At 33.6% G+C, this 72,089-nt stretch overlaps 4 protein-coding genes across 8 annotated transcripts; all 4 read right to left on the reverse strand.

The window, feature by feature from the left end:
* Positions 1–11,823: 11,823 nt before the first annotated feature.
* Positions 11,824–16,865, reverse strand: LOC114723832 (uncharacterized). 3 transcript variants are annotated; one of them, XM_028910075.1, is made up of 5 exons: positions 15,867–15,912; positions 14,850–15,247; positions 13,575–14,414; positions 13,300–13,458; positions 11,824–12,334 (listed from the first exon to the last, which is right to left on the reverse strand). In XM_028910075.1, the coding sequence occupies exons 3-5, from the start codon at positions 14,403–14,405 to the stop codon at positions 12,047–12,049; spliced, it is 1,278 nt and encodes a 425-aa protein (XP_028765908.1). In that variant the 5' UTR covers positions 14,406–14,414; positions 14,850–15,247; positions 15,867–15,912; the 3' UTR covers positions 11,824–12,046. The 3 variants fall into 3 exon arrangements, with proteins under 3 accessions (XP_028765908.1, XP_028765909.1, XP_028765907.1); XM_028910076.1 differs by lacking the exons at positions 14,850–15,247; positions 15,867–15,912 and adding an exon at positions 16,648–16,865; XM_028910074.1 differs by lacking the exons at positions 14,850–15,247; positions 15,867–15,912 and having other exon boundaries at positions 13,575–14,541.
* Positions 16,866–24,284: 7,419 nt separating this feature from the next.
* Positions 24,285–27,244, reverse strand: LOC114723833 (uncharacterized). The gene is made up of 3 exons (XM_028910077.1): positions 26,246–27,244; positions 25,969–26,127; positions 24,285–25,562 (listed from the first exon to the last, which is right to left on the reverse strand). The coding sequence occupies exons 1-3, from the start codon at positions 27,110–27,112 to the stop codon at positions 25,287–25,289; spliced, it is 1,302 nt and encodes a 433-aa protein (XP_028765910.1). The 5' UTR covers positions 27,113–27,244; the 3' UTR covers positions 24,285–25,286.
* A 7,434-nt stretch (positions 27,245–34,678) lies between these two features.
* LOC114723831 (uncharacterized) lies at positions 34,679–53,316 on the reverse strand. Of its 3 annotated transcripts, XM_028910070.1 has the most exons (13): positions 52,777–53,316; positions 51,915–52,252; positions 50,354–51,029; positions 49,624–49,728; positions 47,972–48,149; positions 45,379–47,150; positions 43,910–44,122; positions 40,624–42,903; positions 40,393–40,505; positions 37,763–38,165; positions 37,358–37,678; positions 36,731–36,988; positions 34,679–36,563 (listed from the first exon to the last, which is right to left on the reverse strand). In XM_028910070.1, exons 1-13 carry the CDS (start codon positions 53,314–53,316, stop codon positions 35,466–35,468), a joined length of 8,295 nt encoding a protein of 2,764 aa, XP_028765903.1. In that variant the 3' UTR covers positions 34,679–35,465. The 3 variants fall into 3 exon arrangements, with proteins under 3 accessions (XP_028765903.1, XP_028765904.1, XP_028765906.1); XM_028910071.1 differs by lacking the exon at positions 52,777–53,316 and having other exon boundaries at positions 52,052–52,075; XM_028910073.1 differs by lacking the exons at positions 49,624–49,728; positions 50,354–51,029; positions 51,915–52,252; positions 52,777–53,316 and adding an exon at positions 48,758–48,879.
* An 8,617-nt stretch (positions 53,317–61,933) lies between these two features.
* On the reverse strand, positions 61,934–63,092 carry LOC114723828 (uncharacterized mitochondrial protein AtMg00810-like). The gene is made up of 2 exons (XM_028910067.1): positions 63,056–63,092; positions 61,934–62,412 (listed from the first exon to the last, which is right to left on the reverse strand). Exons 1-2 carry the CDS (start codon positions 63,090–63,092, stop codon positions 61,934–61,936), a joined length of 516 nt encoding a protein of 171 aa, XP_028765900.1.
* Between the last annotated feature and the right edge of the window lie 8,997 nt (positions 63,093–72,089).

Genomic DNA, 72,089 nt, shown 5'->3' on the forward strand with positions numbered 1-72,089 from the left:
CTAAGCAGTTTTTGCAAGTAAGCTTTATTAAAAGGTTGGAAGCTCCCGAACCCCATTCCACTAGTATTCTTAGCAGTAGACATCTTCTCCCAGCTTTTCCAATGAATTCTCTTACCTTCATTTTCCTTTTGTCCCCACCAAAAAATCAAAGATCAAGCTATCAATTTGTTTACAACATTTCTTTGAAAACAAAAAATTAGACATTAGGTAGACTGGTAGAGTTTGCCACAGCATTTATTAAAACTTCCCTGCCCGCAAATGTCAAAAGTTTTTGCTTCCAACCTTGTAACCTCTTACAAATCTTGCTCTTCACAAAGACTAAAGCAGAAGATTTTGATCTCCCCCAGATGAGGCGCAAACCTAAATATCTACCAGGTTTAGATGGTTCTCTCACCCCCAATCAATTCTCAAATTCTTCTTTAACTTCTGCAGTAGAATTAGCCGAGAAAAAAGATACAAGATCTTTCTAAATTTGTTTCTTGACTAGAGGCTACACTAAACATATTTAAAATCCTTTTAAGAATCATACAATTCTCCCTCTCATTTCTTACAAAAAAGAGTGTTATTAGTAAAAAAAAATAAAAATAGTGAGAAAGAAGAGGTCCCCCTCTAGATAGCCTTGTGCCTTTCAAATCACCATTATTTATATGATACTGCACCATAAGAGACAGCACATCAGCAAGAATAATGAAAAGGTAAGGAGAGGGGATCACCTTGTCTTATTCCTCTTCTAGGTATGATTCTTGTAACTTTGTTTCCAAAGACTAGCAAGTCAAAATTTATAGGAGTCACACATTCCATGACCCACCTAACCCATTTAATGCAGAAACCCATTTTCAACATAACCTCTATCAAATTTTTCATTTTTTTAAACATGGCTTTAAACATATTCTTTTTTCATTTTTTTTAATATTTGGATTAATTAAATACAATTGAGATGCTCTTTATTAATAAAGATAAGTTTATATCTCTAGCTAATAAAAAAAATTCTATAATTACGGGATAATTGATGATACATAAGAAAATTGTAAGATAATTAGTGATGCTAACATATGTGATTGAAGATAATCAGGATTATGGGCATCCATTAAATCCATTAATATTATAATATCCATAAGACTCTCCTTAAAAGCCCATAAAAAATATTTTGTCTTGTTAAACTGTTATTAAAAAAAACTTAATACGACTAAAATCTAGTTTAAAAAAATGCATATTTATCAATGTTTTCTCATTAAAAACCAAAACTTTGGTTTTTGTTTTGGCAAAAAGAGTATAATTCAATTTTTTTCTCTCTTTAATGAGGAGGCATGTCACTTCTTGTTCTTAATCCATTGTATTCCAAACTTGTACATCAATTTGTTGAATATTTTTGTCAATGCCTTTATGAGGTAATAGTTTTTCTTGGCTTGTCTACACATGAATGACAACTTTTATATAATTTGTTTGAACATTTCTTCTATGCATATCTTCTATATAAGAACATATTTTTCATTTGGCTTATATTTTGTAGGAGTTGTAACAAAAGTTATGAATTGATCTTCATAATATAAATGTACTTTCACATGCAGGTCAAGTTTTGTGGATCATGAACATTTGTCTCACATACACACAATGAATTGATTTTCATCCTTATTAAGCTGAATAAAGTAACCGCATACTACTTTCTACCTCCATTTTTTAATATAAGAGTTAGATAACTAATTTGAAGATATTAAAAAAATTACTTTAAGTTGATTATCTGTAACAAATGTTTGTTGACTTTCATAAACTACTCTCTTCAGTCATGTGTATTAGAACTAACCTTGGTGGGAATCCCTCACAACCAAGATACTTTAATTTCAAGAAAAAGTTATAAATTTGAAGGAAAAAAATAGATTAAGATATTATATTTAGAACCAAATTCAACTCTTAACTAACTCTTATACTTATTACTGGAGGTAGTATAATGATTCCTTAAACATATATCAAAACATAACTTCATTACAAACTAGTATAATATTAGAAATTATGCTGTAAAAGCATTCACACACATATACATATATGTGTGTCTGTGTGTGGTACTTCAGGACCATCCTTCTTACTCCCTCAAAGAAAAATGATCTTAATTTACATATAATCATCTTACATCTTTACATCTGTCTTTAACAATCAAATGCTTCGTATATACTCTTCAAGATATTCAATAATGTTAAATCAACAATGTTAGAGCATGATTGTAATTAGCTAATAGGAAAGAATATTCTTTTACTCTTTATCAACTTTTTTCTTATCTTAGGGCTATGTGGTCTCTTTCTGTAACAAACTCTTTTATCGGCTTGTGCTATATATTTTTTATTTGATGAATCTTGAGCACTATTGTATTGTGCCTTAGATATTTGCATTCCACTACTGCCTCCCCTTTCTATCTTGGTATAAGAGTGTTGCAGAGAGTCATGGTGAGGCAAAATGTCAAAATCATCATCCTCTGATTTGGCTCAATGCCGTCATCAGTCATGAAAACTTATTCTCTTTTTTTATTTCTCTAACCAAGCAAGAAGGATCAAGTTGGATTGTGCCAATTTTCTTATTTGGAAATCGGTTGTGCCACCTTTAATCAAGAAAAATCATCTTGAAGCTCATCTATCTCTTTTTGCTCGTGTTCCTCCTAAGCTTATTCATGATGCTACATGGGCAAAGGAGAATCCTGACTATGTTAAATCATACTTGATGGACAAAATACTGGTTGGCTGGCTACATAATATCATGTCCCTTAATGTTAGCACACAGCTTCTTTAGTGCGAGGCACCTACTAAACTATAGAAACAAGCTTGTGAGCTCACATATACTTTGACAAGGCTTTTGTGATGGTCTTCAAATCCAAACTTCATCATACCCGTTAAAATGGCATGAAAATAGAAGAATATCTTGCTAAGATGAAGAATACTACTGATCAATTAGCTCTTACTAGTGCGCTAGTAGCTTCTAATGATTTGATTTTGCATACTTTAAATGGTCTTGATACAGAGTATAATGCTATTATTGTAAAGCTTATTGACAAAACTGATTTAACTTGGATTAAGATACAAGCTTTTCTTCTTGCATTTAAAAGCCGTGTTGAGCAACTCAATCAATTTGCTACTCTCACTCTTCAATCTACTATGAATGTTGTTGAGTGTATTGATTCACTTGTTGAGATGAGTTTGAATACTGGTCATCGTGGTGGCTGATGCAACACATATGGCAGTAAAGGTGGTCGGCTTAGAGGACGCTGTGGTGAGGGTCTGAGTTCTGGATGACCCTATTGTAGCTATTGTGATAATTTTAGACATACCTTTACAACTTGTTTTTAGCGTCTATCTGATTAGAACTTTGCTTAAATTGATGGATACTCTCCTCAAGCATACTATGCTTCTCCTCGGACAATCAATAATTTGGCATGGTGCATGGATAGTGGTGCCAACTACCATGCCACCCCTCGTTCTAAGCAGCTTGATTTAGTGCAACTAGTTGGTAAGTCACACATTGCTTCTTGGACTATTGAATCCAATTCTTTTACTGGTATAAGGTCCATTAATCTTCATCTCAAGGATGTTTTACTAGTACCTAAAGCTACTAAAAGTTTGATAAGTATAAATAGATTGATTAAAGACAATTAGGTTGATGTTAATTTCACTAACCTTGGGTATGTTGTGAAGGACAAGAAGAAAGGAATTCTTATATTGTGAGAGATACCCAGGGAAGGAATGTACCCAATGATGAATCAGCTGGGTAGTAAGGCGAGACCAAAGATACATGTTGTTGCTGCTTTAAAGAACAAGGAGAGTGAAGTTTTTTTTCAGTAGCATTAAGCTTTAGGACATCCTAGTAATCATGTTTTGAGACAAATATTGAATAATTATAACCTCAAAGTTCTAGTTAATGATAGTTATGTATGTGAGGCTTGCCAATTCGGTAAATCAAAGTTGTTTCCATCTTCACATGCTTCTACACCCTTGGAACTTGTATTCTGACTTATGGGGACTATCATCAGTTCAATCTATTAGTGGGCATCAATATTACATTCATTGTATTGATGATTATAACAAGGTATACTTGGATCTATCCTTTAAAACATAAAGGCGAGGCTATTGCTACTTTAATCACTTCCAAGATATGGTTGAAAATCAATTAGATACGAGAATTAAGGCATTACAATGTGATAATAGCATTGAGTATCCTATAGCTAAATCTAAAGGAATCATAATTCCATTCACTTGCCTTTATACGTCAGCCTCAAAATGAATGTGCTAAAAGAAAGGATAGGCATATTGTTGAAACAGGATTAATGCTTCTTTGTCAAGCTAAAATGCCTTTAACTTATTGGGTTAATGCTTTCTACACAGCTGTGTATCTGATTAATCAAGTGCCAACACCAATTTTGAATGGTCAAACTCCTCTATTTTCTCTTTACAAAGCAGAGTTGAGTATAAGCATTTACAACCTTTTGGTTGTGTGTGTTACCCATGCTTGAAGTTGCATAATAGTCATAAATTCCATTATCATAGTAAAAAATGTGTATATCTAGGATTAGCTTTAAATAAAAAAAGGCTATCGATGTTTGAGTTCTACTGGGAAAGTTTTTATATCTAGATATGCAGTTTTTGATATACTAACTTTTCCTTTTGCAATAGGCTTCTTGAATAGACGAACAGATGCTCAAAAGATTAAACGTGTTATGCCAGCAATAATTCCCACATCTCAATCCCAACCTCCTCCTGCTGATGGTTCAAATGATCTTGGTTCACAATATCAGAGTTCAAATGATCATGATTCTTCTCTGATTATTCAGAGCCTAAGTGTTCTGGGTTCCCTTATGAGTCAATGAATTTTGGGACCATAAATGGCTAGTCTAATTGACAGTCTTATTGGAAGCCCACAAAGCATTCAAAATGAGCCCATTGTTGAAGCCCAAAACATTCATCCAATGACTACAAGGGCTAAGGCTGGCATTCACAAACCTAAATACCTATTTGTCAGTCTTCTTAAATCTAAAGATTTGATTTCTTCGAATTGTGCGATGAAACCCTTAAGTGCTCAAGTTGCGCTCACTTTACCTCACTGAAAGGAAGCTATGACTACAAAATATGAAGCACTTATGCGAAATAGGACTTAGTCTGTAACATTCCATTTTAAAAAAATAGTTATATTTGAGATTAATTAATTATCATTAAAATTTAATCTTAATTAACAAATAATAATTAACATATATAGTTATAATATATATACATATATAGGTACATATAATATATTTATATAATATATATATTTTAACACAGGCCACCCACTGTTTGACTTATGAGGGGAGTTAATTTCCCCCCATGGGCCGTAACCCTTACCCTTCTTTAAAAAAAAAAAATACACACATTAGGGACAAATCAATAGTGGGGGTCATGTGTACCCCCACTGTTAAAACATTCTCAACCTTTCCTTTTCATTCTCGCATTCGTTCTTCCTTACCCCTGGTTCGTGCGTTCTTCCAGAGTTCCAGTGAGGGTGAGTGGGTGTGAGAGGAAGAAAGAGGGTTTGTTTGGGGTTCTTTTAAGATATTTTAGTAAGTTATTTTCATCATACTATTTTTATTTGGCTTCTTCTTTTTATTTTTCTAAGTTTATGACAAAAAAATAAGATTTGTTAGGGCTTGATAGATTTTTAATCTTTAAGGCTTCTAACTTATTTTTATGATATTAATAGAGCTTATGAGGTTAGAATAGGAGTCTTATGATCTAGATTTTTATGTAAATGGTTAATTTGAGGAAATATAAGTTAGGGTTTGGTTGAAAAATTATGATTTGTGATAATGGTGACATTAATTTTGAATTTAATCTCTTAGTTTAGTTCATTGGAAGTTATATTGAGGATTTAATGCTCGGACTTTGAAGATTTTGTTGGAATGTGAATGTTAATGATTTTGTTGGAAGTTATATTGGAATGTTAATGATTTTGTTAGAAGTTAGGTGTTTTGAATAAATTAGGAAAAATGTTATATTTTAATGATCCTAACGAGTGAGTGATGATTAATGAAAAAGGGAATAGGATTGTGATGGTGACTTGAAACATAGTGATATATGGTTATTTTTCTCTAAGACTTAAAGTGAGCACTTTTAAGGGCTTTTGGATGATTTGAAGGAATTATTGTTATTAATAATGTTAATGAGTGTAATAGAGTTGGAAAGTTCTAGAAATTGTTATTTGGAGGGATAGATGAATTTTTATTTTTTTCCTAAATATATATTTTTAGTAAGCCAATTGTGGGGATTTAATTAATAAACTATTTTAATGCTATATTAATTAGTTTTTCTATTAATATATGTTTATAAATTCATTATTGTAGAGTGAGCTTGGTTTGGGCTCTTGGATCTTAAATCCTTCCATTTTAGTTCTTGTGTCAAGAACTTAAGGTAACCACTTTCTAATTTACCTTATACATTTGTTGATGTAATTATAAGCATGTGTTGATATTAAAAATGTTATCATTATACATTATGATGATTTATGTATACAAAGTGAACAATATATATAAATTTATGTTTTGTTAAATTTATTAGTTAAGTGGACATGAATTATTTTATCTTGTGATTATCATGTTGATGTTGAACAAAATTTGATTATTGAATATGAGAATACTTTATGAATATTGGATTGTGTGGAATTGGATGGTTGAAATGCTTATGGAGCTGTATTGGATTGTGCTGAAGTGTAATTATGGGAAGTTTGATTATTTTATACCATGTGATATAGCCGTCACTTGGCGCCCAGTGGTTGGCTTTAACATTCTTAGGGCCCTCAGTATCATCCTTCCGTTGGTTGGGTCAAGGGTTAGCTCAAGGGACATGACACCTTTCCGTATTCCAAAGAAAGGGAACCCATGGTCTAATATAAGCTCTGTAACTTTTGGCCGAGTTACACCTTATTATCGGAGAGCTTAGTGCAGTCCTGTAAAAGAAACGAATCCTGTTATGTGTAAATAACCCATGGGTTCTGTCAGAGGTTACAAGAAAGTTATAAGGATGGTTGATGAAGTTTTGTGCATGCAAGTTACTTTTGAAATTATTATATATATTGTTTTCTATAAAGATGTTTACATTATGTGTTATTTGAAATTATACTTTTCCTACTTAACTATCTTGTAATCACTCCATGTATACCTGTTGAATTGGAATTGTGGTTACTGGATCAATTTGACTCACCCCATGTTTATTTAATATTTTTTCTCAGGCAAGGGTTTAGGTGTTGGTCCCAAGGGGAAGTTGTTTGTGGCTCGAGTTTTCCTTTCCACTCTGTATAGCCTCTGTTTTGTCTTATATGCTTTGACTAATGTATATTACCCAACTTTAGGGCCTTTTTGTCAAACTTAACATATGTTTATTTTTTCCGCTGCATCCTAGACTTGTGCTATTGGGCGAAGCCCTTTTTGGATATATGTGAATGTTATTTGATTGTGATTGATATGGGCAGTAGTGGTAGTTATTTTGGTGGACTTCAAATGCTCTAACCCATTCATGACTGGTTTTAGTTGTATTTTTGGGATCATAGAGATTCATGATGGATTTGATACACATCTGAAAAATCAAGTGTTGATTATTTCTTATTACATTAATTATCTTTGCTATTTTGAAATAGTGGCTACTGCTCTATTATGGATATAAATTGTTAATGATGGTGGTAGATTTCTATTTGATTAGTTTTGTCCTTCCTACCATGGTTGACTTTTTAAAGTAATTAGCGAGGTCTTTTATATAACTATAGTAGTTCTTAATTATATGATTTATTTTTCCTATCATAGTTACTACCTAAATGTTTTTAGCTAACTCTTTTCTATTTATTGATTTTTAAAGACTTAATTATTATTGTGGAATTAAGTATTTGTGTACTTGTTACGGGGCTGTTACATAGTCACTGGTTTTGTACACGTCCCAGTGTTTGATTGATAGCAAATGGGTGTTGAAAAATAAGTTTAATGCCAATGGCTCTATCTTGAAACACAAGGCGTGGCTGGTAGTGAAAGGATTTTAGCAAACACCGAGTGTATATTATGGAGAGACTTTTAGTCCAGTAGTAAAACCAAACACAATTCATATAATTTTAACAATAGCAATGACATACAATTAGGAGATTCGTTAGCTTGATGTCAACAATGCATTTTTGAATGTTCACCTATAAGAAAGTGTTTATATGAAGCAGCTTGAAGGTTTTGTTGATCAAAATCGGTCCAATTGTGTCTGTAAGTTGGGAAAGGCTATTTATGGTTTGAAACAAGCACCATGTGCTTGGTTTCATAGATTGAGGGTTGTGTTATTTCAGTGGGTATTTTAGAATTCAAGGAGTGATCCTTCTCTGTTTTATTTTCATGAAAACAAATTAATTGTCTTTATTTGGATCTATGTGAATGATATTTTGGTGACTCACAAAAACTTTGCTTATTTGAGACATTTTGTGGAAAAACTCAGTTGTTTTTCCCTTAAAAATCTAGGAAACTTATATTATTTTATGGGAATTGAGGTCTATTGTATTAGTTCTGGTATCTTTTCGAGTTAAGCTAAATATATTCTTGATTTGTTAAAAAAATTTGATATGCTTGACTGTGATCTAGTTTCAACTCCAATGGTTACAAGATGCCAGTACACCGTTAATGAAATAACTTTGATGAAAAATCCAGTTGTTTATCGACAAGCTATAGTTTCACTATAGTATTTGACCACTACCAGGCCGTATATAGCTTATTATTCTGTCAACAAACTCAGTTAGTTTATATCTGCTCCTTGAGATATCCATTTTCAAGGTCTTAAATGCATTATACAATATTTGAAGTGAACATTTAGTTATAGTCTGTTTTTTGAAACCATTAAACTCGTTGAGGTTGTTTTTTTATATTGATGCAAAGTGGGCAGCTAACATTGATGACAGAAAATCAGGTGCTGGCATGTGCATTTATTTTGGTAATTCCATGATTTCATGGTTATCAAGAAAGGAAAGAGTGGTATCTTGTTCTAATACTGAGTCTGAATATAAAGCCTTGGCAGATGGAGCAATCGAAGTTAAGTGGATAGCCTCTCTCTTATCTAAATTTGGCTTTTCTTTAAAACAACTATAAGTGATGTGGTGTGATAATATAAGTCCCAAGGCTCTAGCTGTAAATCGTGTTCAACATGGAAGGAGCAAGCATATCAAGATTGACATTCATTTTATTTATGATTTGGTACAGCATGGTTGCATTGATGTTCGATATTTGCCCTCATCTTATCAGATTGCAGATTGTTTGATAAAACCTCTCAACTGCACTCAGTTTCATAATTTTCGATGCAAACTCGGGCTGCTTGTTCCACCCTCTCGTTTAGGGGTGGGTTGTTAGAGTATAATTATAATTAGCTAATATGAAAGAATTTTTTTATTTATTTAGTAGATTCTTTCTTATCCTAGGGCTACATGACCCCTCCCATTAACAAACTCCTTTGCAACTTGCGCTGCATATTCTTTATTTAATGAATATTGAGCACTATTGCACTGTACCTCAGATATTTGCATTCCGCTATTACCTCCTTTTTTGTCTAACAAATTTTAAGGGCAAACCCATAGTTAAAAAAAAATTTTATAATTCATAAAATAACAAATATTTGCTGTCTATGATATGTTATGTATATATTGATCATTAGTTTCATACATCTATTAAAAAGAAAATCAATAGCAAGTCAAAATATGAATAGGCAATTTGTTTTTTTTTTTAAAAAAAGCAAAAATCTCCTAGGTCAACAATAGGCATGAAAAAGAAATATATATTCACTTTGTTAGTTGGTAAAAATAATTTCTAAACTTTTCAAGTGCAAACACATGACTAAGAAACTCTTAAAATTCTTAAACTAAAAAATGTTTGCTATGTGTGATGTGTTTTAATAAATTTATCATTGATTTCATACATCAATATCAAAAAAAAAAAAAAATAGCAAGTCAAAATATAAATAATGCAATTAATTTAAAATGGCACAAGTCTAAAAGAAGACAAAACAACGAGACATATATATTTCCTTTTGTCACTTTTTTTTTTTTGGAGCTGATATTTCTTTTTTTCACTTAGTGAAAACAATTCCTAAACTTTTAGAGCCCACATCCAGAAACATTGCGAACATTCTAAAAGTAAAAAAAAAAAAGTTTTTATATACGATATATTCTAAATAAATTTATAATTAATTTCATATGTAAATATAAATATAAAACAAATAGCAAGTGGATATATAAATATTAAAAGTTATTAAAGAAAGTGAAAGTCGCGCATAAAAATAAGGACATATAGTTACTTTCTCACTTAATAAAAACAATTCATTAACTTTTTAAGTGCAAATCCATATTTAAAAAAGCTCGTAAAATTCATAAAAATAAAATATTTTTATGACAAGTTATGAATATATTATATATAAATATTTGTAATATATAATATGTTATGAATGTATTTATCATTGATTTCATAAATAAATGTAAAAATAAAATGAATGACGAATCTATATATAAATAATACAATTTATTAATAAAAAGATATAATTGCATAGATTAACCGTAGTCATAAAACACCACATATATGTGCACTTTCTCACATAAAAACCAATGTCTAAACCTGCACATGCATAATTAAAAAAAACTCTTAAAATTCTTAAGTTAAGAAATATTTGCTATATATGATATGTTTAAGATAAATTTATTGATTTCATAGCTCAATATAAAAGATAAAATCAATAATATGTCAAAGTATAAATAATACAATTTATTAAAACAAAAAAAGAAAATTGCACAAGTCTAAAGGGAAGCATCTAAAGACAAAAGGGGACACATGTTTGCTTCTCATCTAGTAAAAACAATTCATAGACTTTCCACGCACATGTCCATAATTAAAAAAAAAAAACTCTGAATATTCTTAAAATAACAAATATTTGCTATATATGATATGTTCTAGATAAATGCATCATTAATTTCATACATAAATATTGATAAAATGAATATCAAGTTAATATATAACTTATACAATTTATTAAAAAAAGTTGAGAATCGTATGGGTCAACAACAGATGTAAAGAAAGATATATGTTTACTTTCTCCCTTAACAAAAACACTCTGTTAATTAATTTTTTAAATGCAGATTCATAATTAAAAAGCTATAAATACTCTTAAAATAAAAGATATCTGTCATATTTAATATGCCTTCGATAAATGCATCATTAATTTTATACTCGCAATTATAGAAAATTATTCTCGCAAGTTCACCAATCACAACCTCGCGCGGGATCTCAAGATTATGGCGAAAAGAAGACTCAACATATTGATCATTGATTACCAAGGGAACCCAACCAATAAAACTTTCCAATGTTATTTTCAAAGAAGTTGCCATGATTCATTCTACACAAGCCTTTGTTTAATATTGCCACTTCTCTTTAGTTTCTTCACACACACGCGCACGCACACGCAACCGCGCACACAAAATATTTAATTTGAATTAATACAATTTTTATCCATCACACACAAAATATTTAATTTGTATTAATACAATTTTTAATCCATCACACACACACAAAAACAATTTTTGATCTATCAAGTTTATCTTTATTTTGATTTTGATTCTTTAAGTTTAAAATTATAGGTTTTGATCTCTTAAGTTTCTTTTATTTAAACATTGATTATACAATTTAGTAAATACTGTTTTGTCTTTTGAGGGACTAAAACCTATGGTTTGAGACATGAAGAACTTATAAACTCGAGACATGAAGGATTATATTAACCCATTTAATTTGGCCATAGTTTCTTTGTTTCTACATTTCACAAGGGCCAAAAGACGTAGGGGAAAAATACAAAGTGTGGAACAAAGTATACTTGCCCATTTACTCTCATTACACACATTACACACACACCCCACATAGAACAATACATCCACTACATTATTTTTCAAGATAAGAGCAAAGTAGAAGTTCTCACCAGACTAGACAATGATATATATATATATATATATGTATGTATGTATGTATGTATGTAAAGGAGACTCCACTTACTATCTAAAATATTTTGTCTATATTTTCAAATAATGAAGCACGAGAAGAATGCTTAGGAAGTTGGTCTGGCAGCTGTTCTGACACCAAGAGATAGAAGAGCCCCATAACTCCAGTATGCGGACGGCTGCCACGACTGTAGTTGGATTCCAGAGTTAAGGTTTCTCCATCAATTATCTTGACCGAACCAGGTTGAGGATAACAAGTGCTCATTCCTACAATGTAGCCTTCTTCATTCCCTGCCTCCTTCCCGGTTCCATAGCTTGGTGTTGAAGAACATATAACCCTTCCATCCTGAAACCATCTCACTAGCTAGTTTCAGAAAACAAGCTATATTGCTATGTTACAACAAGCGGTGTGGATATTATCGATTTAAAGTTACAGACCGGTTCAATGGCACATGAGCTCTGAGGAATTGTCTAGACTTTAACCCCTACCACCCTCCAAATCACAAATATTGAAGGAGGGTTTTCTATATACCAATGAAAATAAACAACTCCCTTACTAATCAGTAAAAACCGATTCACCCATTTTTTGCACATATTGTACTACTTACAAAGGCTCAAATATAGAGAAACATAGTAAGCTGCAAATTTGCAACCCTACTTAATTTGCTGGATGAGAATCATTACTTATTAGGACCCTTTTGGCCTTTTCCATGTTAAAATTTTCATAGATACTAGTAAATAATTAATAGAGCCGGCAATATGCAACCACCAACTCCCAAAAAGTGGAGGGTTAGGTTGAAGAAAATAGAAACTGTTTGGATGTGGTCCTTTTCAGCCCGCACTCATCAACTCACAACTCGTCACAAGCTAGCCTGCGAGCCTACCTTTTTTTTCAATTATAATTTTTTTAATTTTAATTTGTATTTTAATAAGAAAAAGTTTTATCATTTTATCATTTTCTTTATTGTTTTAACATTTTTATATTAATAAAATAACTATTAAAAATAAAGTATATGCTTATATTTCAAGTTTTGAGATTAATTTAATTATATAATTATATGAAAATATAAAAATAAATAGAATTTAGTCTATAAAAGTTTGTAATTTAATTTAAAAATTTTAAAAATATATATGTAGAAATACAAAAAACTTATAAAAAAAAATGGAGGTTGGCGGGCCAACCCATTCCTTGGTGGGACAGTCTGGCTAAATTCGAGCCCACCATGAGATGGTCCTTTTACCAACCTGCATGGGCTCCAGCCTATACCACCACTAGCAATTAAAGGCTGAAAAATAGAAATCAACTATCACCTGTCCATACAGAGTTGAACCAATTCCACCCGCATGTTGATGAGCCACACCATAAATGACATAGCCACCTCTTGGCATAGGGAGGCTTGTTCTTTTGACATCAATGCATTCACTCTTATCCTTATGGCTATTGCTGCAAGACTCAACATCATATTCAACCTGTAACAAAACAATACTTGTTGCTTACATACACACAATAACAAAGTGTATTTTATTATGTTTTAAGTTGAATTCGGATTCAGACTAATGAACTTGTTACCATAAAAATTACTTACCTTGCAATTATGTTTTGTACCCAAGGCTTTAGAACCATGTGGTGCTTGCAAAGTGTCGGTCACGTCAAGTATATAAATCTTAACAGGCACCATGAAATCACTCCAGTCAACCCACTTAATTGTATATCTTAAGTAGAGGCTTCTCCTTGGTAGCTGAAGGCCTTTCTTTACCCTGCACTGAGTATTATGATAACAACACAGCAAACCGCCTATATAATCGGGCCTCAAAGGCCGGCCATATTCATCCTTTGTGATGTTATAAAGATCACATTTGCACTCAATGCACCCCAACCTATCTTCAACACCTCTGGTATCGATGGCATGGACATTAAGCATCCATTTCTCCTCATACCCATTTGGAATTTCTGCAGGATTGCCTACTTCTATCACAAAAGGTTCTGGTATATCAGTATTTGTGCCGCGTGTTTCGGATCCAATACCAAAATACTGTCCAAGAGTACCTGCAGGACATAAGCCGCTATTTCCTACAATCACTTGATCTGAATCTGACTCATTATTACCTGTGTTTGTCACCTCTTTACGTTGATGGTATCTAACAACAAGCCAATGATGGAGATAAGTTTCATGAAGAGGGACAGAATTGCCTTTTTCATCAACCACTTCACCATTGAAACTCTTTATTGCGATATGGCCTCTTGGGAAGCCTATATCATAGTAATAGCTATTTTGAACTGATCCTGGTTCTAATTCAAACTTGGGGGAAAGAAAAACGGCTTCCTTGACATTACTTTCCTTCTTCCATAAAGCATGAGACAGTGATAAGAGCAATAGTATTGCTGATAAAAATATATAAGCTTGCGAAAGTCGCATGTTGTTTCTCTGCAACATCATCATATGGGAAATCATTAGATAACAGAACCTAAAACAGAAGCAGATGTGAAGTGTGCTGCGTCCAGTCTCCTATATACTAGCTCTGATCTTTAATATAAAAGTTAGTTTGACATTCAATTTAGTTCAAATATAATACTCCAATCCACTTTATCTCTTATATTCATTTTTTTTCTCAAGGTAGTCCTTGTAGTAGTTACATATATTAAAGATTTCATCAAGTGATAGTTTTAGCTAATATACGTGATTAATAAAAGCATTTTAAGGAAGACAACACCTATTTATTACAAGTAACTAACTTAACTAATTTTTTTAATTTACTCAAATTAATCAACTGACTCTTATATTAAGGATAAGAAGTAGTATATGTAGTAGAAATATAATAGAACTTAACGAACTAGCAAGCACAAAGAAGAAATAACATACCACTGCAGAGGAAGGACTAGAAGAGTGACTGATCTGAATTTGCAAGAAACTAAGAAATTGGAGTTGCACTTACACTACACAAATTATATCTATATATATAGGCACACACAGGTAAGGCAGCTGACAGCTGCACGACACTTTAATTTTCAATCATGTTGCGTTACGTTGCGTGATGAACAATTCCACAACGGACGAAGAGCTTTTTTTGTGCTGTAAGGCATGACGCATATGATGAATCTGGAAGATTGTCGGTGTGAACAGGGGAAGATGAAATCAATATGATAGAGACAAGTGCTTCGTTGAATGAAATTACAGGATGAGGGTACTAGGGATCCACGTGGAAACAAATCCGCCTGTCTCCAAAATTTCAGACAAGGTGTTCGATTAATTGGATGCCTCTGGATACGTTTAGATGCATGATTAGTATTGACGTGCAGCAGCATCTACCTAGAGAAAAAACATACATAGAAGACTCACGACAACCTAGTTATTGTCATCAACATGAAAAAAAGTAGACCCTCTTTCTAATGTAAACAAATCATTATTGGTTGAGATGACAAACGGCATGATTTTGGTTAGGAGAAAAACGTAAGTTCAAATCTCAGGAACTGCACTCTAAGTTATAATCTTAATATTTTCAGCTTGACAGAAATTAGCCTCAAATCCAAATTGACTCAATGAGTTATACCAAAGGAAAAAATAAAAGCTAAACTAAGATACGCACACAACAATAATAAAAAAGACGATCATGTTTCAGCTTAAATCTCTCAACAGAATTGTCATCATCGCATTGTGAAATCTTGAAGTAATTTCCCCCCACTTTTAACATCTTAATAAGCTTCTAACTGTAACACCATATAATGCATAAAATGGCCGGAGCTATAGTAATATAGATGTTACACTTCCAACTAGATGAATCAGCCAAAAAAGCAAAGCCGTAACAAAAACTATTCCCCTAGCACCTGGGTAAAATAAATTGAGAAGCATCAGGCATCTTAAGTAATTAGAGATTTGTACCTTCTGTACATTTTGGGTAAAATGAGATACAAATGGAAAGCTGTATGTGAGGCGCCCAACAAACCAGACTGCCATGAAACAGTATATTATGAGAAAATCTTACACATAGTCTTGTGTCATTGCCTTCACAAGGTTAACACCACTGCGGCCAAGATTGATACTTGAAAAAAACAAAAAAAACACAGAGACTATATATATGGACAAAATGATTGAAGTTGAAATAAGCATGACGTAGAACCGATAGTTTCTCTGCAATTATATAAACATTTAATTGGACTGTTAGTCTAGTAATGATGGTCAGTCAAGTAAATCCGGAAAAATAAGGAGTGTCTCTTTTCTTAAAACTTCTTTATTAGTTTGCAAATGGCATAAAAATGCAACATTGAACTTGAACGATTTTAAGCTTCGTTCTTTGCAGCATAATAAACTCACTATTCTGCTTATGCACTGTCCATCCCGGGGTCGTTAACCTTGTTTGTGCTGCTTTCTTGGTATACAGAATATATTTACCTTATTGGGTAAAAGTGCATCCAACACCTCTGCATACAAATCATTTTTTTCTCAGATTCAGCACATCAATCTTTTTTATGGTACGTCCAATACCCTATTATTTGTTTTTTAATCCATCGGCACTCTGAAGATTAGGGTGACAGATGTAACTAAATAAATAATATCATGGTGTTGGATGCATCAAAAGAATAAAATTAGGGTGCTAAATATACCATAAAAAAAAAAATCGGGATGTTAGATGTAATTGGAGCCAAGAGTCCTTTGGATGCACCTATACAGAATTTAAGATTACTGCTGTTAGTGATTAGCTGCAATAAGCACTGGTTAATCATGTGGTTATTTGTGCATCTGAATCTAGGAGATTTGCCGGCTGTAAACCCTGAGTTAGTTGTAACCTAATCGCTCCTGTAAACTTGCATGTTCAGTATAAATATACAGTGAGTTTCCAGTGATCATTAAGTAAACTTCATTCCAATATTATATCTTCCACTACTGTATCAGCTATAGCTTGTCTAAAATCTTCTGACCTTTACACATGTCTAGCTTTAACAGGCTCTCAATTATTTTTCTGCTCATTCTTTGTAATACCTTTTGTCCTCTAGCTATTGTATTCTTGTCTATATATTCAATAAAAAAATGCAGAGCACTGTGCTTCGATTATTCAATTCCTTCTATCCTAGCTTTTCTATCTCAATGTACGATTGGAGCATTAACTCTTATTTTTCCGTATCTTGGAGTAATTACGCATTCAGGCGACTAAACCCATGAACAGCCACTGGTAAGGAGGATCAGAGACGCGTGGAGGCTTTGGGTCGTCACCGTCATCCTCTTCGACAACGACCGAGGGGAGAGACTCACACCGATTAGACCATAGGATGGAGAAAGCTGAGATGGGGAGAGCCAGACGCTGCTGTGAACGTGATGGATGGGTGAGAAAACGGACCGTTTGCCTCTCTTAGTATAGGGTGAAATTCAACCATTTTAATGATTTAGGAGTAAAGTTGCAACACCTAATAATTTAGACATCTCAAAAAATAGGTTAGAATGTTAGGTGTACTTTCACCTTATCCTAATCCTAATCAAGTAGTGCAATATCCTTGTCCTAGCAATATTATCTTTAAAATATAATTAAAAAAAGGCATCCATTGTTTTTCACCGTTAGTTTGAGAGAACAATTATGGAAAATGCATTAAAAAATTATTTTCTCCATAACAATGACTATCCTAAATTCTCAACGAGTGCAATATCATTAAAATATAATTAAAAAGGCACCTGTTATCGTTCACCGTTAGTTTGCGTAAGGAATAATGGAAAAAGCATTAAAAATTTATAAATAAATACCCCATAAAAAATAAAGGAAAAATCGGGAATAAATCTCCCATTAAAAATTTAATTGGTAAAAGGGACTAAAGATTTTATACAACTTAACTTCTATTTTGTACAACTTAACTTTTTTTATGTGTAATTTATCTTTCTTTACGTGTAATATTTTTTTTTTTTATGTGATGTGCAGCTCAATTTTCTGTTAACTCAGGGAGAGCTAGACGCTGCTGTGAAGGTGATGGATGGGAGAGAAAATGAACCCTTTGCCTCCCTTAGTTTAATTAGGGTGAAATTGAACCCATTTTAATAATTTAGGAGTAAAGTTGCATCGCTTAATAACTTGGACATCTCAAAATATAGTTTATAGTGTTAGGCGTACTTTTATCTTATCCAGTTATCCTAATCCTAATCAAATAGTGCAATATTACCTCTAAAAATCTTAATTATAAGATATTGTTTATAATCTACAAATGAGAAGTTATAATTAGAACCGGAAGTAGTAATTAAAAAGGCATCTATTATTTTTCACTATTAGTTTGTGAGAAGAATTATGGAAAATGCTTTAAAAAAATTATTTTCTCCATAATAATGACTATCCTAACTTCTCAACGAGTGCAATGCCATTAAAATATAATTGAAAAGGCAACTGTTATTTTTCACAATTAGTTTGCGCGATGAATTATGGGAAAAAAAGCATTAAAAATTTATAAATAAATAACCAACAAAAAATAAATCCCAATTAAGTCTCAGAATTTATAAATAAATGCAAAGGATATATTTTTATTTCATCACATTTTTTCGGAACAAAAAGGCAAGCAACGCTGGAGGATTTATATATAAAGACACTCCGCAATCAGAAGGAGAAGGATGGACACTTTTTACCTCTCCTGATTTGTTCCGAGCAAGCAGTAGGTGGCGATAGGATAAGCTCAAAGTCTTAACTTGAAGCATGAGGCCTACGAGCTATGGGGTCTGCAAATTTAATGCATTCTCGGTAAATCAGCGCCGTCAATTCCCAAATCTCATCAAGGAGGAAAACGACAAAAAAAAACGAGTTAAATTTAAAAGAATTAGAAAAGTGGAGTAAAAAGATCGTAATTAATTTTTATTATTCTTTTATTTTGCATCTTTTATTTATTAAAATTTTAAAATATTACTCTTTTGGTCTTTAATAATAAAACCCATTTAACTAATTTGATTAAATTAAAAAAATTAGGTAAGTTAGTTAATTATAAAAAAAAATAACACATTTTTTCTAAAATATCATAATCATCTTTCTTAATACCCCATCTTCCTCTTTTACTTGATTATGGTTGAGAGAGTATCTATAGGGATAATTTAGAGAAAATTGATAAATATGAAAAATAATTTTTATATTTAGGATTAAAACCAACTCAAAAATTAGGTTTTATATTAAGGATCAGAAGAGTATTTTTAAAATTTTTTTATATTAAATCCTTTCTCTTTTTCTTATTTTACTCGTACTAAACCTCGAATTAAAGGATCTACAGTCCTTCATCGTGTGAAAAGCTTCCACTGAATGTGCGTGGAGTTTCGCCCTTGTGAGTTTTAATTGTTTGCAAACCCGTGCGTATAGCCTGCATCTCTGCCATCGTCGAGGGCATATTACCTAGTCTACGTTCAAAACCCCTCGCCCAGTTTTGCAAATGAGGCAACTTGACTTGTATGTGTACATATAAAAATTTGACTTGTAAACATTAATTTGTAAATTTAACTTGCAAATAACGGATCAATTTGTAAATATTAAGATTATATAAAGTTGAAGGTCAAAAATACTTATGAAGTTAAACAAAAAATTCAGTTAAAATTTACTAATCCAAGTTTAAAAATATTCCAAAAATGCCAGCATCGTTTAAATGAGCTAACGTCCATTACCTTTCTAGTGGAACCTACAATATTTTTAAGGAAAGTATTAAAATACCCCTAATTAAAATAAAAAAAGTTAAGGGTAAAAAATATCAATAAATTTATACTAAAAGTTCACCAAATACCATATAACTTTCAATAAAAGTATCAAAATACCTCCAACTTTTAAGGTTATTAATTATAATAAATTTTTATGTCCTCAATCTTTATAATTAAAAAAGGTTATTAATGTTTTTAATAAAAAAATTTCTTAATCAGCCAATTTTTTTCCTTTTTTTTTAATAAAAACCAGTCTGCTATAGTTATTATATTAATTGTTATGGCTAAAAATATTTTAATAGAATAAATATTATACATAATAATTAAATATTTTTATAACTTATTGTGTTTTATATTTTAACACTATTATTACTTTTTCAAAAGTATTTTAATTTCAAAGAATTTTCAAATAAAGTCAACAAAATAAACATGTACATTTTGATCCTTTGATTAGTATTCATTTGATATTTTTAGATTTTTAATTCAATTTAATTATATGATATAAATGATATAAGTTTGAGAGATTATATCAACCAACTAAATTTAAATTTAAAATTTGTAAAACAAATGTTTTGCTACAAACATATATAAACATATTTAGTTAAGTGTTATTAATTAACAAAGTTAATCAAATTTTTAATATCTATGTTAATTAAATATCTTGAATTTTCTGCCTAATATGGTAAAAAATAAACGAATAATTAATTTTCTAAAAGAGAAAGAGAAAAAGTCTTAAAATTTTCAAAGAATTTTGCTCAAGATTAATGATACAGCATGATGAAGGTAGATTAGTAAATAAAATTTATTTAAATATATTTTTATAATATTCTTAACGTAGTTAATAGGTTGGACTTAAGTGTATATTTTCAAAATGGAATGGAGTCCATGTAATTAGGGCAAAACATTAAGAAAGTTAGAGTATTTTACTCAATAACTTATCATTGAAGGGCAATTCAACTCAAACTTAATTTTTTACACGAATTATTTTAATTAATAATTTCTAACACATTTTAATACGATAACCCTTTCAGTAAAAATTACATGATGTTTGGTGAACTTTTACCCTTAAGTTTTTTTTTGTTTTAGTTGGGATATTTTGGTATCATGGGTCACACTGCAAAGGTAATAGACGTTAACTCATTTAAACGGCACTAGCATTTTTGTGCCATTTGTAAACTTGGATTAGTAGTACTGGATGAACTTTTGGTATAACTTCGTTGGTATTTTTAACCCTGAATCCACTTATATAATTCATGAGACATATTTGTATTTAATTTTCGTAAAACACATATATTTTCCATTGTGACCAAAACTAGAACAATTTAAAAACATTATCATTGCACCATATTTGTGTTTTATTTTCGATAACTAAGGTCAATATTCAACATTTTTAATAGCCAATTATAATTATATTACAACGCCTCTTAAAATGCTGATTAAAAAAAAATGCCACCCAAGAACTAACGAACATGTAGAAGTTAAGAGGAACAATTAAAATATTACTTTTTTTAGAGGGAAAGGCAAAATGATATTGAGAAATATAAGCATACAAAGTTAAAGAGTCACAGTAGCATAAGTTAAGTATGGAGGAAAAAAGACGAAGATTAACAGAAATAAAATGAACAGTAGAATTAGAGGATAATAAAAATAGTAATAATAATACTCAATCTCCTCGTTACTTAGGCATGAAGATTACCTAGTTTAAGAACTAAGGAAAATGGGGAAGATTGGGCTATGAAAAGGAATGTAGGGAAGAAGGGTCTCCTAAGCGTCCACGGCATTGTTTATAAATTCCGTCCATGGCATTGTTTACAAATTCTCATTTAGTTTAATTTAGTTTGAGTTCCAACAGTCCGACACATCAGATTTTCAATATATCTAGCAAGTTCAGTTCTAACAATGGCCAAAACAATATTTTATTTGTACAAATTGAGAAAGCATTAGAAGCAATTACATATCTTTTTCTTATTGCACAGTACAGATCATCCGCTATTGCATTAAAATATTACTCCTCCAATATTTAATATAGAACTAATTAGAAAGTTAATGTTAGTCTTATATATAAGATTTATTTTACATGTTTATCAATTTTTTTCCTCAAATTAACCTGATTGATATTTCCCCAACAATAATCAAACAGGAGAGAAAAGAAGAGAATTAAAAAAGATGCTCAAAATATTTTTAAAAAATTAAAAATCATATTAACTAATTTAACGAATATTCTTAATCTACTTAAATTAGTTAATTAGGCCTTATATTAAGAACCAGATAAATATAAAGTTTATCATATTGAGAATGTTATGGACGGAATAAGTCTTAAGAAGAACAAAGTCAAGTTAAAAAACCATTGAATATAATATAGACCAGAGCTGAATATAAAGCTTTCTTCTGCATAAATTTTGGAATCAGAAAATTGATAATTAACACTTTCACAATACAAAGATATTTACATTCATTTTAGGAAGGATGCTAATTCGCATCTTTCCACGTCTTAAATATTGATCCAAAAAAAAAAAAAGAAGTTGACACCCTACAATGTTACAGGTATCTTTTGGTAGGAGAAACTACCCAGAGATGACAATTTTTGTACCCCATTTGGGAAAATCCAGTGTAAAGTTATTGAATGGATAAGTCCCCAATCCTTAAAACGGACTATATAATACTCCTCTAGTTCTTAATATAAAACCTATTTAACTAATTTGATTAGATTAAGGAAGTTAGGTAAGTTGGTTAATTATGAGAAATGTGATGCATTTTTCCTAAAACACCATAATCATCTTTCTTAATACCCCATCTCCTTCTTCTACTTGATTATAGTTGACAAAGTATCCATAGGGATAATTTAGAGAAAATTGATAAATATGAGAAATGAGTCTTATATTTAGGACCAAAACCAACTCAATAATTAAGTCCTATATTAAGTACCGGAGGAGTATATTTTATTGTGAACATTTTACTAGAGATTTCTATTACATCAATTTACCTGTGTGATTTCTGTTGAAGCATACAAGGGGGTGGGTCAGGTTTCAACCATCTAGTGGCCTAGATCCTCATCTGGCCGAACCCTTCAAACCCTTATCTCACTGAACCCTTTTGAAGATCGATCACCTGGATGAGAACTAAGAAAAGTGTGACTGTGAATTAGCTTAAACCATAAACACAGTGATGCCAAAATTCCCACGTTGCATCGGGCATCTTTTTCCGGTGGAGAGACACCCAAACTTCAGGCATGTGAAATAATGAAACCGTGGGTCAATAAATGCTGAAGAGTCTCTGCCGAAGTGCGATTCAAATGAAATGAACAGAGGGTGAAGTGAACCCCGCTATTTCTCTAGATTCCCCAGTGGCCTAGCCAGGTACTTCCTCACCACAGGGTCTAACAAGGGTAGCAGCCAAGAGATGGCAGCGAACTCTCGTTGTTTTAGCATCACAACAGCCAATTGCAGCACACCTTGCTAGCATAGCTTCACTGGATCTTTGAAAATCGTAATCCTAGCAACATTATTTTCCAGTAATGCTACATGTGCAATGCTAAAAGATTCACCTTTATCGGTGGCAAACTACCGTTCTCTCACTATTATATTGAACCAATCTTTGCTTGAAGATCTTGTTGCTTTAACTTCTATGGACTTTGTATTGGGCCCCTCCCCGATGACTAAGTCAAATGGAAGCCCCGTTTCTTTAGTTTCATAAACCCGCTTTACAGCGGCCTTACAACTTTCCCGACAAAGTATTTGTGCGAAAGAAGCTCACCTAGTCTTCCTGTTGCCCTTGCTTGTGCTGCATCAGATGTGCCAGTTATGAGCTGATCTCTCTTGCTAAAAGCTGAACTCATGCCAGGCTCATAAAGAGCTTCTTCTAAACTAACAGCATCACAACCAGTATGAGGATTAGAAGAGGTCTGATAGCTATCTTGGCAGGACTGATCTTCCAAGTTGTCACTTTCATGCAACACCATTGCTGCTGTACTTTCTGCCGGCCCATCTTCAATAGTCTAGTTAGCATCAACCGTCCCTGTATCTGCACAAATTGTTAAGGAATTGAGGCTTTCAAAATCATGGTTCTTCATTTCAATATAGCCACTAGTCTGGGCAGCCTGTGTCTTGAATCCATTCGCACGGGCATAACTAAAATCTGGTGCAGTTTTCCAGTCAACAGGTGGCCAGTTTGAGTTTACTCCAGTCTTCCTTTTCGGAAAGATCTGTTCGTTTGCTTTTGGTACATGACCTGATGGTTGTATATTATCAGTCTCCAATGAAGATGAAGAGAGAGTCCAAACTGATTCTTCATAAGGAATTTCAGGCACATTTTGGCTATTTGATATGAAAAATTCTATTTGCTCCTTCGAGGAACCAGATTCCGCCATTGTTGTTATGATGTGAAGGAAATTGGCTAAGTGCAACTCAGGAGTGCCATCAAATAACAGACGAGAAAGCTCCATAAACAAAGAATGATTATCTGTGTCTTGGGTGGTGTACAAAATGTTTTCCTGCGACAAAATGGACATACAAGTGTATAAGGATATAGGCTCTGGAGGCCCAAAAAAAACCAATTATAACATAAAAAATTAGGAGAGTTGCAACTAATACAGCCAATGCTTAAAAAGTAAGTGTGCGAGTGTGCATGTGTTTGTAGGAAAAAACGGCATCTTTTAACATACTTGCTGAAGACAACCACATTAACTCGCTTTTTTGATATGCTCCCACAACCCTTTATGACATTCCTGTAAAACAGCTTCTCAACAACGACAACTTAGGTGATTCAGAAAATCAAATCCGGACTGCTTCAATTGAAAAGATTTATCATTATGAACTTCATGTATGTAGCGCTGTGCATATGGAACAGCCCAGCTTATCAATGATGCCGTCAAGCCACAATCAGCAAGACCATAATATATTGCTTCACGAGTTACAACATGCACGTAATGCAAAGATGTAATATTTGAAACCAAAAGCATATTAATAATTCTTTCTAAAGTAAACGGCTTGAAAATATTAATATATTATTATTTTAACAGATAAGCGACTGTTAAATTTGCATTCAAGACATAGTTCAACTTATCAAGCCAATGCCTACTGAAGGACCTATAAGCTGAAAACAATTATAGTTCTAGGATTTTCAGGGGGCCAAACATCTGTTTATTGATAATTGTAAACAACTTTCACATATATATTTAGACAAAGAGCAAGTTCTCTCGTGAGAAAAATGGTAAGGCTCTCAAGGGTGAAGTAAATTCAGAGTACCCAGGACTCTACTCAGAAAAGAGGAAGAGGAGTGATCACACCTCTGACAAAGATGAAATGCCCAAGGATTTCATAAGGGTTGAAAGTTTTTGTTGAACAATTTCATGATCCTCCTCATCAGCGAGGTCTTCAAAGTAGAGAGAATCAAGGTTATCTGCATGCTTAAATTCTTTTTTTAAACTTTTATCGTCACACCAGCATACGAGACCAAAGGAAAAGGGGAAAAATACGAAGTGTAGCACAAAGTATACTTGCTTATTTACTCTTCATTATATATATGTGTGTGTATATATATATATATATCACATAGAACAATACATCCACTGCATTATTTTTTAAGATAAGAGCAAAGTAAAGGTTCTCACCAGACTAGACAATGATAGTTTTTTATATACGTACAGGAGACTCCACTTACTATCTAAAATATTTTGTCTATTTTTTTAAATAATGAAGAACGAGAAGAATGCTGAGGAAGTTGGTCTGACACCAAGAGATAGAAGAGCCCCATAACTCCAGTATGTGGACGGCTGCCACGGCTGTAGTTGGATTCCAGAGTTACAGTTTCTCCGTCAATTATTTTGACCAAACCAGGTTGAGGATAACAGGTGCTCATCCCTACAATGTAGCCTTCTTCATTCCCTGCCTCCTTCCCAGTTCCATAGCTTGGTATTGAGGAACATATAACCCTTCCATCCTGAAACCATCTCACTAGCTAGTTTCAGAAAACAAGCTATACTGCTATGATATCACAAGTTGTGTGGATATTATTGATTTAAAGTATAGACTAGTTTAACGGCACATGTGCTCTGAGGAATTGTCTAGACTTTAACCCCTACCACCCTCCAAATCACATTTATTGAAGAAAGGTTCTCTATACACCAATGAAAGTAAACAACTCCCTTACTAATCAGTAAAAACCCATTCACCCATTTTTTAGCACATATTGTACTGCTTATAAAGGCTCAAGCAAAGCTGCAATTTGCAACCCCACTTTAATTTGCTAGATGAGAATCATTACTTACCATGACCCTCTTCCATGTTAAATTTTTCATATACACTAGTAACTAATTAAAGGCCAAAAAATAGAAATCAATTATCACCTGTCCGTACAGAGTTGAACCTATTCCACCTGCATGTTGATGAGCCGTACCATAAATGACATAGCCACCTCTTGCCATTGGGAGGCTTGTTCTTTTGACATCAATGCATTTAGTCTTATCCTTATGGCTATTGCTACAAGACTGAACATCATATTCAACCTGTAACAAGACAATACTTGTTGCTTACATGCACACAACAGCATAAGTGTATTTTATTATGTTTCAAAGTTGAATTCGGATTCAGACTGATGAACTCGTCACCATTAAAATTACTTACCTTGCAATTATGCTTAGTACTCAAGGTTTTGAAACCATGTGGTGCTTGCAAATTATCAGTCACATCAAGTATATAAATCCTAACGGGTATTATCAAATCACTCCAGTCAACCCACTTAATTGCATATCTTAAGTAGAGGCTTCTCTTTGGTAGCCGAAGGCCTTCCTTCACCCTACATTGAGTATTATGATAACAACACAGGAAACCGCCTATATAATCAGGCCTCAAAGGCTGGCCATATTCATCCTTTGTGATGTTATAAAGATCACATTTGCACTCAATGCACCCCAACCTATCTTCAACACCTCTGGTATCGATGGCATGCACATTAAGCATCCATTTCTCTTCATACCCATTTGGAATTTCTGCAGGATTGCCTACTTCTATCCCAAATGGTTCTGGTATATCGGTATTTATGCCGCGTGTTTCGGATCCAAGACCAAAATAGTGTCCAAGAGTATCTGCAGGACATAAGCCACTATTTCCCACTATCACTTGATCTGAATCTGACTCATTATTACCTGTGTTTGTCACCCTTTTATGCTGATAGTATCTAACAATAAGCCAATGATGGAGATAAGTTTCATGAAGAGGTACAGAATTGCCTTCTTCATCAATCACTTCACCATTGAAACTCTTTATTGCGATATGGCCTCTTGGGAAGCCTATATCATAGTAATAATCATCTTGAACTGATCCTGGTTCCAATTCAAACTTGGGGGAAAGAAAAACGGCTTCCTTGACATTACTTTCCTTCCTCCATAAAGCATGAGACAGTGATAAGAGCAATAGTATTGCTGATAAAAATATATAAGCTTGAGAAAGTCGCATGTTGTTTCTCTGCAACATCATCATATTGGAAATCATTAGATAACAGAACCTAAAACAGAAGGAGATGTGAAGTGTGCTGCGCGCAGTCTCTTATATACTACATCCAGAACATTCAATTTGATTCAAATATAAGACTCCAATCTACTTTATCTCTTATATTTATTCATTTTTTTTCAAGGTAGCCCGGTTGTACATGTTAAAGATTTCATCAAATGGTAGTTCTAGCTAATACACATGATTAGCAAGGTTATTTTAAAAAGACAATACTTATTTATTACAAGTAACTAACTTAGCTATTTTTCTTAATTCACTCAAATTAGTCAGCTAGATCTTATATTAAGGACCAGAAGTAGTATGTATAGTAGAATTACCATAGAACTTTCACGAACTAGCAAAAACAAAGAAGAAATAACATACCACAGGAGAGGAAGGACTTGAAGTGTGACTGATCCGAATCCGTAAGAAACTAAGAATGTGTAGTTGCAATTACCCTACACAAATTATATCTATATATATAGACACACACAGCTAGGGCAGCTGAAAACTGCACCACACTTTCATTTTCAATCACGTTGCGCTGCGTTGCGTGATGAACAATTCCACAACGTACGAATGTGTATGTAACTGGAAATGGAGCTTTTTTTGGTACTGTAAGCCATGATGTATGTGATGAATCTAGAACATTGTTGGTGTGAACAGGGGAAGATGAAATTAATATGATAGAGACAAGTGCTCCTTTGAATGAAATTTAAATTATAGGATGAGGGTACTAGGAATCCACGTGGAAACATAATCCGCTTGTCTCCATTTGCGCCAATCATGCTCTGTTCAAATACCATATCCAACTTATCCAGCTCCAAAATAGCAGATAAGGTGTTCGATTAATTGGATGCCTCTGGATATGATCAGATGCATGATTACTATTGACAACAGCATCTACCCAGAGAAAAAACATCTATAGAAGACTCACGATAAGCTAGTTATTATAATCGACATGGAAAAAATAGATCTCTTTGTAATGTAAATAAATCAGTTGAGATGGCAAGTAGTGTCAATCTTACAAGGAGGAGAACATAAGTTCAAATCTCGGAAGCACATTCTAAGTTATAACATTAATGCTTCTGGTCCAATAAAAATTAATCTCAAGCCCAAATTGATTTGATGATACTGTGGAAGTCTAGGTTATGCTTGGGGGGGGGGAGGCCAACCTAAGATAAGCACACAAGAATAATAAAAAAGACGATCATGTTTCAACTTAAATCTCTCAACAGAATTGTCATCATCGCATTGTGAAATCTTGAAGTAATTTCCCCTTACTTTTAACTTCTTAATTTAATAAGCTTCTAACTGTAACTCTATATGATGCATAAAATGGCCGTAGCTATAGTAGATTTTACACTTCCAACTAGATGAATCAGCCAAAAAAGCGAAGCCGTAACAAAAACTATTCCCCTCGCACGTGAACAATAAATTGAGAGGGATCAAGCACCTTAAGTAATTGGAGATTTGGACCTTCTCGTACGTTTTGAGTAAAATGAGATACAAATGGAAAGCTGTACCAGACTGTTATGAAACAGTATATTATGAGAAAATCTGACACACGGTCTTGTGTGATTGCCTTCACAAGGTTAACACCACTGCGGCCAAGATTGATCCCAAAAAAAAAAAAAAACACAGACTATATATATGCACAAAATGGTTGAAGTTGAAATAAACATGAAGAAGAATCGATAGTTTCTACGCAATTATGTGAACATTCAAGTAGGCTATCAGTCTAGTAATGATAGTCAAATAAATCCAGAAAAATAAGGAGTGTATCTTTTCTTAAAAACTTGTTTTTTAGTTTGCAAATTGCACAGAAATGCAACATTGTACTTGAATGATTTCAAGCTTCGTTCTTTGCAGCATAATAAACTCACTATCCCACTTATGCACTGTCCATCCCAGGGTCATTAACCTTGTTTGTGCTGCTTTCTTGGCATACAGAATATGTTTTCTTAGCATCCAACACTTCAATCTTTTTTACGATGCATCCAGCATTCTAATATTATTTTTAATCCATCTGACACTACGAAGATTAGGGTGTTAGATATGACTAAATAAATAATATCAAGATACTGAATGCATCAAAAGAATAAAATTAGAATATTGGATGTATCATAAAAAAGATCACGCCGCTGGATGCAATTAGAGCAAGAGTCCTTTGGATTAGCTACAATTTGCACTTGTTAATCATGTGGTTATTTGTGTAACTGAATCTAGAAGATTTGCCAGCTATAAACCTTGAGTTAGTTGTAACTTAATCGCTCCTGTAAACTTGCATGTTCAGTATAAATATACAAGTGAGTTTCCAGTGATCATTAAGTAAACTTCATTCCAATATTATGTCTTTCACTACTGCAATGTACGATTGGAGCCTTAACTCTTATTTTTGCGTATCTGGGAGTAATCAGAGTCCTCTTACGTATCCAGGCGACTAAACCAATGCACAGCCACTGTTAATGAGGATCAGAGACGCGTGGAGGCTGGGTCTTCATCGTCATCTTCTTCGACAATGACCGACGGGAGAGACTCACGCCGATTAGACCATAGGATGGGGAAAGCTGAGATAGGGAGAGCCAGACGCTGTTGTGAAGGTGATGGATGGGAGAGAAAATGGACCCTTTGCCTCCCTTAGTGCAGGGTGAAATTCAACCATTTTAATGATTTAGCAGTAAAGTTGGATCACTTAATAATTTAGACATCTCAAAAAATAACTTTAAAATATAATTAAAAAGGCATCCATTAATTTTCACCCTTAGATGTCTTTTCATCTTATCCTAATCCTAATCAAGTGGTGCAATATTATTCTTATCCTAATCAAGGAGTGCAATATCTTTAAAATATAATTAAAAAGGCATCCATTAATGTTCACCGTTAGTTTGTGAGAAGAATTATGAAAAATGCATTAAAAAATTATTTTCTCCATAATAATGACTATCCTAAATTCTCAAGGAGTGCAATATCATTAAAATATAATTAAAAAGGCACCTGTTATTTTTCACCGCGTGAGGAATTATGGAAAATGCATTAAAAATTTATAAACAAATACCCTATAAAAAATAAAGAGAAAATTGGGGGTAAATCTTTCATTAAAAATTTAATTGGCAAATGAGATCAAAGGATTTTATACAACTTTTATTTTGTGCAACTTAACTTCTTTTGTATGCAGTTTATCTTCCCTTGTGTGTAATAATATCCTTTTGTGTTATGTGCAACTCAATTTTTCGTTATACAAATAAAATTCTCTTGTGTAAATCATCTTCTCTACGTGCAAATTAATCCATTATATCCAAATAGTTTTGTGCAAACCATCTTTCTTTTGCATGCACTTACATTTCTTTGTGTGTAACTAATCTTTCTTTGTGCAGTCAATCACCTTAAAGACTATTTACCAATTAAATTTATAATAAGAAATTTATCCCCAATTTTCTCAAAAATAAATCCTAATTAAGTTTCAGAATTTATAAATAAATGCGAAGAATATGTTGTTATTTCATGACATTTTCTCCGAATAAAAAGGCAAGCAACGGTTGAGGATTTATATAAGGGAAAACCATATCATAGGTACCTCTACTTTCTCTCAATTTTTAATTTGGTACCTATGTGTTTTTTCCTCTTGATTAAACATTTAATTTTATTTTATTTTAGCAACATTAGCTCTTATAACTTTGTTCTATTGGTATTTTTAGTCTCTATATAAGGATTAATGATGTTAATTGAGCAAAATTAAAGATTTAGTTAAGAACAAAAAACACATAGGTACCAAATTGAAAATTTACAAAAAATACAGGTACCTCCAATATGATTTTCCCTTTATATAATTATATGAGACACTCCTCAATCAGAAGGATGGACACTTGGCATGTTGCTTTATACCTCTCCTGATTTGATCCAAGCAAGCAGTAGGTGGCTAGAGGATAAGCTCAAAAGCTTTACTTGAAGCATGAGCCATACGAGCCATGGGGTATGTACATTTAGAACCCGTTTGGAATAGTTTATAAATAGAAATATTTTTATTGATTTATACATTTTTATCGTAATCCCAAACAGGCACTTATTACATTCCCTGTAAACCAGAGCTCTCAACTCCTAGATCTCATCATTTAGAGCACGTTTGGCACGAGAAGAACAGAGAAAAAAGTTTAATGAGTTAAATTTTAAAAATTTTTTTTTTATATTCTCTATTTATCAAAATTTTAAAATCTCACTTTTTAATTTTTTTTTTATATTAAACTTGTTAAATTTTTTCTTCCCTTCCTCTTTTTCCCATTTTCTTCCCACTAAATATAGAATTAAAGGATCTACAGTGCTTCTTCATTATGTGACAGGCTTCCGCTGAATGCGTGTAGAATTTCACCTTGTGAGGTTTAATTGTTTGCAAACCTCCAAACCCGTGCGTACAGCCGGCAACTCTGCCGTAGTCGAGGGAATCGCAAATGATGGACTTTGACGTGTACTTGTAAATATAAAAATTGACTTGTAAACATTAATTTGTAAATTTAACTTGTAAATAACGGATCAATTTTTAAATATTAAAATTATATAGGATTGACAGTCAAAAATACCTATAAAATTAAACAAGAAATTCAGTTTAAATCTACCAATCCAAATTTAAAAATAGCTCAAAAATACCAGCATCGTTTAAATGAGCTAACGTCCGTTACTTTTCTAGTAGAACCCACAATATTTTTAATGAAAAGCATCAAAATACTCCCAATTAAAACAAAAAAAAGGTTAAGGGTAAATAATATCAATAAACTTATACCAAAAGTTCACCAAATACCATATAATTTTTAATAAAAGTACCAAAATGCCTCCAACCTTTAAGAGCTATTATATTAGAGCACGTTAGAGATTATTAATTATAATAAATTTTTCTGTCCTCAATCTTTATAATTAAAAAGATTATTAATTTTTTAGTAAAAATTTTCTTAATCAGCCAGTTTTTTTCTTCTTTAATAAAAAGCAGTCCATTGTTATAGTTATTATATTAATTGTTATGACTGAAAATATTTTAATAAAAAAATATTATACATGGTAATTAAATATTTTTATAACTTATTGTGTTTTATATTTTAACACCATTATTACTTATTCCAAGGTATTTTAATTCCAGAGAATTGTCAAATAAAGTCAACAAAATAAATATGTACATTTTGATTCTTTGATTAGTATTTATTTGATATTTTAGATTTTTAATTCAATTTAATTATATGATATAAATGCTACAAGTTTGAGAGATTATATAAACCCGTTAAATTTATAATTTAAAATTTGTAAACAGATATTTTGCTACAAACATATATAAACATATTTAGTCAAGTGTTATTAATTAACAAAATTAATCAAATTTTTAATATCTATGTTAATTAAATTATTTGAATTTTCTGCCTAATATGGTAAAAAATAAACAAATAATTAATTTTCAGAAAGAGAAAGAGAAAAAGTCTAAAATTTTTCAAAGAATTTTAGTCAAGATTAATGATTTAGCATGATGAAGGGTAGATTAGTAAATAAAACTTATTTAAATATATTTTTGCAATATTCTTAACTGAGTTAATAGGTTGGATTTAAGTGTACGTTTTCAAAATAGAATAGATGTCCATATAATTAGGGGCAAAACATATAGGAGGTTAGAGTATTTTACTCAATAACTTATCATTGATCAGGCCAAAAAAAAAAAACTTATCGTTGAAGAGCAATTCAACTCAAGCTTAACTTTTTTCTACATGAATTATTTTAATTATTAAAATTTATTATAATTAATAATCTCTAACACACTTTAATACAATAACCTTTTAAGATTGACAGTATTTTGGTACTTTCAGTAAAAATTATATGGTCTATGGTGAATTTTAGTATAAGTTCATGGGTATGTTTGACCCTTAAATTTTTTTGTTTTAGTTGGGGTATTTTGGTATCGTGGGTCACACTACAAAGGTAACAGACGTTTGCTCGTTTAAACTGCATATTTTTGTGCCATTTTTAAACTTGGATTGGTAGTACTGAATGAACTTTTGGCATAACATCATTAGTATTTTTGACCTTGAACCCAGTTATATAATTCACGAGACATATTTGTATTTAATTTTCGTAAAATGCACATATTTTCCATTTTTGACCAAAATTAGAACAATTTAAAAAAATTACCATTGTACCATATTTGTGTTTTATTTTCGATAACTAAGGTCAATATTCAACATTTTTAATAGCTAATTATAATTGTACTGCTGATTAAACAAAATGCCACCTAAGAACTGACGAACATGGTAGAAGTTTAGAGGAACAGGAAAAGGCAAAATGATATTAAGAAATACTACTTCCGGTTCTTAATAAAAGAACTAGTTAACTAATTTGAATATATTAAAGAAACTAGTTAAATTAATTATTTGTACTAAATGAGTGTTGTCTTTCTTAAAATATCTTTGTTAATCAAGTATATTGGTTAGAACTACCATTATTGCAAGGATTACCTTGAGAAAAAATAGATAAATTTAAGAAACAAAGTAAATTAAGATTTATAAAACTAAAATAAGAATTAAATGAGTTCTTATATTAAGGACGGAGGTAGTATAAAGCATACAAAGTTAAAGAGTCGCAGTAGCTTAAATTAGGTATGGAGGAAAAAAGACGAACACTAACAAAAATAAATCGTACAGTAGAATAAGATGATGATGATGATGATGATATCATGCACCAACATACTCAATCTCCTTATTACTTAGGCATGAAGATTATCTAGTTTAAGGACCAAGGAAAATGGGGAAGATGGGGCTATGAAAAGGAATGTGGGGAAGAAGGGTCTTCTAAGCTTCCATGCAACTGGACTCATCCAGTGTCGAAACTTTTGCATGGATATTTTTTTGTTTTTAATTAGTTTTTTTATTCATTTTTAGGGTTTTTTTTGAAAATGGGTGGTTACAATCTGGTTTAGTGTTTTGTTAACTTACGCATTTATATTGCTTGTTAATAAATTCCCGTTTAGTTTAATTAAGTTTGAGTTGTAACAGTCCGACACATCAGATTTTCGATACATCTAACAAGTTTAGTTCAGTTCTAATAGTGGTCAAAACAATATTTTATTGTACAAATTGAGAAAGCATGAGAAGCTATTAAATATCTTTTTCCTATTGCACAGTGCATATCATCCAGCATTACACTAAAATATTAGCCCCCCCATCCTTAATAGAGAAATTAATTAGAAAGTTAATGTAAATCTTATATATAAGACTTATTTCATATGTTTATTAATTTTTTTCTCCAATTAACCTTATTCATATTCCTCCAATAATAATTAAATAAGAGAGGAAAGAAGAAAATTAAAAAAGATGCTTGAGGTATTTTAAAAAAAAAACATATATTACCTAATTTAACTAACATTTTTAATCTATTCAAATTAATTAATTAAGTTATATATTAAAAATCAGACGAGTATAAAGTTTAACATATTGAGAAGGTTACAGATGTAACAAGTCTTCAAAAGAACAAGTCAAGTTAAAAAGCCGTTGAATATAATATATACCAAAGCTGAATATAGAGCTTTCTTCTGCACAAATTTTGGAATCACAAAATTGATATTTTTGGCCTTACACAAAATTGATATCCAACACTTTCAGAATACAAAGATATTTACATTCATTTTAGGAAACAAGCTAATTCGCATCTTTCCACGTCTTAAATATTGATCCAAAAATAAATAAAAATTAACGCCCTATGATGTAAATTTTGTTAGGAGAAACTACCCAGAGATGACAATTTTTGTACCCATTTTGGGAACATCCGATGCCAAAGTCATTGAATGGGTAAATTACCAATCCCTAAGACGGACTATGTAATGTACTTTATCCACTGGTTTATAGGTGGGCATTTTACTAGAGGTTTCTATTGTATCAATCTATCCCCATGTAATTCCTCTTGAAGCATATAGGGGGGGGGGGTGTGCGGGTTTCAACCATTCAGTGGCCTAGATCCTCATCTGGCCGAACCCTTCAAACCCTTATTTTGCAGAACCCTTGTTGAAGATCGATCACCTGGATGAGAACTAAGAAAAGTGTGACTGTGAATAAGCTTAAACCATAAACACAGTGATGCCAAAATTCCCCCACTGCATTAGGCGTCATTTTCTAGTGGGGAGACACCCAAACTTCGGGCATGTGGAATAAGGAATCCATGTAGCACTAAAATATTGAGCTCCACAACGCTAGGGGTCAATAAATGCTGAAGACTCTCCGCCCAAGTGCCATTCAAATTAAATGAACAGAGGATGAAGTGAACCCCACTGTTTCTCTAGATTCCATAGTGGCCTCGCAGGGTACTTCCTCACCACAGGGTCTAACAAGAGTAGCAGCTAAGGTACGGCAGCGAACTCCCGTTGTTTTGGCATCACAACAGCCAATTGCAGCACACCTTGCTGGCATAGCTTCACTGGATCTTTGAAAATCGTAATCCTAGCAACATTGTTTTCCATTAATGCTACATGTGCGATGCTAAAAGATTCGCCTTTATCGGCAGCAAACTGCCATTCTCTCACTGTTATATTGAACCAATCTTTCCTTGAAGATCTTGTTGCTTTAACTTCTATGAACTCTTTATTGGGCTCCTGCCCGATGACTAAGTCAAATGGAAGCCCCGTTTCTTTAGTTTCATTAACCCACTTTACAGCAGCCTTACCAACTTTCCTGACAAAGTATTTGTGCGAAAGAAGTTCACCTAGTCTTCCTGTTGCCCGTGCTTGTGCTGCATCAGGTGTGCCAGTTATGAGCTGATCTCTCTTGCTAAAAGCTGAACTCATGCCAGGCTCATAAAGAGCCTCTTCTAAACTAACTGTATCAAAGCCAGTATGAGGATTAGAAGTGGTCTGATAGCTGTCTTGGCAGGACTGATCTTCCAAGTTGTCACTTTCATGCAGCACTATTGCTGCTGTACTTTCTACCGGCCCATCTTCAATAGTCCAGTCAGCATCAACTGACTCGGGATCGGCACAAATTGTTACGGAATTAAGGCTCTCAAAACCATCGTTCTTCATTTCAATACAGCCACCAGTCTGGGCAGCCTGTGTCTTGAATCCATTTGCACGGGCATAACTAAAATCTGGTGCAGTTTTCCAGTCAACAGGTGGCCAGTTTGAGCTTACCCCAGTCTTTCTTTTTGGAAAGATCTGTTCGTTTGTTTTTGGTACATGAGCTGATGGTTGTATATTATCAGTCTCCAATGAAGATGAAGAGAGAGTCCAAACTGATTCTTCAAAAGGAATTTCAGACACATTTTGGCTATTTGATATGAAAAATTCTATTTGCTCCTTCGAGGAACCAGATTCTGCCATTGTTGTTATGATATGAAGGAAATTGGCTAAGTGCAACTCAGGAGTGCCATCAAATAACAGACGAGAAAGCTCCATAAACAAAGAATGATGATCTGCATCTTGGGTGGTGTACAAAAAGTTTTCCTGCGACAAAATGGACATACAAGTATATAAGAATATAGGTTCTGGAGGCCAAAAAAAAAAATTATAACAAAAAATTAGTAGAGTTGCAAGTAATACAGCCAATGCTTGAAAAGTAAGTGTGCGAGTGTGCATGTGTTTGTGGGAAGAAACGGAAGCTTTTAACATACTTGCAGAAGACAACTACATTCAACTCGCGTTTTTGATATGCTTCCACAACCCTTTATGACATTCCTGTAAAACAGCTTCTCAACAACAATGACTTTAAGGTGATTCAGAAAATCAAACCCGGACTGCTTCAATTGAAAAAATTTATCATTATGAACTTTATGTACGTAGCGCTGTGCATATGGAAGAGCCCAGTTTATCAATGATGCCTTCAAGCCACAATCAGCAAGACCATAATATATTGCTTCACGAGTTACAATCTGCACATAATGCAAAGATGCAATATTTGAAACCAAAAGCATACTAATAATTCTTTCCAAAGTAAACAGCTTGAAAATATTAATATATTATTATTTTAACAAATAAGCAAATGTTAAATTTTCATTCAAGACATAGTTCAGCTTATCAAGCCAATGCCTACTGAAGGACCTATAAGGTCAAAATGATTATAGTTCTAGGGTTTTCAGGGGGGAAAAATCTGTTCATTGATAATTGTAAACAACTTTTAGATATACACTCTAGACATACAATAACTTCTCTCGTGAGAAAAATGGTAAGGCTCTCAAGGGCGAAGTAAATTCAGAATACCCAAGATTCTACTCAGAAAAGAGGAACAGGAGTGATCATACCTCTGACAAAGATGAAATGCCCAAGGATTTCATAAGGGTTGAAAGTTTTTGTTGAACAATTTCATGATCCTCCTCATCAGTGAGGTCTCCAAAGTAGAGAAAGTCAAGGTTATCTGAATGCTTAAATTCCTTTTTTAAACTTTTATCGTCACACCAGCACACGAGACCAAAGGAAGGATGCAATGAAACCCACTTATCTTGGATCGTTGGAAGCACTGGAAATTCCAGTGTTGAAAGGCATTCCTTCAAATATATGACATCCTCAATACTCAGTTGCCCAGATTTCAATCCATCTGCCCACTTGAGGAAAACATTGAGAACCTGAAAATGGGGTTAGATAATTCAGTGAATCAGGGCAATCCGCAATAAAACTAAATAAGATGATAATTCATCTCGAGAACATACTTTATTAGCTGCTTGTAAAGGTAAAGTGGCAGTTGAAAGCTGCAGCAAAATATGAATGTAGCTGCGCATAGGAGGTGCTTCATTCACTCCACATTCATCAACAAAGAATCCGCGAAGGCCAGGGTATATTTTATATAAAGACTTGTTGATAGAGGAACAAGTTCTCTCAATCGAAGCACTTTGAGGACCGATGTCATTAACTTGGTCAACAGAGCCAGTTAAATCATGCCAATAGACTTCAGAAGGAGACACTAAAATCCCACATACAACATCATCATGCCTAAGGACAGATGAGTTTGGAATAAATATAAAAGGTCCTGACATTAATTCCTCCCTTGTTTTCTGCCTTGACGGTGTCATTTCATTCCAGATGAATGCATACAATTTGGACATTTGTGTTATACTGCCATAACAGATACAAAAATGCGTCACCAAAAACAAAATAATAAACAAATGAGTTTGATAGGGTACTGCGTATCATGGGATTGTGGATGAAAGTGGATGAAATTAGTGGGTCAATTTCTTGGCACATTTTTAGGACTCTTATTATTTATAAATATCTCAACTAGGAATTGTTTGTTATTGAGTCATATGTTGGTCTTGACCAAAAAAGTCAAATACTGACACAATCTGGAATATTTAAATCAGTTTATCTTAGATATTTAAATATTTGATAAAAGATATTAGGAACCAAATAAAGATCCATACTGGCATCGAATCTATGAGCAGGGCATGCTCATCCCCCAGATGGTGCTCATCGAATATTTAATTAATTTTTATTTTTTATTTACTTGGACTAAGTTGTATCTGGTACTCTGCAATAATTTTTTAACAATACTCAGTATCCTAAATTGATTAATTTTTAGTGTATCCAACACCCTACAATATATTTTCAGGAGCAACAAGTATCCTAAATTTATTATTGTTTTAGTGCATTCCACCCTGAACTTTTTTTGCAGCAGCATTTAGTATCTTATATTAATTAATTTTTAATGTATTCAACATGTCAGAAGTATTTTTTCTATAGCACTCGGTATCCCAAATTAAATAATTTTTAATGCATCTGAATGCTCTTGAAAATATAGTGTACGGTGCTGGATGCACTAAAAATTAACTAAGATACCAAGTGCTACTGGAAAAAAAAAATAAATAAACAATTTAGAAGCAATTAAAATTCATTAATTTCTTACACTAGGTGTTACTAAAAATGTACTTTAGAGTACTAGATACGACTGAACCCAAATAAAAGAATGAGATTAATAAAATTAAAAATTAGTGGGGGGGGGGGGGCGGGGATGGTATCTCATCCCCCAAACGCTGCCAATGGGGGGATGAGCAGGGAATGTGGGTTCATCCATACTGTTGTGGATAGGATCCTGTAGATTTTCTAGATTTTATTTGACTATTTTAATGAAACCTTCGTTTATAAATACGGTAGCCTCCCTAAATCTAGTCCTTCATGAATAATATATCAGTTTTTATTCCTTTAGATATTCTCACAAGTCTTTAGCTAATAAGGAGTTGAGCGAGATGCTTGCTTTCTTTTTCTTATTAGATTTTCTTGTCCTTTATTTTCTTAAGGCCTTATTAGTGGTATGAGTTTAAGATCATTGCTCATATTCTAGTAGAGATTTATTCTTCCAACTTCATTAATTTATGAAGTTAGATTCGATTTCCTATTTTAATAAAAACTTTTTCTTCTTTCTTTCTACCTATCTCAAATCCCTATCATTCGGCATCAGGGCTTTTTGATCCAAAAATAGTACTCAGCCATTCTGCTAGCCCTCTACACAAATCTACTTCGTCATCACCCCTTCCATCCTAATATCATTCATATTCGCATTTACTTTGGTTCTTTCTTTCCTCCATGGCTATCCCCATTTCGCAACCAACAACAGCTCTATCCATGCATGAATTAGGTACTATACTAGCACAATGAATTTCCAATTCACCTAGAGGTTTGACAACCCCCCCCCCCCGGGCAGGGGAAAAAAAAAAGAAAACCCCAAAAGAAAAAAACAAAAAAGCAAAAATGGGTAAAAACACACCCAAAAAGACACAAACCCAGAGTGTCATGGCCCTGAAATCCTCCTTAACTTGAACCTCATGTAGTTCAATCTTCACTCTCATCTCCATGAGCAAAGATGAATGAGTGGGTGCTCTAATGTTTCACTGACAGTCTCCAATAAATCAAGTCTAAGGGCGATGAAGAAACTGAGGTTGGAATTTGTAAACTTTGGGAATTCGCAATCCGCATTGAAAAAGTAAGAACTAAGAACAAGGCTGGGATTATTGAAAATACATTCACTAACTTGAGGGGTATTGTTGCTACTGTGGAATCCATGCATAACGCATCGCTAGTTAGTTGCACGTTTCATATTTATGTTATCTATAATTTGTATTTTTAATATCTTTTAAATGTCGTTAGTTACGTGTTTGCCATTTTTCAGGCTTGGGTTATTCATGATATTGTGGATGTATCATTTGTATACTTATTCTGCCATCAATAAAGAATTAAACAGGAGGCACAAATGATTGCTCCCCCAAATTTCTGGCTTAATTAATCTTTAGTTATTCTAAGTCTCTTAATGTTCAAAGCTACTCCAAGTTCAAAAGCCATAGGAGCATACCTGGCCTTGATTGGAGTCTCTGACTTTCTCCAGACTCCAAGAATCTCCAAAATATCAGCAAGGGTAACTCTCGTCTTAAATCCAATGTCATTTACCAGCCTTTCACTTCTCACCTGATTTAATATACAGAATGTGATGGTATAAATTTAAGTCAACAGAAATTGTTCTTCTAAATATCAGGGTCAGAATATCCTCTGATCATGAACAAATCACCAATTATGAAACACAAACCTTTGGAAGGGCATACGGCGCAGAAGCTCCCAGGATCATTCGGACTGCTTCACAATCATAAAATAAATCTTTGGGATAGTGAAGTTCATCATCCATTGTTGACGCTACCCACTGCGTATCACATATTTTGTGCATAAAAGTAGACTTAAAGGGATGATTATCCCCACCGGATATAGATAAGTAACTTCTGGTTTTATCGCTATAGCAAGAATCCCATAATGTGTCAAGAATCTCCAAGAGATGGTTACAATTTTTCTTGCTACCACTTTTAGACAACAGGGTTAGCAACTGTACTAGTTCTGGGGATTCCCAATCTTTCACCGATAATTCAGGAGATATTAGACCCTTATCCAACATCACATGCTTAAAAGTAAAATCAGATACATCAGTAACACTCTTACCCACCTGAACTATTTGAGCAAAATCTGTAATGCCAATTCTTTCAAAAAATTCCCTCCAATTTTCCGGTCCACATGAAAGGGACTCATTAGCTGGGTGCTTTAGATAGTCGATGTCAATCTCAGGCCAATTCATATCCACAACATCTGCCAGCATTTTCGCATTAACTGGATTTCCATAATCTTTGCTGAAATGAATTGGTACATCACCAGGATGTTTAAAACCATAGTTTGTCAATAACAAAGATTTGCATCGCAACTCTGAAATTATAAACTCTTTCTCAATTAAACATTCAGAGCATGTAGATCTCAGGTGCAGCATTACAAAACATATGTATTCAATCAGCAACATTCTGTGTTGGTCAGCCCTTTTTATCCCAGACATAGCTGGCAAGATATGCAGCTTTACTATATCATGCGCAGATAACTGTTGAACTCCAATACTCTGCAGCAGCCTGGTAACATTGTCCACAACAACCAAATTTAAGACTAAAGTATCAGCAGAAGATGAAGAAAGAAGGGAAGGAGCTACAGTTCGAAGATTAGCACATATATTAGGGAAGGCTTCAATTTTATGCACACCATCAAACCCAGTGCTTGAAGTGTTTGAGTGCAACCATATAGTGCCTTCACTAACTGAACTGTATGTACCATCTGAAAGCGGAATAAATGGAATTTTTTGTAGACTTTCTAGAATATCTTCTCTTGTTTCAAAACTTCCTGACATTTTATGAGATGAGTTGAGTAGCGTTACATGGATCGTATTAAGACAAGAAGCCAACCAACTCATACCCATTGACATCATGCCACTACTTCTGCCACATATCTTTGACATTACTTCTACAAGAATATTCACTCCAAACTCCTTAATGCCTAGTGCCTTGGATAATGCATCAGATAATTCTACATCTTTATCCAAGTATCTGAGTCCAAGGTGTTCATAAAGTAAGTCATTAGTAAGAAGACTGCGAACTTGTTCAGTCCAGCCTCTAAGGACCTTGCATGGAGGGGCCCATTGATTGTTGCCACTGTCCACAAGTAAGCAGTTTGCCATACGCAGATTATTAATCATCAAACGGGGAAGACTGGAGAAAAAGCCATGCACTTCTCCAACTAAAGGAACAAAACTCATGAAAGCAGACAATGCTTTTCCTGGATTACTCCTGAAACAAGGAAGTTCACAAAACTCTCTCTGCGCTCTGACAAACAAGCTAGGGTACTCCGACAATAACCACTGGTTCCAGGGACTATCTCCATCAACTTCCTCTCTAGATGAGGGTAGAACAAAATCACCTTGCAGAATGAATTTAAGGCCATATGTTCTTAAAGGGAGAAATGCAAAAACGGGCTGCTGATCCAAACATGGACTGTAGCTGTTATCTGATTCCTGCAGAGTAAAAGCCATAGAGATTTCTGTTGTTTGTACATCCGAACGAAGATAATTTGCCTGCAACTTCTGCGGCACCTGCAACTTCTGAGATACTACAAACCATGTCATTTTTTCTTTCCCATATGAAACCCTAATGATACCATCTCCGACAATCTCTTTTCTCATATCAATAAGCGTATCATTGAGGAAGTTTCTTAACTTTAGACACTTTAGGCGGTGGAGGAAAAGTAATAATGAAGGATGAAGATCTGAAAACATAGACATAATGCTATTCATGATGCTTCCTTCAAACAGATGAGACCTGAATGGAAGTATAATACATGTTTTCCAAGGATTAGTATCAAATGAATCTACATCAGTAGATGCCATCCTACTAAACAGGTCAATGTCGCAAGGAGGTACTACTGTAGGCAAAACAAAGCCAATCTGGCCTTCGCTGATGTCAAACTTGACATGAAATCCATTAGAGTGAATCTCTGGAGCATCTGTCACCTGAAGTAAAACCAATCAAAGTAAGACAAATTGTCAGCACAACACCCCCAATAGCTAGAAAGGAACATATTCTCTAGCTTCCAGTAAGAACTACACACAGCTTTAACATGTGCCGAAGTAAATTAATACATCTCACAAAAGAAACAAAATCAGCTAAAACTTACGACAGCCTGACAGGCAATACCATGTAATATGGAAATAAGACACAAGTTGAAAAGAAAAGGGGGGGAAAACAGAAAGGTCAAGAACAGAAGGCAAATTAGGGGAAAACAGTAGAGCATTCTGAAAAGAATAAACCAAACAAAATGCCAGCATAAATCTTGATGTATCCATTAATGAAAGCCAACACAAGGTAACATGACCATAACCCTTAATGTAGGGCTCAAATCTCAAAGTTAACAGGTGTCCTTACAAATGATAACAGTAACAAACCCTTAGATACACAACGCTTGCTGCATAAAATGTTGTACTTAGAAAGCTATAGTAATACTTATAGTAACATGATTCATTTCTTTAAACGAAATCTCAATTCATAAGGTGGAATTGTATATCCAGATTGAGAATGTCCATTCTAGAGGACCTGTGTTTGATCTCTTACTGAACCATGATCTTAGCACCACATATAACAATATTAATTACATTATTAATAGCCAGCACGTAGCAAACAATGCATGGAAATCACAAAACCATTTCCAGAACTTGACAGGGAAGAAAACAAGTAACAAAACCAATTAGTAACTAAATGGTATAAATGAAGCATAACGCTACCTGATTTTTTAAAGAATAAAGCAAAGATCAATTAAAAAATTGCAAAGAGCCACATAGTTGAAGGCAGAGAAAGTATAGTTTATGAAATATGTCCCACAACAATAAAAGGTGATGAAGCAACCATACACCTTCAGCAGTATCAAAATGTCCTTTTGGATACAGGGTTTCCGAGCATTCATATTCGAATCAATATACTAATTTTTAGACATTCAATAAAATGAAAGATTTTATAACATACTCGGAAAACAGACTTGAAACCAATGCCTTTCTGCCCTATATATCCAGCATTCGACCCTTTCTTTGTTGAATTGCCAACATCACAAAGTGCTCTCATATTTTCTACGGAGAAACCTTGCTCATTATTCAAAACAATAATACCAGAATCTCGAAGAATAAACGTCAGTGTTGGTTCCACATTCTCTGGATAATTATTATCATCTGCATTCTGAACCTGAGTCAACATGAGAATTAATTAGATGAATTAACAGAATATTAACAAACAGATTCCAGCCGAATTACCAGCAACAAACTGAAATTTTCAACATTCAGAATAACGCTACAAAGTGAACAACTTTATTGCATTAAAACCACTCATAAACAATGCAAAGTGAAAGTAAAAACTAGAGATCGTACCATAGTCCTTGAAAACGATTGCTGCCTCGTTCATTAGCATATTCAGAATACAAGTCAAACAATGGAGCAACTTGGATACTATTGGCATTGCCAAAATTCCTATACATCATAATAGACAAAACTTGTGGAGACAGAATGTCACTTTATAAATGACAAGATAGACTCTACTCAAAACAGTATCAGCTTGCCATTCTCTTAGATCATATATTTTAGTCTTGGACAAACTAATGCAGAGGAACTTCTAAATTTTGAACCAAACTTTCAAGTTATTTGTATTTTGTCAAGAAGATTTTGAGGATGATTCCTGAAAATGGAAATATTGTGCTCATCAAAGCGGAAGACAGAAGCAGTTATGGAGCTGAATCAAAATTTTCCAACATGAAGAGGAGTTTCTAATTCTAAAAATTGATAAGTATTGTATAACATTTTTATAAAGATTTCTTATTGCATTCTCTTCTATTCCAAAATATTCACTTCTAAACATTCTTTCTTATTCTGAAATGCAGGGCGTGGGGGGTGGGGCTGGAATCTTTGGAAATGGAGCCGGCTGGTGTCCTGGATTGTTTCAATTGAGGGTTTAGAGACAGTATGGGATATGCCAAGAGATGGCTGAAATTTTAATAGAACAGATAAGATTGACACACACAATCGGCATTGATTGACATACAGAATGATAATTCTTAGACTCCTAGTTCCTGAAATATTTTTTGGGTCCACATATGAGAAGTATTTCCAACCCCTGATCACTATTTGACAGGCATAATATACTTCTTCCTTCCCATCAGCTCTCAATTGTTTCAGAAATCTCCTTACTATGATGCTTATTATTACATTACAGAAGTTCAACGGAGTTTGACAAATTGCAATTAGATTAGTATTTACTTCCTCCTGTTGTAATACACACCTCATCAATATAACCAATTTTCACCCAGTGGACCATTTTGAAGCACAAATTAAAAACAAAAAAGCAATCTTGTCTCACATAAGTTACTAATTTACCAAAATAAACAGTAAAAAGTTGACAGATAAGAAGTCTTCGTTAAATATAAGCAAAAGAAAAAACACTATACTCACCAGTTCAAGAATAAAATGTGAATCTTGAGAATACAGTTCTTGTGAAAGACAATGAAGTGCTCTACCTAACCGAGCGTGTTGCTTCCTCAACATGTTGCTCTCAGTATCAGAAAGACTAGGATCCAGACCAAATTCATCCCGCCTAATAGATTCAATGACGAGAGATGCATCCTTTTCTTCAACAAGCCTAGATTCATCTTGCAGGCTATCATGGACAGGTTCATCATAATTGGATTTTCCTGTGTCAGCTACTTGACTTATTTCACTGCAAACTTTGATAAATCCACTTGCCGAGGATGATTCAACTATATTTTCTTCAGGCACAGGAAATTTATTTTCAACATCATGGTCATGCTTCTGGCCTATGCTTTCCCTAGTTTTACCAATATCCAAGCATGAATCACCAGCACAAAGCAGGTTATAATTGTCACTTGAAACAAATGCATGGTAATCATTAATCCATTCCAAAACACCTAAAGACAGTCCTACTTCATGAAGCATGAGACGTTCCTCCTTGTTGTTGCATGCACATAAAATAGCAGAAGCAGCTTCCGTGAAAACAGATTGCATTCCCGAAAGCAACACATCAGCAGCAAAAGCATGAAATTCAGCAGGTAGATAACCAACACAATCAAGGACAAACCTTGATAGGATGGGCGCTGCCTTATTCGTTTTCTGAATATGTTTGCACAATTCACTTCTCATATTAGCTGTTGAAATGTCAGCAAAATTTGTCATATTATTTAATGCTTCCCCAGGCAGCAGGGAATGCCTACCATCACTGACTTCCATATTTTCCATAGTGTTTCTCAACATGACTTCAAATGCATGATGAGCATGGCATTTTAGAAGTGACAATGGAACATACTTCTCTCCCCCAAATAGACAGAATAAAGAAATCAAATTCACTGCTGTTTGAAAAGAATATCCTTGAACTGCAGCCTCAAGGAAAGAGTCCAAAGAGGCAGAGGGATCTAAACGCATCACTTTTCCATCTTTGGCCACCAAACACAACAACTCCTTGGTATTTGCTTCCAATAACCATGATATAAGAGAGCCAAGTGAAGGTGCAAACATAAGATCCCAGTGAGACCACTTGCTTAAGTCAGACAACATTGGTGCCCTAAGTAAGATTTCAATTGCATTTCTAGATGTAAGAGTTCCGGAGCTTTTTAATTTCTGGCCTGTATCAAACCTATCACCAGTAGGTTCAAGCCGATTATCATCTCCACAGCTTAATGAATCTGGGAAATGGCACTTTTCTATCATTGTTGCAGAAAACAGAACACATTTTGATGCTACACTGGCTTCATGCTTCTGTAAAGTATCTAGAAAGTCTTCCAGAGAACTATTTCCCATGAGTTCAAAACCAATAACTGGAAACTGCCTCATAAGGAGTAAGGAAATCATCTGTTTGGTTACTGTTTGATTCTCCCACAAACTAGAAAGAGCTTGGGACACTAGAGCTGCCAACTGATTTGATGGCATGCGGGCCTCCAAAGAGGATTTTTCACATATGCCACCAGCCGACCATTTGAGCAGCTCATGGGGCAGCTGAGAAACATACTTCTCAAGGAAGGATAAGAAGTCCCCGTAACCAAGAGAACCAAAGTTCTGCACACAAAGCTGCTCAGCCACCCAACTTTCACAGTTTTGAAGTTTCCTCAACAATGTAATTTGATTTTGTACTGATGATTGACTACATTTATGTACATCGCTACCAACATCAAAATAGGCTTCAATTTTTCTGATGATGTCTCCAGTAGAATAGCCTGTCAAGTTAGGTAAAACTTTTCACAAGCTGAGATAATCATGAACACAACTTTCTAAAACAGATGAAGGCATAAAGAGGAAGAACAGTAATATACAGGTAACAACAGATAATGCTAAACTCTTTAAAAAAAAAAATCCTAATTAGTCATAAAAGCATAAGTTAGCAACATGATTGCAACTCAGTTTATTCTGTTAGCAAGTGAAAATAAAATATAACCATATTTTTCTCTTTGGATAAAAGAACTATAGCCACATATAACTGCCCAAAAGCTCAAAATATTATTTTTCAGTTAAATTTCACTCTGATCATAGCCATAGCTATAGCCATAGCCATAGGCCCATGGCAACCCAAGAAACACAGCTTATTTCAAATAGATCTAGGACTGTCTTTCCATAAAAGCCTCTGAATTGAGAAACAGTCCAAAAGTAAAGCAAAAGGCACTTGAGCTAAGGCTATTCATTGAAAGTCCACCATCATTTTTATTAATATCTAGCATACAACTATAAGGAATAGAAGAGGATTCAAAAGCAGCCAGTCCGATTCGCCCACATATAAGGGTTCTGCATCAGCTTTGATGTTTTTAAAAGAAATTTGTTTGTCAGGTCTGCATATGTAATGATAGGCTCTATATTTTGGCCATTAAGCTTAACTTTTATCACTTTCTTTTCTCATTGTTACTTTTAAAAAAAGAAAAAGAAAGAAAGAAAGAAAGAAAGAAAGCAAGAAAAGAAAAGACAATAACATGGCAGAGACAATCTTGGCAAATTTATAAAAGACCGATACAGAATTATTCACCCACAGTTTGAAGGTTAAACTCACAATTTATATTCTCCGTGTGGTCATTTGTTATAACAGGAACAAGTTTGTCACTTGGTCCAACATCTATGGTCTCGTATCCACAATCCTTGTTGGCATGAGAATTGTCTAGTTCATTATTGCTGATAGCTTGGAAGGAATCATAAATGCTGTTCCACAATCCAGATTTAATGGAGGAAACCTGCAATATCAAAGAGCCAAAAGAATCTTATCAAAGAATCGCATAGCTGTCAAAAAATACCAATATGGAGAAGTATTTGAGCCATAGATTATAAGACAGCCACATCAACCAGTAGAATATAACATTTTTATAAAGATATCTATACAGAACCAAACAATACGATGCCCTCTCCAACATCTAAACATGAGATCCAACACTCGCCATCTCAGCATTCATTAAACTAAGTAACATACATAATTGATTAAGCAATAGAAACCAAACTGGAAATACCATCGATTGACCCTTTTATCCCTTAGATAAAAACAAGAAACATTTTGCAGACATAAAGACACTTGAGAGAGACAGCACCAAGTAAACACCAAGCATTTCTGCTGAAACTATCTGCAGAACTGGCAAGGGTGCTAAACAAAATAAGAAGTGCACAGCACAATAGAGGCTACCGGGGGGGAAAAACAAAAGGAAAGGAAAATACCCTACCCTATAAGATACTCAATGGGAGGGAGACAGTCTTGGATAAACAATCAGTCACTTTCAAACAGACATAATGATGGAGAAAGCTCGAAAAATGGAATTAAAATGAGAAAATGCTGCCAGAGGCAGGGGATGACCTTTAGCAGCAGAAAACAGCTTCCAGTTATGATCAGCATATGCCCATCACAGCATATGCTAGAAGGGAGAAGCAGAACCAGGCCTGATTGTCAGTTGAGGGGTAAAACAGACCATAGAGGAGTTCAACTACCCCCAGCTATCAGAGGTAAGAGAACGATGAGGAAGAGAATACAGTGTGGAGACAAGAAAGAGAGGGCAAGGAATTAGTGTCCAGTGAATGGCAAACCAATCTTATCTTAAGGATGAAAAAGAAGATCCATAAATTACTCATATCTTGCTCTAAAAGAACAATATCATCCACAAGCATGAGGTACTAACACGAACCTCTAGATGACACATCTGCCAAAGCTCCCAAAACCGCTCTAAAAAAATTGGCTTCCCACACAAAAATACAGCACAAGCAGTAGTAAATATATCACCTTCTTCCAAACTTTTTTTACGAAAACAGCATGGAGGGTCATAGGCCTTCTCAAATAATAGCATAAAGATCAAACCATAAAATTCCTTCTCCTAACATTTTCTACCACCTCATTGGCTACCAAAGCAGAACTAGGATCTGCCTACCAAAATAAACTGACTTAATTATATGAGATGATTTGAAAGCAGGACAACAACAACACATCAAGGAAAAGAAGGCCCTCAGCGATGAGCTTGTACACTCTAGTCCACAAATAAACTAAGTGGCCAATAATCCTTAACTCCAAGAGATTATCCTTTTTTTCCACCAAGAGTGGAAAAAGTACAATCTACACTTATCCTAATCATACCACTGCATGGAAAGTTCTCAAACACGTGTGAAAAAATAGTAATTTGATAAACCATAAAAGCAGCGTTATAGAACAGTGACAAAAGGAAGCTTACTTACAGCAGCGTTTAGTAACCCAATGAAAGGATAAGATGAGAACATCAATGTGATCTTCCTTATCCGTTTAGATTTTATTCCATAAAATTGAAGCATCCTCTCCAAAACCTACATTGCAAATCTCCTTTAAGAAAATTGTTCATCATTTTTGAGAACGAGCATAAAAGAGTTTATAATTACTACTGGCATGATATAAATTAACAAAAGAATAGTAATTCATAGCAGGATTTTTTATCCTCTGTTTTTTGCAGTTTTTTCTCTCCATTAACAATAATGTTTTTAAAAAAAAAAAAAAAGAAATTTAATACTTGTCAGCAAAAATTTACTTAAGTGCATCAGCCTATTGTACGCCCAAGTAAAGGACTATAAACTGAATACTTTGCAGAAAAAGCAGCATAGCATCGAAACAGGGGGAACAAGCAACAATGCAAAACAAAACAAAAAACAAAAAAAAAAAAATTAACCATATCCACCAACAAAGTAAACTTTCATCATTGATTTTCCTATCTCTTCAACCTGACCTTTACTTTTCATTCAGGGAAGACGTAAAATCCATATTGACAATCTAATATACTAATCTAGCACCCCTGGAACACATTAATAAAGTAAAAATTTAGGTGTAAGAAAATAGTGAAGGGTATAAGAAATGTTCAAAAACAAGGTACTTTTACATCCAGGGCATCACAAAGCTACAGAGAATACACTTTTCAAGATTACCAAGATATAAGTCTACCTGAGTGACATCTTGCCCCCAACATGCTTCCTTCCACGTTGTGACAAACATCTGCAAAGATTCATCAGTAATTGAAAGGTTGCCACTATTGCTGCTCTCCACCTCGGGGTTGTCCTCAGTATCCAGTGAAAGTGCATCAACTTCTCTCTTTTGTCTCTTGAGCAACTTAGAAGGAGCAGATTTTGTACTGGACACATTTTCATATTTTCTTTTCTTTTTGGGTGTCTCATTAACTCCCTTTCCAAGGTTGGCATTAACAGGAGAATGTCCTGGCCTATCACCTTGCAAACCAAGCCGTTTCATCTCCTCAGTAGCAGATGGGTAAGGGCAGCTACTAACTCTGTCTGCATCTTTTCCAAATTGTGATGATGATGAATTTAACTGACTGCCCACAATAGCATTATTATTTCGACCTTCATCTAAAGAACCATCACTATCGTCATCCTCTGAGCTAGATGTAAATCTTATGTGGGTGCCACTAAAAACCTTTTCTGCTGAAGAAAATGTCTCGACACGCTGAGAAATGGTACTGAAACGTTCATCTAGTTGCTTCTTCTGAGAGGAAAAAAGTGGACGCTTCTTCCTGCCTGTGCTTTTCAATCTTAATGTCTTCAAGCATTTTTTCAAGGTGGATTGCTCTGAATTCCTAGCTTCCCGTATGGCAGAGATATACATACTATGATAATAAAAATGAGCAGTTTAGATCAGAAAGCCTATCCTGGTATAATTGCCTCTTTTATGGATAAAACGGAGAAAAAGTACAAACATCCTGAAAATAAGAACACTTATCTTCTGCCTCTATGGGCAATACACGTACTGCATTCCAATATGGACTATAAGAAATTTGACTTTGGAGCCAAAAGGTGTAAGAAAATTGAATGCCTTCAGCCACAATTTTAAAGAAGGGGATAAATTTTTTAATTAACCAAGTGTTAAAAGAAAGTAAAGCTTTATAACAATCTGGGATAAAGAAATCGCCCATAACTCAACAAGAATTCAAGGAGAACAATTAAGGGAAAAGCATTTGCCAAAACAAGGGATCTAGCCTTTTTTTTTTTTTTTTTGGGGTGGGTGCGGGGGACCCTGCTCTTAATCATGAACAGATGCTGTTATTTCATGTTTAAAACTAGATCGTAACAGAACCAAGTTCATCCAACTGCTAAAAGCAGAGTACAAGTAATGAAAACAAAATAAATTGAATCTAGAGGCTTCTGGAGAAATCACGAGTGCAGTTAAAAATGAAAGAAAGCTTTCCAGATTTTCTTCAAGAAACTCAAAGACAATATCCCTCCTCAACCCCACTGTCCCACTCTGTACACAGGCACAGCCCTGCACACTAAACAGTGCCTAAATCAGACATCATCCATGTTCCCAATTGAATTTGTTCACTTGAAGGTACCCCCCCCCCCCAAAAAAAAAAAAAGCTTATTAATTTAAAACCAAATTTTCTCTCTTCTGCCAAAAACTTTAATAAGAAAGCTTGTCATAGTTGCAAACAACTTCAACTTTCTACAATAGTATACAATGTGTTTTATTACAATGCACAAATATGACAACATACCCCAAGTTCTGAACTCGAATTCCAAGCAATTCCTTGGATTTGACAGATTTCTTCTTGGCAATAAAATCCAATAATTCTTCAACTCTGATTTCTTTATTTTTAGAAGCATCTAATAACTCAATAAGGAAGCATACTACCTCCTCGTTAGTTATCTTAAACACCTCAGTAACAAGGGAAGGAACTGAGAAATAATGCATCACCAGAGGATGCTGTAAAAATGGTCCCAACCCAAGTGCTTCAAAATCATCAACACCCTCATGCTTGCAAATTGCCGCTTCCAAATCATATAATGAAGTGATTCTTTGAACACCAACAAAGCAATGGATAAATGCATTTACCTATAGCAAATAAAAGACATCAGAAAATCAATTTCTCATTGCATAAATCAACAGCAATTGAGCGCACTGGCAAAAAATCATCTTATCAGAAGTTAATTTTCCACACCGTTAACAATCAGAAATGGACAAAAATCATATCTCACAAAAATGTGAATTTTTTTGATATTGCATGCTGTCCAAGTCTAAAACAATTTAAATTGTAACATGAATAGGGAGGTTTGACCAGGGCAAACCTCACTAAATAAATCTGCTAATCAAGGTCACAAGTTAGTGCAAGGTTGGAAAACCTATAATGTTGGTTTTGCTCATGCCTATTTCCAATGACTGATCTTCCAATATTCTAGAAGACTTATCTAGTGGTAGGTATAATTAGATTTAGAGCATTAGGAGTCAGCAAAATGGCTTCCAGTTTCAGTGGGTTCAATGTCAAAGTTAATGTTGTTTTAAGCAAACAGTAACTTGCTTATAAAAAGGCTTTACAATATTTCAAAACCTAAATAGTGAGGTGAAAGTAATTATTATACCTTCCCTTCAATCATCAGTAAGCGGTGAAGAGACGAAACTTGCTGCATTTTAATCCCCAAGGTTGTCCATGAATCAACTTGGAGCATCAGCAATGCTTTCTGAGACACCTTCCAAGAGGAGACAGACTCTCCAGCCTTGAGAAGATCATCACAAGCCTTAACAACAGCACGGTCAACCTTCTCCATAAGTTCTTTAGGATTCACAGAAGAACTTGGGGTTTGGACCGAACTGGAGGGCAACTGCTGGGGAGGAAAACCAACAACGTTTTCAACAGGCAAAGCAGGGTTTTGCTGGAAAGGCCAAATAGGGTTATGAAGGTGGAAACCATGGTTTTGAACCTGAGGTTGAGGTGAGTAAGTTGGGACTGTTTGGGAGAAAATGTTAGGGTTGTGAGTGTGAGCTGGGTAAGTTGGGACAGTTTGGCAGAAGATATTAGGGTTTTGGAAGTTAACGCCACCGTTTGCAGGTGGCGGCGCCGGCTGTGGAGGGTTGCCGCCGCCGCCGCGGCGAGGGCGGAATCGGTTGGGTCGTCCGTACATTCGCGGGAAAAAGGAGATGATTAATACGGAACGACCGGGGCACCAAGTTTTTTAAATTGAGAGTACTCTTTGGGCCATCAGAGTTTTTTCTTAAATCGAAGCCACACCGATAGTTTTAAAAAGCAAAAATCGTCAATAAAAAACTCTTAAAATAACAAAATTAAAAAAATTGCTTGAAGGGAACAGATATTAAATTGAGCTTATAATAATAAAATCAAGTCTAAAATTCTGTATTTTAAAAATAAAAGAGGCAAGACCGGCGTAGTAAATAAAGGGGTTTTCAGTGTAAAGCAAGAGACAGAGATATCTTAGGGAATATTTGGCAATCCTCAGAGGTGCTTCTCAGAAGTGCTTTTCTGTAAAACGAGGCAAACTCCTCCACATATTTACTTTGTAAACCGTAAAAATACTTCTGATACCATGGTTTAGTTTTCATCTAAGCACCCCTTTATTTTTCTTTTTGCGGCCGAATCCTAGCAAGCAACGATGTGAGAAAACCCTTTGGGGCGTCGGATGATCCAGGCTTGGTTGGGAAACTTTTTTTTTATTAATTTTATTGTCTCTTACTCTCTCAGACTTGTCAGTTTCTCACTTCCTCCAAAACTCTGGCCCCAGAATTATTCACTTCACCTCCATCACAGATTCACCGAGTCTAAACAGTGGCTCCTCTTGCTTGACGTCAACGATCGCCTCCCCATCACAAATTGCAAGTTACAACATTGCTAGCCATACTCCTCAGTAAGTTTCTTCATCTTCCCCAATGCTTCCAATTCCTACTTCCCCATTCCTTGTTCAATTTGACGCCATAAGACACAAATGATTGCTAATTACTGGTTTGATGAGAATGAATGGAATGAATGGTTGATTAAGCAACTCATTCTTCTTGTATTTCATGCTTCTTTAAGCAATAAAAAATAGCTGTCCTTGAAAAATTGGATTAGTTTTGGCATTGCTGATGGAACCGTTCTATTGTGGGTGAGAGCAGTTGATTAAAGAACTCCGTAGAACACGACAAATGAGGCTCAACTTGGATTGCTTCATGTATTTTTATTGTTTTATTATTCAAATCACAGATTTGTAGTTGCTGGATGCAGGAAAATTAATTGATTTATATAGTTAATTTTATATTGTCTCATGGATGACTTTTATTTTACATTGAGTATATGAATTGATAGTTAATGATGAAAGGATGATTTTTTTTATAATATCTATATTAGATGCTTTTCGCATGGATAATGGATGGTTAAATTGAGTTATATTTATTTTCTTCAAGTAAATTTGTTATTATATCTTTGGTAGCTGAAAATTTGCTTCAGATGTCATGGATTGCTTCAAATTATTATTATCTATGCAGGATTTTGTTCAAGAGAATTTTAATAGATCGCCTTCAATCATTTTGTTTTCATTTTTTGGTGTAGGTATCGTTTGTCATCTATATGATAATCTAATTTAAGCATTTGTTACGGTTATTCTGGTTGTTGGAGAATTTGGTCTCGGTTCTGCCTCTATTACTATTTAAGAGCTTTGAGTGGATGTTATGGGGGGCTCAAGAAATGGGGGGGGGGGGGAAACTTTGCTGCCTGTACTTTTGAGTTTATATGACATGCTTTTCATTTTTAAGTTTACGGAAACTGTGCAAGTTTAACTTTAACTTTGTGGTTGTTGGTTTGAGTTCAAGTTTTTTGCCTTTTTATTTAATTTTGGTTCTTTTTGTGGGGTTTATTTTGCTCAAATTACTCATATTTCAAAGATACTTTGTGAAGATATTGACATTTACATGTGTTTTCAATCTAAATGCACATTGAGTTTTGGCGAGGGGAATAATGAAAATGTTGGGTGAAATATTGAGAAAGTAGGCGTTTGTTTTCTAGTAAATAACAAGATCACTATGGAGATTTAACATGTTTAGCAATGGAAATATTAACTTTGTTAAATAGTTGGGAATAACAAGTTGAGTATGAGAAATTGACAAGTTTATGACAAGAAATAACAAGTATATAACTGGAAATATCAAGTTTATCAAGAAGTTGAGAATTACAAACTAAGTTTGAAGATTTGACAAATTTATAATTGAAAATAACACGTTTATAGCCAGAAATAACAAGTTTGTGAAGTAGTTGAAAATAACAAGTTGACTATAAGGACTCGAAAGGTTTATAATTGGAAATAGTAAGTTTATGTTGGATTAATTGAGTATTGAATTTGTTTGCAGGGTGAAATGTTAGCTTTTCGATGAGATCTAATGTAGTAGTTGGTCAACCATGATGAGTATGAATGTTGTGAAAATGCGTTGAAGCTTATTGCACTGCTAAACAAGAGACAAAAAGCCAAAAGAAGGAGGAAATCTTTATCGATAATGAAATGAGAAAATGAGGATAAATTGTACATATTGTTTCCGCATTTAAAATAAGTTTAATATATTTCACTTTGCACTAACAATTACTCGGCACAGATATGAATTGTTAATGACAATTATGTATTGTTAAAATAATATATATCTAATTTGTCACTCATATTTCAATATTTCACTTTGAATTGACATTATTTCTAGATGTATATATTTAAATTACAAGTTTAATTAATTGAATAACAAGTGCATATATGAAAATTACAAATCGAGTAAGTGAAATAACAAGTATGCATATGAAAATTATAAGTTTAGTAAATAAAATTCCTAGTCTGGATATGAAAATTATGAGTTTAGTTAGTTAAATAACAAATCTAGATATGAAAATTATAAGTATTGTATGTTAAATAACAAGTTTGAATATAAAAATTACAAATACAGTATGTTAAATAACAAGTATGCATATAAAAATTACAAGAGTAGTGATAACAAGTCTAGATATGAAAGTTATAGTCTAGTAAATAAAATAACATCTCTGGAACTCTAGATATGAAAATTATAGTTTACTTAGTATAATAACGAGTCTGAATATATCTATTCATAAGTCTAGATATATGCTTTTAGCCTTTAGGTTTAGTCGTCATCCCCTACTATTCTATGTTTTCAGATTTCACATGTCTTTTGCATTAAAGTAAAGTAACACAAAAATTAGTTGTTGAATGTTAAGTATTTCATCGAAAATAAAAATTCTTCTACTTGATATATAATACTCCCTCCAGTCCTAAATATAGGACCAATTTTATAGTGTAATTTACACTATAAAATGGGTCCTATATTTAGGACCGAAGGAGTATCTATTAATAGGATCTTTCATCATAAGCCATCTTAATGAGTCGTGGTTCTTACTGAAAAATTAATTTGGGTGCATGTTAAGGCTTAGAAGCTTTCTATTTTAATTTTTATATCCAGACTTGTTATTTAACAAACTACACTTGTAATTTTTATATCCAGACTTGTTATTTATATACTACACTTGTAATTTTCACATCCATACTTGTAATTTCACTTGTTAGACTTGTAATTTCATATTCAAACTTGTTTTTCCACTTACTAAACTTGTCATTGACCAGTCAAATATGAAAATAATATTAATTCAAAATGAAACATTGAAAATCTGGGTAATAAATTAGGCATACGTCATTTCAGCAATACATAATTGTTAATAACAATCTATAAATGTGATAACTAATTGTTATTACAAAGTAAAATATGTTAAACATATCTTAATTATAGTAACATTATGGAGAATTTATTCCCATTCTCCTATTCTGGCTTTTCCCTTGTCTAGCTATGGAATAAGCTTCAACACATGCCCATGGCATTTGTTCTCATCATTGTTGACCAACAGCCACATAAGATCTTACTCCAAAAGCTGATACTTCATAATGCACAACAAATTTAACACTCAATTAATCTAACAAGGACACTTTTTATATTACAACATCACCCCAACAGTTTAAGTTTTTTAAATCAATACAACCAAATAACGTATAACATGAATTTATTATTTCTAATTATAAACTTGTCAAATCTTTTATACTCAACTTGTTATTTCCAACTACTTTACAAACTTATTATTTCTAATTATAAACTTGTTATTTTCTGTTATAAACTTGTCAAATTCTTATATTCAATTTGTTATTCCCAACTACTTCACAGACTTGTTATTTCCATCTATATACTTGTTATTTTCTATTATAAACTTGTCAAATCCCCAAACTCAACTTGTTATTCCCAACTATTTCACAAACTTATTATTTTCAATTATATACTTGTTATTTTATATTATAAATTGTGAACACAAAATTTTGTCCGAACCGCACAAAAAATATTAAATGTAAATGAAATAGAAAAATAAATAAATGAATAATGAAAGATTGATATCCTCCTTGATTCTTTCTTAGAAACTAAGTTTGAGAAATCCACCATGTGACAAATCAAAAAAAGAAAAATTAAATAAGAATATCCCTCTTACAATAAATGGCAATAAAATAAAAGATAAGAATTAAAAGCCAATTGACCTCCAAATTCGGAAATACAGGGTGGAGTCTTTAAAAATAAGAAAATAAGAAAATTCAAAAATCAAGAATCAAAATTCATCATTTAAGATGATTTACTGCTCAGTTTAGAAATATCTTCCGGAGTCATAATTGTGAAAATTATAAAAAAAATTAAAATAAAAAATCACAATTTGATGATGATTTGCTGCTTGAATAGGAAGTTTTATTATGAGCTATAATTGAAGAAAATTAAAAAAACAGAAATTAAAGAAAAATTTGAAAACCCTAAGTGGAGCCTAAAAATAGAAGGTTGAAGGAAAAAAAATTCTGGTGAAAAAAGAGGTAAGGTAGAAAGTTTTTGTATCATTTTATTTTAGGGAAAACTAATTTAAAAGTCCTTATAGTTTACATTAGTTTTGAATCAAGTCCTCAAGCTTTTTTTCTTTTTTTATTAGATCCTTTACCTTTCTACTGTTAAAATCGTTAGCCCTTACTGTTAAGTGATTTTTTTTTTAACCAGAAACTGTTAAGCAAAAATAAACACTGTTATCTCATCTCCTCACGCAACGTTCTCCCTTTCTCATCATCCTTCACATCTTGTCCTCTCCTTGAAATTTCTCCAATGCCGCAAGATTTCCTAAGAAATAGATTGTCAATCAATTGACCCATAAGATTCAGCATACATGCGCCGAACTCCTCAGCGGAGCAAATAAATCGAATGTTCTACTAAAAAAAATCGAATGCATCTACCAATTAAAATTGCATCGAAGGAAAAAAGTTCATAGGATTTTCAAGAGCGAGAGGAGCATTCGATTTAACTCTTGAATCAAGAAAAACTCTTAGAAAAAAGAGAACCAGTCTTTAATTAGTAATAAGGTGGAGGACAGTGATAATAACACCTGAGAAAAAAATGGGAACAGAATCAAAGGGAGTGATTGAAGGAGCAAGAAACAAAGGGAGTGGAGAAGATAATAGAGAGATGGCTGTTAAGAAGCCTGGGGAACAGAGTAGGAGCTGTGCTATGACCCTTCTAAAAGTCATTTAGCAGTAGCGTGGGGGAGCAAAATAACACGGCAAAGTGATGATCTAAAGAAGCAAGACTACACGATCAGAGCAATGGAGGAATGATAAAGGCCCTGGGTTCCTACAAGACAAATATATCAGATGAATAAGTGGAATAGGAGGTTTTCAGAAGTTTGATGAATGATTTTGTGCTTGGACTCGCATCGTCAGAGCCATGAGCCTTCTTCCTTCCTAGGAGATAGGACTTGGTCAAAAAGGTAAGGAGGGACGGTGAGGTCAGGACTCAGGAGAACACGGTAGGGAAGGAGATGTAACGAAATTTTTAACAGTGTTTGTTCACATTTAACGGTAAGGAGTACCGGTATTAATATTAGAAAGTTAAAGGATCTAATAAAAAGGAAAAAAAGTTTAAGGACCTGATTCAAAATTGATGCAAACTACAAGGACCTCCAAATTAATTTTCCCTTTATTTTATGGCAATAACATGGCTTGATGAAAGAGAGAGGAGGCCTAAATCGAGGAAAATCCATTGTCTATCTTCTTCTTTGTTCTACCCAAAGAAAGCATATGCTTTTGTGATTATTATCATATTTGTGAGTTTGAACATTAATGGCTAGAGGGTTGAATCAAATATGATTTGAGTTTATTCTCACTATTCCCCTTCTTTTTGATTTGTTTGAAATGTGCTTTTATCTATTATCCCTCCATATATACTTACTTTGATACTTACTTTCTTCCTTTTTTTATTTTTATGTTATTTTATTTTTGTCCATGTCATTTTGCTTACATGTGTATATAGTTTTTTTATTATTGGTTTATCATATAACGTCTTCTCTCCTATTTTTAGCCAATTGATAAGTGGAACATCATGTATGAATTATACTGTGTTTAACTTGAATTTCATGATAAAAATATTTTTGGACATTCTTTCTCTCTATTTTTGAAAGCGCTTATATTTTTAAATCTATACCGTATGAGGTTTTTAGAACCTCTGCTAGTATTTAGATTCATTGATAAATCATGTGAGACTATGGGAGTCTCTATAGGAATACTAATATGGTTATGCAAGTTTTCTTTTTGAAATAAAAAGAGAGAAAATAATTTTGACACCATGTTTATAAATGAATAATAAAATAAAAAGTCATTTTCAAATATGTGTATATATATATATTCTAAAATTGTTTTTCAGAGCTGTGTGAGGATTTTAGAATCTCCATAGGCTCAAACGATTATTCTCCCATGTGATGTTATGGGAAACTTCGTAGGGAAGGTAATCTAAAATTTCTTTCAAAAAAATATTTTCTAAATAAAAATACAAAAATTATTTTCATATATTAAAAAATACCAACCCACAAAAGACTTTTTAATTGAATAATTATTTTCTAAAAAAATACCAACCACGTGACATGCATTTTTACCCCTGAGCTACGTGGGCTTTAATTCCTCTAAAGAGTACGTAGGCCCTAACTTTTTATTATAGATCAAGTCCACCTTTTAAAGAATTTACTTTTTCTTAAAGTTTTCTTGTTTCTTTTTTTATTCTTTTAGGGTAATTAAAACATAATAAAAAGGCCATATCAATTTTGAGTAGTTGATTTGGCTCAATAAGACCTCGTTTGAGAAGTACAGAACATTCTTCTTTGGCAAGTTTGAGGTCTTCTGGATTCATTCTTGGATGAGAAGCTTTTATGGGATTAGTATCTTTATTCTTCTTGAAGGAGGGTTCGATGAAAAACTCTTGATTTTTTCATAATGGAAATAGATGAGAAAATTGTTGATGACTATCAGCACAAAACTTAAGAAGATAATCCTGAATGCCTTCATATCCTAGTGGTGCTTGTAGGATTTCAAACAAATTAAGAATTTTAGTATATGCACTAAAAATTTTTTTATATCTAATTCTTTTATACAATACCTGAAGATTCTTAGTATGATAATAAGTATCAAATCTGATAAGGATATCTTTCCTAGGTAGATCACTTCCAAGGACTTTAATCTATACGACACATCTTGGAAAGAATTGGACACCAATCTTCCTTCTTGTAATCCATTCAATCTTGAATAGATTTGAATTTGTAGTGACAAAATATTGATCGCAAGGAATCCATTCTTCAGAAGGAAGAATATCAGTGTTCATAATAGTTTTGCAAGATCCAGTATTAATGAAACCAATAACAAGAATTGGTTTTTCATATTTTCCTGGAAGGATATGGATTTTGACATTTGGCTTGGGGATGGCATTATCGTGTTCTGGCTGAGAAAAAAGAGAACCAAAAGAAGATGGATTTTGTCGTAGGGTATAGATAGGTTGTTCAAGGGAGTACGAGTACCCTTGGTGACCATCATCTTCTTGGGATGAGAATTCAAAATCAGTTTATTCATTTTCAAAGAAAGGAAAAACGTATTGTGTTTCAAATAAGGATATAATAACTAATATTAAAGCTTTTTTAGGTCACCAACAAGGTAAGCACATTACTTACACCACATATTTAATTATGTATACACACACTAAAACATGCATGAAAACTAGCATAATATATATACACATAGAACAATTCTAATTCCAAAAATCATCACACACATAATTTACATGAAGCAACAAATACAAGCAAATAGCCATGACAAGAGAAAGAAAAATTAGGAGGATACTAACCATTAATGAGGTACTAGCTAGCCGTGGACTAATAGATGAAAGGTGTTAACCAGTGGGCCTCAAGATAACTGAATAATATATCTGATTACTACTGAATAAATTAAGCCAAATTACAACAAGAGTCTTGGTGCCATTATATATGCACCGATGGGATACAATAATGGGCCTATAATAGTGGGCCTTGCTAACCATCTAATTACAACATGTGCCTCACTAACTGTCTGATTATAATACTCCGCCTCAAGGTAGAAACTCTATACTTGTGAGTACCTAACTTGCTAAGAATATAGTTGTGTTGAGGTCCTCCTAATCCTTTCGTTAGGATATCTGCAAGCTACTGTGATGATCTAACATGTTGAAAAACAATCATCCCTTTCATGAGCTTCTCTCTTGCAAAGTGGCAATCAATTTCTATATGCCTAGTATGCTAATAGAAAAAGGGATTCAATGGGATGTGAATGGGAGCTTGCTGTCCCAATACAACTTGATAGGCTCAATGTTAAGCATCCCTAATTCCTTGAGTAATCCCACTATCTATGTGAGCTCAGATGTTGCCATAGCCAATGCTCTGTATTCGACTTCAGTTGATGACCTGGAAACAATGTTTTGTTTCTTAGACTTCCAATATATAAGAGATCCTCCCAACTTGACCAAAAAACCGGTGACAGATCTTCTTGTATATGAACATCCTCCATGATCAGAGTCACAAAAACATTCGAGATGTATTAGACTAGTTGCTGACAGAAATACTCCATAGCCTAGACGATCCTTGACATACTTAACTAGCCTCAAAGCAGCCTTCATATGTGATTCCTTTGGTGTTTGCATAAACTGGCTCAACACCTGCACAACAAAGGAAATGTCAGGTCTAGTTAGAGTTAGGTATAGCAGCTTACCAATCAATCTCCTATATGTTCCAGCCTCTTGAAGGAAAGGATCTTCCTCTGTTTCTTCTGCTGTAAGTTTTAGATTCTGTTCTATGGAAGTCAATGCTTCATCAGCCTCATCTAAACCTGTTTAATCAATTAATTCTATTGCATATTTTCTCTGGTTAAGAAGTGTGCCATGTTTTGTCCTCAAAACTTCCAGACCAAAGAAGTATTTTAGGATTCCAAGATCTTTGATTTTAAACTCATTATGTAAATAGTTCTTTACATTATTAATAGCTTGAGGATTATTCCCTATGATTAACAGATCATCAACATAAGCAAGAATATAAACTGTATCTTGACCAATTTGTTTATGAAATAATGCATAGTCATATTTGCTTTGATGAAATCCATCCTTTATCAAAGACTCAATTAATTTTTCATTCCACTATCTAGAGGCATTTTAAGCCCATACAGTGATTTTTCTAACTTACATACTTTGAATTCCTTCTCCCCTTTTTTCATATAACCATAAGGAATAGTCATGTACACCTATTCATGTAAGTTTCCCTGTAAAAACACATTATCTACATCCATTTGACATATAATCCAGTTATTAACAGCAACCATGGTGAGAATAATTCTAATTGTCACAATCTTAACCACAAGTGAAAAGGTTTCATAGAAGAATATTCCTTCCTTCTAATTGTACCCTTTTGCTACTAATCTTGCTTTAAATTTGTCTATACTTCCATTAGTTTTATATTAATTTTAAATACCCACTTACATCCTATAGGTTTCTTTCCCTTGGGTAGAGTCACCATTGTCTAAGTTTTATTGGCTTCCAAAGTAGTTATTTCATCTTGCATAGCTTTAACCCATCTAGGGTCCTTAATAGCTTCCTCATAATAGTCTGGTTCAATTTCTTCATCAATAGCGGAAAGAAAATACTGATAAGAGGAAGATAAATCAACATAATTTATAGAATCAAGGAAACTATCATTATTCTGCAAATCATTTTGTTGCTGTATTGGATTATCATGATTAAAGGAAGGTGGTTGTTCACATTTATAATCACCAACCCAAGCAAGAGGTTGTCGGCTCCTAGTAGGTCTAAAATTTTACTGACTGGGGATAAGAGGTTGCTCATCATTAGTGTCTATTTGGTGGTTTCTATCACTATTCTCTACAAAGGATTGTTCCTCTCTATCAAAAAGGGATATTGGTTTACTATCTGGTTTTAGAATGAATGGGTTTCTTATGTGTTAGTTCATCCCCATTGGTGAAAATTTTCACCATCTTTAAAGGGAAATTTGTCTTCTAAAAAAGTGACATGTTTGCTAGTTATCAAGGATTTATTTTGAATATGATATAGTATATATCCCTTTTGTGTGGTAGGATATCCCAAAAAGATGCAAGGGACAGCTCTATGCTAAAATTTATTAGTGTATGCGAGGTTAACAATAAAAGCACGGCAACCAAATACTTGTAAATGCCTTAGATTAGGGGGTATTCGATAAAGCATTTTATATGGGGTAGAATAACCAAGCCTTCTAGAGGGAGTTCTATTTATGAGATAGGCTGCAGTCCTAATTGCCTCACCCTAAAATTTAATTGGTATGGCAGAACGAAACATATTACCCCTGGCTAATTCCAACAAATGCCTATGCTTCCTTTCCACCACCCCATTTTGTTGAGGAGTGGAAGGACAAAACTATTGATGAACAATACCTTTGGTTTCTAATAAAGCAAGCATGTCTTGATTAATGAATTCAGTCCCATTGTCTATTCTTATGGTTTTAATTTTCTCGCTAAAATGATTTTTGACACAGGCAAAGAAAATATTTATAAATTTCACAACTTTAACTTTAAATGCATCAAGAAAATCTAAATCCCTTTAGAAAAATCATCTACAATAGTCAGAAAGTATTTAAATCCCTAATGAGTGGGGGGTCATATATAGGACCCCCACACATCCATATGTGATAATTCAAAACAAGAGTTAGTAATAGTATTACTCAAAGGAAAGAGTAAGTGTGGATGTTTCACGTGAATACAAACTTCACATTTATTATTTCTAGTACTAGGAATAACACCTTTCATATCAGAATTTACATCGGGCAAATATCTCAGTGTTTAAAAGTGCGTGTCCTAATCTATAGTGCTAGAGAGAATTTTTGATGTTAGGATTTTTACCAGGAGCAATCACAAGTCCTGAAATAGTTTTCCTCTTAAGCAAGTAAAGTCCTTTAGAAATTTTACCAATCCCTTTCGTTATTCCACTCATCATGTCTTGCAGCACATAAAAGTCAGGAGAGAAAGAAGTGACAATCCCACTATCTAATGCAATTTTACTTTCAATAATTAAGTTGTAATAGAATTCCTTAGCATATAAAACTCCATTTAAGCGAAACATGTTTTGTGATTTGAACTTCTCCTATATGAGTTACTCTAATCCTTTGACTATGAGGTATTTGAACAAATCTGGGGGGTCCAATATATGGTCGAGCTTTATCTAAATACGTTAAACTATTAACTATGTGACCACTAGCACCTGAATCTAATATCTATTGTCTAAAACATCATATAAACCTGGTGTGGTAGCCTGGATACTCACAACCACTTCATTAGGATCAAAGTCTCATTTTAGCAAGTCAAGAATTTGCTTATACTACGCAGGAGTGAAAAATGAATTTGAAGAAGAAGATGAGGGTTGACCATGAGTCACTTTTGTAGTACTTTTAGTAGTCATTTGATTGGCCTAATCCTCTTGTTGTCTCTTGAAGCCAGATGAAAAATTTGGAGGAAAACCAGTTAGGTGGTAACAATTATCACGTTGGTGACCTTTTCGGTGGCAATGGGTACACTCTTCTTGAGAGCGCCCTCTTCCACGACCTCCTTTACCACGTCCTCAGCCTCCTCGGGAGGAATTGGTGGCCATTATGAAGCTGTCAGATGGTTGTATCACAGAATTAGATGTCAATTCTCTCTGAGTTTCTTCTTGCATTCCTATAGAGTATGCTTTATTAGTTGATGGAAGGGGCTTCATGAGTAATATTTGACTCTTAACTTGCTAGTAGTTGTCATTTAGCCCTATTAGGAACTGAAATAGTCATTGTTCTTGAACAATCTTGGAGTATTCCTTGGAAGAAGTACATTGGCAATCTGGAATGGGAACCATGGAGGCATACTCATCCTAGAGAATGTTGAGCTTTGGGTAATAAGAGGCAACAAACACGCTTCCTTGAACCACAAAATTAATACTATGATGGAGAGAATAAATTTTTGCTCCACCAGTTTTGTTAAATCTTTCTTCAAGAGTGACCTAAATAAGATGGGCACTAGCGGAAAAGACTAATCTATTTGCTACACTACTAAAATAAAAACCCATTTTCGTCTGTTCTAGAGCTTCATATTTATCTGTTTAAAGGGGGACATAGACTGAGGAGACGTAGATAACAATAAGATATTCTTCTGTTTTGGAACAAACAAATATATGGTCAATATGCTTGTCTATTCCTCACAGAACATACGACTATGTGTCTTATACTCGTTTCACAGGACCAATCCAGGATTGTCCAAGACCACTGCAAGTATGCATTTTTTTTTTCATAAAAAAATATTTTACAAATTTGCAAATATAGCCAGTTTTTGTTACCCTGCAATTCAAAATGCATGTATAACTAAAACAAAGTACAACAACAGCAGCAAATCAGCAATATACATAAAATCTTAACATATAATATCCTCACTTATCTAATCATAAAATCTTAAGAATCCCCTAACACATAATACAAAAAACTTTAATAGCACTAAAGGTCCCTAACATATCTAAGCCTTTTTAACCTCATGTATCATTCTGAAAATAAAACTCTTGGAGAAATTGTCCTACTAAAACGATCTCGAATAACGCCAATTTCCTTATTAGTGCAAGACCATTCATCATCAGAAATTTGTAAGTTCAGAAATAAGAAAATTTAAATTTATTAGTATAAAAGAATTAAAGAAACACAGCAAATCAAATGAAAAGATCAAATAACATAACTAAAATAATTATTACTGTCTCAAAATCTTTAGTATATTTAGACTCAATAATTTTATACATGAAATGAGTAATATAATATCTGCACTCTGCACTTCCTGGTTGCCGATGACACAATAAATGAAAAGTGTATTAGCGAAAATGAATATATATAGTAATTGTTAATGAAAAATTTTAAGTTAAAAACACTCACTATCGGTTTGTGCCAAGTGATCTTGCCATTTCTACGTTCACGCTTCCCACCCCGTATATAATATTTCTTGAGAGACCTATGAACAAATGAAAATGAGCAGACATTGAAATAGTTCGATGAAATAAGGAAACTAAGAAAATGATGACAAAACTTACATGTTGAAGACAAATTTAGTTTCGCCTCTTGGCTTACGACCCAACGAATCAAACCAGTAGATGACATTATCTATGGGACAAGTAACACATAATGACCAATGATTACTGAAATATAAAAAGAAAGAAAAACCAATAAATTCTTTAAAATATATGTGGGTGTGTGTATATATACGTATGTATAAGTTATTTACTCTTCAATAATTGGTGCAAAAGAACAAGGAAATTTAGTTTCTTCAATTCTATAATCAACATATCTCATCCGTTCATCTAAGGAGTTGTTCATCAGCTGAATAGCAACTAGACACATAAATCCATACATATTGCCCTTTCCCGTAGAAGCCCATAGGTTGTGGAAGAATCTATCAATCAAATTGAAATGACAAGAATTAATTAAAAGGTAAAAATGAGCACACAGAAGTAATAAAACATAAAATAAAATCACATTATTGCCAACTGAATCCATGCAATGTCTAGTTGTTCCATAGATAAAAACTGCTTGATGTCATCCTAATTTAGTCCAAAATGATGCATCCTTTGCTGTCCCACAATCCCTAAAGGCATCTTTATAGTGACCTTGTCAATAGAATCATAAATGTTATAAAGTTGTGCCAAGCACAAATATTTAGCAGCTTCTTCATAGTCCTAATAAAAGAAATAAGAAAAACAAGTGTTATAAGCAGAAAACGAAAGAAAAATAATGAAATAGTAAATTGTTTTGTGCCATTTGGATTTCGACATCGATGAGTCTTTCAGGCCATAAAATAAAGTATCCTTTTGCCTGGCCTAATTTGAACACTTCATTAGTGGGAAATGGCATGTTTGCATCTGCCTCCCCTTGTTGAACATCTGTGACTGCTACCTTGACCAAATCCGCTTCAATTTTTTGATGATGTATTTCAGATCCTTATGTATACTTAAGAGGGTGAGCAACAGCACGCATATTTGGGACATCCAAATAAAGAACGCAAGGTTTTCCATCATTTAGTGTGGGATTAGGGTCAAGCAGTGCCAATGGGACTTGTGGATTGAAACTTCCTTTTGTGCTTCCACAGATGGGAGAATTCTAGTTGAAATGATAGAAATAAAATAATGAAATTGAACAAAAAAAGTGTTGAAGAAACTCAAAGCAAATTAAGTTGAGATTAATTTTCAAACTTGGGATGTACGTTCTTTTATTTGAAATAGCCCAATTTGCAAACTAGAGACCAAAGATCACATCTCATCATGAAGCTTAGACATTAACTCATTTTTAAAGTATTGATTAACCTCTTCACTGGTCAAAATCTCTTGACGAACTTGTTCTCAAACTTTGGCTATAATATCAGCACTTGATGCACTTCTTCCCGAAGATCTTTGTGAACTAAAACCAAAGTATTATGTTAAACCAACTGTCTTTGATAATCCTCTTACTCGACCACAATAGTTTAACTTTCCAGTCGTTGTCACCAGGATTTCCATCCTTCCACTCGGAGTGAAAGAACCTTGACTGCTCTATTCCTCAAGTACATCCTATAACATACCAATAATTAATGAAATCTAATTACAAATTCAGCAGAACATAAATACTATTTCAATTTATTTTGTTCAATTTAAGTACTGATAATTTTTTCAGCAATGTCAGCAATAGTCAGATTAATATATTGACCTTTCTTCATCCTTGCATGCTTCATATTTTATGTCTAGATGGAGATAAGGGGGCTTGAATAACAAAACTCAGTTTTGACTTTGAAGCTTCTTCTATTTCTTTTAAATCATAGTCTATAAGCTCTTACTTTGCCTTCCTGTAACCTCCACGAGACATGAAATGTTGGTACAAATTTTTAGACTGCTTCTCTTTATTTAAAGCACGTAATTTCTGTAAAAGGAAAACACAATAAAATTAGTTAAATGAAATAATATTAGTTTTGTTAAACCAAAATTCAACGATTAGAAAAAGTTTAATTGAAACTCAGGGACTAGTCATGAAGCCACAATTTTTCTTCAAGTTTCTGGCTCAAGAAAGGAGTATGTGTCACATGGATCCTCATTCTGTTTGGCCCCTTAAATGCAGGTGCAACTGAGAATTGTCTTCAAATCTTTCCACCGCTCACGTGCTTAGTCTAACCAACACTTTCTCATCTCAAGGGTGAGAGGGACATCATAAGTTTGCCACAAATTTTATGTGTAATCAAGTTAAACATAACAATTATAACTGTTTCAAATTACGAAAGTTATAAGGTCAAATACCAATAAATCTTACCAAATAGCTTTCTTTGTATTTTTTGGTACTTCTTTCTAGCTAATATATAAAATGTCCACCTTGCTTTGTCCCAAAAGCCTACATAGCTTATAAACTTATCTCTATCTAGACTAATTGGATTCATATCATCATCAAAATCCACATGCTTCTTCTAAATATGCCCATGACATACCGCAAGTTTTGGCATTCTTATGGTACCTCTACCCCTTTTTCTATTAAGTTCATCTTTCCCTTGATCATTACCAAAATCATCCTCTTGTTCCTATTATCGTCCTCCATGTCCCTATTAAGAAGCAAAAGTGAAATAGGTCAGTAAATTATAATAAAATGAATTTAAAAAGATCGAACGTGAATACAAAATTACATTATAGTTAGAGTCATTTAACCTTTTCATTAGGGTCTTATTTTATGCATTTTCCTATATTTCTTCACAATGATCATTTCTAACAGTGTATTCATCATCATCTAGCAAGTCCGTTTCATCCATTATAGGTGGATTTGTTGTGGAAGGTGGTGTCTCTTCAAGATTCAAAAGTTGTATCACCATCCTTTTTTTTTTTTACCTTGAAGTACAATAGACATTTTTTTGTTTGCTGGATTAGTGACATAAAATACTTGTTTTGCTTGGCTTACTAAAATGAATGGCTCATCTGCATAACCAACCCTCTGTAGATCAACTAAAGTCAATCCAAACTATTAATCAACTTCAATGTTATTATTGTTAGCCACTTACACTTGAAGACAGGAACCTTGAAGTTGGGGTAACTTACCTCCCATATCTCTTCAACAACTCCAAAGTAAGCCATGGATGCTAATTTGCGATTTTTATCTTTAGAGCTAGAAAAATACATCGCTTCATCTACTACCATTACCCCACTGTTCTGCATAGTACTTTTGTCATCTTGAGTCTTTGTATAGAAAGAATACCCATTTATATCATATCCGTTCCAAGTGATGACATCAAATTGAGGCCCCCAAGCTAACCATTTTATTGTATCAGACACATCGATCTCTCTTAAGACCTTCTCTTTGTTATAAATGTCTTATTGAACCATGCTATAAATGTCTTATTATGCTTATTAGCGATTTGCATATAACTTTTCTTTGGATATTTGTCCTTTAAGATCCTTTTATGTTCATCTAGGTATGGTTGAACTTTTTCCATATTATTCAAAATGTATAAGTGCACTTAAAACACTTCTTCACGTCTTATTCTCTTCACTTTGAGCCCTCATGTTCTCTTACCTATCCCATTATCATGTCGAGACTGTACCTCTACCCCAGCTAAATATCCATTGCAAAAGTTGATAGCTTCCTCAGCTATATACCTTTCAATAATTGATGTCTCAGGTCAAAAAAGATTCTTAGAATAACCTTTTAAGACTTTTGTGTATCTTTCAAATGGATACATGTACCTTGGATAAACAAGATCACAGAGCCTTACCTTTCTTACTAAATAAGCTATTAAATTCACCATGATATCAAAGAATGCTGGAGGAAAGTGCATGTCCAGTTGAGACAGAATAACATAACCTTCATTCTCCAATCCATCTAACTTTTCTGTGTCAATGACTTTGCTGCAAATAGCATTGAAGGAAATGCATAGTCTAGTTATGGTGCTCCTCACATCATCTTTTGTAATGTCTCGAATAGCTAATGGTAATAGTGGTTACATCAATACATGGTAACCATGAGACTTCATTCCTACTAACTTTAAATCGTCATTGAGACAAGTCTTTTTACGTTTAAAGAATATCATTGTGGTACCATAATGCTATGCAAACATCAACACAAGCTAGTTTTCTCTGCTTTGGACAATGTATGAGCCACTGGTTCTAAACAAGCCCTCTTACCACCCTCTTTCAATTGTGGATGTAACTGTTCCCTTATTCCCATTTTAGCCTAGTCTAATCTATCATTGATTCCATCCTTAGTCTTTCCCGATATGTGTGAAAGAGCACCAATCAGGCTATCACACACATTTTTCTCAACATGCATCATATCAAGACTGTGTCTAACATCCAGAATATATATAAAAGAAAATAGACTTATTCTTCTAAATGTTCTTCTTGCCTGCATTCCTCTTGCTCTTTCCAAAAACAATATCAATTCTTTCCACCTTTTGATAAACTTCATGTCCAGTTAAAGGCTTCGGAGCCATTCCATGCTTTGGTGAACCATTAAAAACTTTTTTCAATCTATGGTATGGGTGGAACTGATCAAGAGACCTCTTATAACCAAGGTAAACTACCTTCCTTTCATGCTTAAGTTGGTGAAAATGTGTGTTTGCTTCACATATAGGACATGCTTTATACCCTTTTACATTGTATCTTGACAAATTCCCATAAGCAGGAAAGTCATTTATCATGGCGAAAATTATTGCACGCAGCTTAAAGGACTCCTATTTATATGCACCAAACATATCCACACCTTCTTTCCATAATTTCTTCAAGTCCTCAATCAAAGATGCCAAATAGACATCAATATTGTTTCCTGGCTGCTTTGGTCCTGAAATCATCATAGACAGCATTATATACTTACGTTTCATACACAACCAAGGAGGTAAGTTATAAATCACCAAAGAACTAGCCATGCACTATGTGTGCTATTTAGAGTGCCATGAGGATTGATTCCATTCGTACAAAGGCCAAGATGAAGGTTTCTTGGCTTACTACCGAATTCTGGAAGCATTTTATCTATTTTCTTCCACTACTGAGAATCCACAGGATGCTGGAGATATCTTTCATATGATATTCTCTTATCAAATTGTCATGTCAACTTTTTTTGCCTTCGTTGCATATTTAAATCGTGGTATTATTGGAAGATACCATGATACCTTTAAAGGTTGCCCTTTAGCCGTCTCAGTAACAGTGCCATCACAACACGTGTTCTTCTTTACCTTATATCGTGAGGTTTTACATTTTAGGCACTTACTTAGATCGACATATTCTTTTCTGTATAATATGTAATCATTAGGACATGCATGTATCTTTTCATACCCCATACCCATCTGAGACAATATTTTTTTTGCGTCATATACACTATTTTGAAGAACATTATCAGATGAAAGCATATCACTCAGCAATTGAAGCAACTCTGTAAAACTTTTATCGGTCCACCCATTAATTGCCTTTAAATTGAATAATTCTAATACAATAGTCAACCGTGTATAATTAGAACACCCAGGGTATA

The sequence above is a fragment of the Neltuma alba genome, unplaced genomic scaffold, assembly GCF_004799145.2.
Source record: "Neltuma alba isolate B1F8T4 unplaced genomic scaffold, ASM479914v2 tig00012155_pilon, whole genome shotgun sequence".
Taxonomy (NCBI): domain Eukaryota; kingdom Viridiplantae; phylum Streptophyta; class Magnoliopsida; order Fabales; family Fabaceae; genus Neltuma; species Neltuma alba.

Excerpts from the sequence above, each read along its gene's own strand:
- LOC114723828 (XM_028910067.1), bottom strand. The coding sequence starts at position 63,092 with ATGGTGACTCTACCCAAGGGAAAGAAACCTATAGGAT. Across the intron at positions 62,413-63,055 it reads GGGAAAGAAACCTATAGGAT|GTTTAGATGAGGCTGATGAA; the intron begins GTAAGTGGGTAT and ends TTGATTAAACAG.
- LOC114723833 (XM_028910077.1), bottom strand. The coding sequence starts at position 27,112 with ATGATTTCCAATATGATGATGTTGCAGAGAAACAACATGCGACTTTCT. Across the intron at positions 26,128-26,245 it reads GTACTAAGCATAATTGCAAG|GTTGAATATGATGTTCAGTC; the intron begins GTAAGTAATTTT and ends GTCTTGTTACAG. Across the intron at positions 25,563-25,968 it reads GTTCAACTCTGTACGGACAG|GATGGAAGGGTTATATGTTC; the intron begins GTGATAATTGAT and ends AGATGGTTTCAG.
- LOC114723832 (XM_028910074.1), bottom strand. The coding sequence starts at position 14,441 with ATGATTTCCCATATGATGATGTTGCAGAGAAACAACATGCGACTTTCG. Across the intron at positions 13,459-13,574 it reads GTACAAAACATAATTGCAAG|GTTGAATATGATGTTGAGTC; the intron begins GTAAGTAATTTT and ends GTTTTGTTACAG. Across the intron at positions 12,335-13,299 it reads GTTCAACTCTGTATGGACAG|GATGGAAGGGTTATATGTTC; the intron begins GTGATAGTTGAT and ends AGATGGTTTCAG.
- LOC114723831 (XM_028910070.1), bottom strand. The coding sequence starts at position 53,316 with ATGTACGGACGACCCAACCGATTCCGCCCTCGCCGCGGCGGCGGCGGC. Across the intron at positions 37,679-37,762 it reads CTTTACAAGCAGCTAATAAA|GTTCTCAATGTTTTCCTCAA; the intron begins GTATGTTCTCGA and ends CCCCATTTTCAG. Across the intron at positions 36,989-37,357 it reads GCATTTCATCTTTGTCAGAG|ATTGTAACTCGTGAAGCAAT; the intron begins GTATGATCACTC and ends CATTATGTGCAG.